Source organism: Zootoca vivipara, chromosome 13 (genome assembly GCF_963506605.1).
Source record: "Zootoca vivipara chromosome 13, rZooViv1.1, whole genome shotgun sequence".
NCBI classification, from domain to species: domain Eukaryota; kingdom Metazoa; phylum Chordata; class Lepidosauria; order Squamata; family Lacertidae; genus Zootoca; species Zootoca vivipara.
Genome location: NC_083288.1, coordinates 19,303,917 through 19,375,623, shown reverse-complemented (window position 1 = coordinate 19,375,623; position 71,707 = coordinate 19,303,917). Strand labels below are relative to the sequence as shown.

The following is a 71,707-nucleotide window of genomic DNA, read 5'->3' as shown; positions in this document are numbered from 1 at the left end:
CACCCTCTATGAAGTAGGACACCTGCCCACTTTAGGAAAAATGAGCAGACGCATGAAACTCCTGACTCCACACCAGAAGACAACCAAGTTCAGCGCCACCTAGTGGCATAACAATATAATAGCACGGTCCGCCCAACATCTCCCACCCCACATCACACTGCCAGTTCCCCAAGTAACTCAAAGCCTTGAAGTCTGGCGCAGGGATGTTAATGTACAGTTATCATACCTGAATGCTTTCTCCCATGGGGTAAATAGAAGGTTTTTGTAAAAGGTAAAGGTAAAGGGACCCCTGACCATTAGGTCCAGTCGTGACCGACTCTGGGGTTGCGCGCTCATCTCGCATTATTGGCCGAGGGAGCCGGCGTATAGCTTCCAGGTCATGTGGCCAGCATGACAAAGCCGCTTCTGGCGAACCAGAGCAGTGCATGGAAACGCCGTTTACCTTCCCGCTGTAGCGGTTCCTATTTATCTACTTCTACTTGCATTTTGACGTGCATTTTGACTTGCATTTTGACGTGCTTTCGAACTGCTAGGTTGGCAGGAGCTGGGACCAAGCAACAGGAGCTCACCCCGTCACAGGGATTCGAACTGCCAACCTTCTGATCGGCAAGCCCTAGGCTCAGTGGTTTAACCCACAGCGCCACCTGGGTCCCAGGTTTTGGGGGAGGCCTTAATGAAGAAACTAGCATCATACCATAGGTTTGGGAGGCCAGCTGCCTGGAGGACTGTCTTGTGATGACCTGCAAGAACCCAAGCAAGGAAGCTTAGTGGCTGAGCATGGGTTCGAGCCAAATTTTAAGCCTGACACTCTAACCACTCCACCACACTGCCTAGCATTGGTCTGCACTGCTGCTGCTGCTGCTACCAATCCTGTTTCTACATGTGAAGCATTTCGTGACGACCGCAGACCTTTCATCCAGCATGCTTTCCTTCCCTCGTTTTTACAAAACAACAACAACAAGCAACGTGGGAACAGTTTTAAATTATCAAGCTCCGAAGGGACTTCATTCCGTACTAAGCTATACATAAACATGTAGTTTAAACCTCGTGACTGGAGCGGGGTATGTGTCCTGTGTTTGAATGTTTGTGTGTGTTTGTGTTTGTGTGTGACAGAGAGTGAGAGAAAGAGAGAGATGGAGAGAAAGGATGAAGGTGATTCGCAGTCTCTTTGCTCTCAATCGACCCTGCAAGCTGCTTTTTGAAAAATAATAACGGCTCTTGGGCTCTAATATGTGCTTTTGTGCATTTAGGCCCTAAATCTCCCAGGGGTCGAACCAGACATCCACAGAGGTTTGCTGCACATTCCAGGAAATACAGACGCAGCGGGAAAGGGAGGGGGCAGGGGAAGAGGTCTGAGATCAGTTTAGCTTCACCCTGTTCCCTGTATTCAGGCACTTCCTTGGCCCAGCTGGGTCCCCCGAGCACCTGAGTTTGGGCTGCCGCAGAGGAACCCCACGTCCTTTAAGCTACAGAACTCCAGAATCTAAGGCATGTCTCTGCTAACTGGATGCCGGTCTCTGAGCTCCCCCTACCCGCCTCTTTCACACCTAAGGAGGCGCTTGATCTAAGCCAGCCACCTCCAACTCAATTTCCAAAGAGGCATGACCATGTGGGAAGCACATGTATGCGTAGCTTAGGAGCGGCTACAAGACTTGCGTTTTAGGTGAGTTTTTCATTCTTTCCAGGACTATAACTAGGATCCTGGTGTTGATGTGCAGGTGGGAGGATGAAGTGATACCTGGTTTCAGAAATCGCAGGACTTGGAGATGCCCCAAGGTCTTCTGCTGATCCCAGTCTGTGCCATGTGTTAAAGGCGAACTGAATTTGCTCAGTTGGAAATCCAATCTCCCAGTCCCAGATTTGTGGGAGCCACTAGTGATTATTCTACATCAGGCATCCCCAAGCTTTGGCCCTCCAGATGTTTTGGACTACAATTCCCATCATCCCTGACCACTGATCCTATTAGCTAGGGATCATGGGAGTTGTAGCCCAAAATATCTGGAGGGCCGCAGTTTGGGGATGCCTGTTCTACATGTAGTGAGGGCCGGCGTGCCAACGCTAGGGGGTCTTTGGCCCCCTCAATATTTGTTGGAAGGGGGCAGACGTAGCCCTAGGCATAAACAGAGTTTAGATCAGCAAGTTATAGAACAAACTCATTCATTTAAATATTGGGGTGTTTTTTTTCAGTGAACTCCTTTCGTGGAAATGGCATACCGAGGCAGTGAAATCTAAAGCACAGAAAACTATTGGCGCATTGATGACGTTTTATCCTAATAAGGGAAGGCAGCTGATCAAACCCACTGTATTTTCTTTTGAAAATAGAGAATTTCAGAGCTAGTCATCTGACTAAAGGCATGCTTGTTTCCTCCCAAAAGTGCTTTTATTGAGTTGTAATTTCAAGTGATGCCAACTGCAATCCAGGATAGCTGCTATAACAGATTCTGTGTTTGTGGCCAATATCAGGGGGAAGACATTATTCCCTATCTATTAATCCGCCCTTTATATAGCAATCCAAGAGAGATTTCTGGAACCTTTGTCGACATATGGAAGCAGGAATACCTTGTTAGAAACAGTACAATTTCTTTTGAGTGACACTAATGGCTTTGTGACACATAAAATGGCTCTCTTTGCCTGCAAAATAAAAAGATTAAAAAGAAGGAGTTTGATAATATTGCGGTGAATTGTTTTGGAGACTCTGAGACTTCCATCTGATGTTGAGTTACCTAACTCATGGTACCTCTAGTTTTTCTTCTGTTATGTTATCACTATGGTTACAGACCCCCCTAATCCCCAGGAGCAGCGCAAGATACCAGGGGCTGCAGGACCTCTTACCACAGTCTGTGTTCCCTTTTGGACAATGAAGCACAGTGGAGCCCTTATGATACAGTGGAACCTCAGTTGTCGAACGCTTCAGAAGTGAATGCATCCGTTTTCAAAAGTGCCTCAGAAGTCGAATGGCTGGTAATAGCCAGAAATTCCATCAAAGCTGGGAGAAATTCGGGGATTACATGAAGAGACATTGTCCCACATTAAAAACCTGGATCTATTTCTAATATTCTGTACTGTTTGGAAAAATTATATTTATATGATGAAGCACTTGAGAAGCATTTTATGATAATGGAAGCAGTAAAAATTTAAAATTTAGTTAACCCGAAATGAAGATAAGTGGAATAATAATAATAATAATAATAATAATAATAATAATAATAATAATAATTACTATTTATACCCCACCCATCTGGCTGGGCTTCCCCTGCCACTCTGGGCAGCTTCCAACAAACATTAAAATACATCAAATATCACAGATTAAAAACTTCTCTAAACAAGGCTGCCTTTAGGTATTTTCTAAATGTCAGATAGTTGTTTATGTCTCTGACCTCTGACCTCTTATGGAGGGAGAAGGTGAGTGTTTGTTTGTTTGGTATGTTATGTTATGTTCTATTTTTGTACTTTTTATGAATGGTTTAATATGATTTAATATAATCTACAACGAGTAAATGCATAGATAGGAATATATAATGGATTTGTGTATTAGATGGTATTTACAATTTTATTTGTAAATTTGTAGGTTTTATAATTTGTGAGATTATGTGTATTGATTTGAAATTTAATAAAGTTAATTAAAAAAAGAAAGAAGTCGAACAGCTTCTGAGGCGCTTTTCTCCATTTTCCCAATGGATTTTGCCGACCGGCAATCGCGCCTTCGTTGTCAAATGTTTCAGAAGTTGAACAGTCTTCGAGAACGGATTACGTTCGGCAAACCGAGGTTCCGCTGTATATGGTTTGTTTGTGGGATATTTACAATGCAATTGAACCAACAATTCATGCCTTGCTAGATGGGCAGATGCTAGGAGCTGAAGCTCACAGTTTTCCTGTTAAGTCTGCTAGAGAGAACTTCGTGAGAGACACTCCCACTGTGTCCTGACAGGGGAAGGCGATAGCCTAATAATAATAATAATAATAATAATAATAATAATAATAATAATATACCTCGCCCATATGGCTTCTGGACGGCTCCGAACAGAATTTTAAAAACACAATAAAACATCATACTTTAAAAACTTCCCCAAACAGGGCTGCCTTCAGATGTCCTCTAAAAGTCAGATAGTTGTTTATTTCTTTGTTGGACGTTACATGCAACTAATTTTGCCAGCCTGAGATCAACCCAGGTATACAGGTGTACAGGGATTGTACACTTGTTGAATCAGGTGTCTTCTAAAAGTCAGATAGTTGTTTATTTCCTTGACATCTGATGGGAGGGCATTCCACAGGGAGGGTGCCACTACCGAGAAGGCCCTCTGCCTGGTTCCCTGTGACCTCACTTCTCACAGTGAGGGAATGGCCAGAAGGCCCTCAGAGCTGGACCTCATTGTCTGGGCTGAACGATGGGGTTGGAGACGCTCCTTCAGGGAGCTGTCTGGGCACTTTCTCTCTTGCTTCTCTTGCTTCTCTTACTCTTCCACCATCATCAAGCCAGAAATGTGAGAACAACTGCTAAGTCTGAGCTACAGCTAAACAGGGCTGCCTTCAGATGTCTTCTAAAAGTCTGGTAGATGTTTTTCTCTTTGACATCTGGTGGGAGGGCGTTGCACAGGGCGGGTGCCACTACCGAGAAGGCCCTCTGCCTGGTTCCCTGTTACTTGGCTTCTCTCAGCGAGGGAACCGCCAGAAGGCCCTCGGCGCTGGACCTCAGTGTCCATGAATGAATGAATGAATGAATAAGTCTCATAAGCACTCTCAACAAACTACACTTCCCAGGATTCTTTGGGGGAAGCCATGGCTGGTTAAAATGGTATGACACCCCTTTGAATGTATAGTGCTGAAAGGGTCCGTATCGGGTAGTTGTGACCCAAATATGGTTTTTATATTGTGATTTTTGCAATGTTTTGCTTTTAACTTTCCTAATACGGTACCCTGCTTCGAGGGCAGATCCAGCCAGGCTATTTTGCTATCTCAGCCAGAGCAGCAGATCAATCCCAGCCCAGGCAAGTCGAAGTGTGCGTTACCCACAGCCAGCCAGGCTATTTTAGCACCTCGGGTAGGAAATCCCAGAAGTACCTTTCTCCTTCCCTGGCAGTAAGAATACAATAACAATGCAATTAATGGATTAACCAAGAATGCCTGCCTTTTCATGACATCCAGAACTCGCTGCCTGAGGTTACTCTTCCTGATGTCAGGGCTGCCCAATGCTGGGGGAAATCGTTTGGGAATGACATTTCAGGATATTAAATATTGCAAATAAATGCATTTCGTCTGTGGGTGGAAGGACTGCACTTTCCTGGTCATGAGGGGAATGAACTCTGCGTATGCTCAAGAGCCATATCATTTAACACAGGCATAGGCAAACTCGGCCCTCCAGATGTTTGGGGACTACAGCTCCCATCATCCCTGACCACTGGTCCTGTTAGCTAGGGATGATGGGAGTTGTAGTCCCAAAGCATCTGGAGGGCCGAGTTTGCCTGTGCCTGGTTTAACATGTTCCAAAACCAAGTCCAGACACTGGAAGCAGGCTTGGGTGCTCAGGTACTCTCTCTCTAGCCTTTGACCTCTTTGTAATTAATTTTATGCAGCCCGAATAATCGGCATCATGTTGTAGTCTCTAATGTTTTGAAATTTCTTAATATTATAACCAGTTTATTGAGTAAAGCGCTGTAGCCAGAATTGGAAGCCCTCCTAACACTGTGAAAGGGGGAAATTGTGGAATACGCCACAAAGCTCTGCGGAATGAGACGTTGGCAACACCCTTGGTCTCTCGCACCACCACTAAAGCCCTTTTGTCGTTGCTAATCAGAGCGGACAGATCTATAAAAAATATATAATAATGACAGCAGAACAACTGCCCGGTCAGACCGATAACCCCACAAGCCTCAGCGGGTCGATCGTTCCTGCTTTTCAGAGGAAACGCCGTATGAAGCAATCGATAGGACAGAAGCCCTTATTCCAGAGAAGGATGTCAACTCTGGCGAGAAGGCAGGCAAAAGCTGCCACTTTCCAGCAGTGAGAAAAAGAGATACATATTGCACACGGACCGTCACCCCGTCTGTGCCCTCTCTGGTTTTTCTCCTGCTCCTTTCCTTTTCTTCTCCGCAAACGCTGAGAGGCTATACTATATACTGTTTGCTGGCAGCAAGGCCCGGACGGTAAGGAGGGTTATAAAAAAGTGTTTTTTTTACGACCGGCATCTGAATAAAAACACACCCACCCTTCATGCCGCTGCAGTTGGTTTGGGCCACCTCATTACTCGGAAGATATTGGCTAGCTGGAGAGAGTTGAGAGGAAAGAGAATCAAAGAAAGGTTGAGGAGGGCACAGGGAGGAGGGTCTGATTTTGTGAAGGGGGTTGGGGGGGAGAAATAAAAAGGACAAAGAACAGAACTTCTGGGAAGGAGAAGACGAGTTCAGCCACATATTGTGAAACGCTCAAGCGGGGATTGGAGGGTTGTTTTATCTACACCATTGTCTGGTTTTCGAGTCAACTCTTGGCTCTCCTATTGCCACCTGACTTTCCACTAACTGATCCCTAGTATTGCTGTCAGGTAATGGAATCACATGCCCCGCATTACAGAGGAGAGTCTTCTATTTGAAGGTCTGTGTGGTCTGAGTCTGGTTTAAAGACAGAGGAAGGGCCGGCCCTAACATTTGGCAGAGGGAGACGGCTGCCTCGGGTGGCAGGTGCTTGGGTGGGGTAGTGAAGTGTTGGAAGACAGAGCTGTGTAGGCCATGGAGTCTGCTCTGCATCTCCTAAGCTAGCGTGCTGCCGTCAAGTGTGATGGAGGATAGTGTCCCATTGCCGGTGTTGATGAATGTGGACTTGGGTTAAGTATTGCAGTTCAATCACTTCTAGATCTGGATCTGAATATTCTGACAGCCATTGCCAAATCCACTCTGCTTCTTCTTACATTGCAGGCTTACAGAGCCAGCACAACATTTTATTGCCTTTATGCAATTGAATTATATTTTAACCAGGTGCCTTATAGTGCCTTTTAAATCATTTGCATCACTGTTATATCCTGTTGCTGCTTTTATTTGGTTTGATGCTGTTTTGGTCTTTTTTTAGACTCCATATTTCTAATTTTACTTCTTCCTTGTCATTTTTTTTTACAGTATTCATAACATTAAAGTTATGTTATGACAAACCTAGACAACATCTTAAAAAGAAGAGACATCACCTTGCCTACAAAGGTCCGTATAGTTAAAGCTATGGTTTTCCCAGTAGTGATGTATGGAAGTGAGAGCTGGACCATAAAGAAGGCTGATCGCCGAAGAATTGATGCTTTTGAATTATGGTGCTGGAGGAGACTCTTGAGAGTCCCATGGACTGCAAGAAGATCAAACCTATCCATTCTGAAGGAAATCAACCCTGAGTGCTCACTGGAAGGACAGATTGTGAAGCTGAGGCTCCAATACTTTGGCCACCTCATGAGAAGAGAAGACTCCCTGGAAAAGACCCTGATGTTGAGAAATATTGAGGGCACTAGGAGAAGGGGACGACAGAGGACGAGATGGTTGGACAGTGTTCTCGAAGCTACGAACATGAGTTTGACCAGTGGAAGACAGGAGTGCCTGGCGTGCAATGGTCCATGGGGTCACGAAGAGTCGGACACGACTAAACGACTAAACAACAACAACAACAACATTAAAGTATGCATACTCAAGAAGGCTAGTTGTATATATAAACTGTGGGAAGATTTCAGTGATCCATTTAGCAGTTTTTATTATGATATTAAATGGCACAATGTTTCGAAATAAATAAATAAATGGTAGTATATAATGGAAATGTAAGGATGCCATCAAGCTGCAGTTCACATGGCTGTCAACAGGTGGCCACACAAACTGCAGGGCGGTGACAGAACAGCAGGCAAACAAGCAGGTAGTGAATGAGCAGGCAGAATGAGCAGTGTGATTTACGAATAAAAGAATGTGATTTCGACCGGAGGAAAGCTTGATTTAGTTTGCATTTAAAGACACACCTCTCTAATCTGCACTTTCCTAAACGACATGTGAACCGAAACACAACCACACTTTAATGAATTTCTCAGCACAGTTCTCCAGCCAATGCAGATTGCAGCAGTTGAGGGGGGCATATAATAATTATTATTATTATTATTATTATTATTATTATTATTATTCTTTAATAAATTTTATTCATATCCCGCCCTTCCCGGCCAAGACTGGGCTCAGGGCAGCTAACATCAAATATATAATATGGTACATTAAAACATAAGATCAAACAATCGGTTGAAATGCAGCTTAAAATCAGAATAAAATCCAATGGCAACCCACAAATTATAAATATAACTATGGGGTTGGGAACATTAAGTGCTCACCAGGCCCGGCTATTTGTGCTGGTCTCATATGAGCTATGCTGGCGTGCTATGGTCCATAGGGTTCACGAAGAGTCGGACATGACTAAACGACTAAACAACAACAACATATGAGCCAGTGAGAAGGGTTAGAGGGGCCCCTTACATGCAAGGTCTTGTAAAAAAAAGAGGGAGGGTCAGACTGGACCCAGACCATAGGCCTGGCAGAACAGCTCCGTCTTGCAGGCCCTGTGTAAAGATGTCAAATCCCGCAGGCCCCTGGTCTATTGCAACAGAGCGTTCCACGAGGCTGAGCATTCCACAAATTGCTCAATAGTTTACACAATATTATTTTCTCCTGTACACCACTTCCAAACTAGATACTGAAGTGTTTCATAAAAAGGTTAAGTATCAGACCTGTGGAATATCTTTACAGTAAATGATTTTAAATATTTTTGTATTTACGTTTTGTAGGGGAGAACGTTTTTCTCCATTGTTTCCATTGGTTGCAATTCTTTTAAAAAAACCAAAACAAAATAGCGTGTATCTGGGGTAAGGCGACCCCACGAGTAAATGCAGAGCTGAAATTCCCGACGATACAGCTTAGGTTGGAAGCCAGCCTTGTATCTCTCTCGACAACATCATTCAAATGTGAGAGGTGCATCCCCGAAGAAGCCATTTTAGGTGATGTTGTGTAGCTAGCCTATCAATTTTTAAAAACGGCTCTCTCATTTCCTCTCTGCTAAAGCCCAGTTTTTTAGGGAGTGTTTTCCAAGAAAGCAGAGCGCCTTCTGAGTTGGCGTTCAAACGGGCATTCATTATTAAAGCCACAAGAAAAGCCACAAAATGCCTGATGAGCAACCGGAGAGGTTGTTCGAGCCGACTGTTCATGCTCCAATGTGCTGCTGCTGCTACTACACCCAGGATCCCTCCTCCCCAGAAATGCTTTGTTGAGAGAGATGGAAGGGTGACGGCGGTCTGAAATGTCTGTCTTTAAACAAGTGGGTAATTTAGCCATTCAAGGCTGAGTGATTGGATCTGAGAAGGCCGGGCCTTTCATGAATGAAAGAGACAAGGCAGAGCAGACAAGATCCAGTTTGAGCCTGCGCACGGAAGAGGGACGATTTTTGTCGAGTCAGACAATTGGATCCTTGTTTCTGTTATTATTGATCATACAATGGATTCAGAAAGGAGTTGTCTGAGATTGAGAAAGGGAAAACGTATTTCAAGATGGTGTGTTGTTTTTTAAACCAACAACCAGGGCTGGTCTTTTTTTTTTTTAATAAACTTTATTTCATTAAAAAAACATAAAAACAAAACAGAACAAAACACACAAATAACATATCATCAAAATCAAATAATATCAAACTAATAATATCAAATCATAATACATCATAACAAATCATCCTCAAATCAAATATAAATTAAATCAAATTTAAATCATATATCAAACTAAATTTAACTCATTCAAACAAAATTAGCAATACTAAACAAAAATAACACTGGACAAAAATAAAGACCCGCGACCTTTAAATTGAAATATATAAACAAAAATATCTAAATCAAAACATAAATGGCTTACAAATAATAGGTGAATAAATCATATATAAATCATAACTTAATGCAAATTAACCTAATAGACATACTCATTCTATAGAAAATTAAAACAAGAGAGAGAAAAAAGACCAGGGCTCTTAAACCCTCTACTTCCCCCAACCAGGGCTGGTCTTACCATGAACCATCATGAAGCAGTGGCTTCGGGCAATATATTACAGAAGGAGACCCCTTAGCCTGCATTCATGCTCAGGGTACATCGCTTAAATAAAGGAGCACCACTTCTGAGCATGGTGAGGTTGCATTTCAACGTTTTCTGATCAAATGCAACAACAACAACAACAACAACAACATAAACACCCCTCTGTTTTCCTGCACGTTTCTTAGATATATTTCACCAGCGTTTATAGCATCTTTCCTGCATGTTGTGGAACATGCTGGAGGCAGAAATCCTAAATGACATTCCCCTTCCACTAATTGACTGGGGTGGGGCACAGAGCGTCTCGTTGAAGCGGGTATGAAAGTGCCATTGGAGATGAAAGGGAACTGCGCAGAGCTTGCGCAGGAGAAATGGATGTCTTGTGGCCTAGATTTCAGGGTTTCCCAAGCGGGTCACCAGATGTCTTTTTTTTTTTTTTACTACAAATCACAGAATGGCAGTGCTCCCAATTAAGGCTCAACCCCCCCTCCGTCCCTGTTAATCTATGTCACTCCTACGTCTTGTAATATGAGCTTGTACCCTCTATGCTTTCTGTTCTGAGACTTTCTGAGCTCTTCTCGACTTGGGGAAGGTGCTGGAGGAATGCTGTCCAAGGACTGTGAATCTGTTAACCCTCTCTCTCCCAGTGTTTCTTCTCCTAGCTGTTCCCCATCCAGTATTTCCCAGCTTCTGCTTTCTGAACTATGTCCCTCTGCAAACCACTGTTCCAAATCTATACTGTCCTCCTGCTCCTGGGAAGATTCGGGATCAGGGTCAGGGGAGGGTGTGGCTCCCACTATTCCTCCTCAACATGGTCCCTGATGGGAGAGGAGAGTGCTCTTGTGCTCAGGTCCCGCTTGCAGGTTCCCGCAGGTATCCTGTGAGAGCAGGAAGCTCAACTAGGTACACCACTGACCTGATCCAGCAGGCTCTTCTTGTACACAATAAGCCCGTTTCATGCACACTCACACACCCCACACTCTATCCTCCATCCCGCAAAGCAGGGGACATTGGGGGCAGAGTTCAAAGACACATACCCAAAACACTCAAGGAGGCTACGTAGCAGAATTAGCGAGGGGTGTGACCTGGGGAGAGGGGAAGTTGCTAAGGAGTGATTGCAGATTGAAAAGAATCTAACGCAGGGGTCAGCAACCTTTTTCAGCCATCCCTCAGACTATGTGGTGGGCCGGACTATATTTTGGGGAAAAATATGAATGAATTCCTATGCCCCACAAATAACCCAGAGATGCATTTTAAATAAAAGGACACATTCTACTCATGTAAAAATACGCCGATTCCCGGACCGTCCGCAGGCCGCATTGAGAAGGCAATTGGGCCGCATCCGGCCCACGGGCCTTAGGTTGCCTACCCCTGATCTGAGGGCCAGATAATAACAATATTTTAAATAATTTTATCATTTATACTCTACCAATCTGGCAGCCACTCGGGGGGTTGGGGGGGGGGGTTGCAACACATATAAAAACACAACAAAACATCAAACATTAAAAACTTCCTGAAACAGGGTCGCCTTCAGATGTCTTTGGAAAGTCAGATAGTTGTTTATTTCCTTGACATCAGATGGGAGGGAGTTCCACAGGGCAGGCACCACTGCCGAGAAGGCCCTCTGCCTGGTTCCCTCGGAGCGGGATCTCAGGTTCTGGGCTGAACGATGAGGGTGGAGACGCTCCTTCAGGTATACTGGGCAGGATATTTGAATAAATATACACAACAGAGCTTGAAAGGTCAGCACCAACACTTTGAGCTGTGCTCAGAAACGTACTGGGAACCAATGTAGAGACTGATACAGGAGAGACATGTTTTGTTGCAGCTGGGGCAGATGAAGGTGTCTGGCTTGGCTATTACAGACGCACTGTGGTGTTTCTCCTCTCTGCTCTCTTCTCAGCGATCACTTCTCCTCTGGTCATTGCTGTGGATACATTGTCTGCCTGTCTGTCTGTCTCCAGGCACTGCGGTCGTCTGCAAGGGATTCTGACACGGCAGGGTTAATGTTGCTATCTTTCAGGACTGGTGTTATATGGTCTCGGGGCTGCTCCGTCACCACTCCGGCAGCTGGATTAGTTGTAGTTTCCGAGTCACCTTCAAAGGTAGCCCCATGTAGAGCTTATTGCAGTAGCGGGGTGGGGTGGGGGACATTTCCCCACCCCAAATCCCCCTTCCCCACTGTACCAGGTGGCTGCCAAGGCAACCCACTCTGTCTTCCACTCTTCCAAAGCAACTTTGGGAAAGCTGCCGGGGCGTGCCCGATGTGAATCTCTCCCCACCTTCGGAAGAAATCAAAGCCAGCTCTATAAAATGAAGAGATGGAATAAGGAACGCAATGAAACCAATTCATGTTCTCCCCTGTCAGTTCTTCAGCTCTTGCTGGGAGCCTGAAAGCGGGCGGCACCCTGATGCCACTGTTGTGTGCGCGCGCCTCCCCCCCCCCAAAAGCCACCCAGCCAGTGGGCTGAGCGCGCCGCTCGTTTTAATAGTAATGAGGGGGAAGGGGGGCGGAGCTTCCCAGTTACAGAAAGCAGGTGCTGCCCCGGCTGCAGCTCAGTCGCCCGCTTCCTACAGGGGACGCCGCCGCCGCGGCATCTGCATCGCGCTCCCTCTCTCGACCTGAGACGCGCGCGCGATCCGCCCGAGGAGTACCGGGAAGGGGATGTGGAATAAGCTTCCCGCCTGTCCCCCGCTTGCCTCTGCTTTCCTGCAGCTCTGACGGTCATGGAGAAGAAGGCGAAGAGGCTGGCGCTCCTGCTGGGATCGCTGCTGCTTCTTTCCGGGGTGAGTGGGTTCGCCCTGTAGATCAACTTAGAGACGGGGTGGGGTGGGTGCGGTGGGGTGGGGTGGGGAAGAGGCTCGGCGACTCACTCCCATCTTAGAGGGCAGGGATGGGGAGAAGATCGCCATTGACAGTGCGCACGGATTGAGACGGGGCGTCGATCGGATCTGCCACCCATGGGTGCTGTGTGTGTGTCCAGTCTGGGGTGCAGAGATGGGATGGGGCGGGTGGTAGCGGTTCTCCTTCGGGTCCGCTGGACACCAGGATGCTCTGTCTCAGGCATAGGAGCCAACTCCTTAGGACCAAGGTCCCTTCGCCCCACCTAAAATATTTGAGGGGGCCAGGCCCTCCGACAGTTGATGGATACTGCCATTCAAATAGTGTGTGTGTGCACTATGTCATGTGATCAATTATCACCTCCCCCCATATTTAATTCAAGTTGGCACCCCTAGCCACTGGGGTTTAAGTTTTTCCTTTTGGGGGGGGGGGAGGTGGACCTGCTGGGAGGCGCCCACCCCTCAGTTCGGTCCTTAGGGGTAGGGGTGGGGGGTGGGTTGCTAATCAGCCGGGAAGGAACTTTTGCGCGCGCCCAAACCGATAGCGGGCTGCTGTCCTCTGCGCGCTTCCTCGCTAGTAATGCTGCGATCCCGGGTGTCTGGCGCCCACGGAGTTCCAGAGGAGGCGCGGCGAGGATTGCGCTGTGAAGTCAGGGAGAGTTGCTTTCTCTGCGTAGACACGTGCAGAGGATCGGGCCGGATGGAAACGCAGGGCAGGGCAGCGCCGGGCTCCCTGGCCCCACCCTAACCACACCCCACGTCGGTTTGGTGGACCCCCCCCCCCAAGCAGAGATTTGTCTGCTGGAGGAGAACATTTGGGGCGACTATGAGAGTCGCGGGAGTAGGGGTGGGGCAGAAGAAGAGGATGAAAAGTCCTAATTTGACGTTTCAAAGGGGGGTGGGGCGGCGGCGAGGATGCGATCTATCACTTACAGTGTCCGGAATGATAGATCTTGTTTTATATTGTCCTCTCCGGGACGTATTAAATGGTTTTGTGCGCGCAGGGGGCGCAGCAGGGAAACGAAAAAGAGCGGCGCCGAGAGAGAGAGAGGGGGGGGGGAGAGAGATTGAGGCACGGTTCCGCCTTTTATGAGACGTCTAAGGAGCTCTGACTAGATTCCAGTTGGGGGGTGATAAAAAGAGGAAGCGCGTTTGCGTGCTCGAAAGTGCTTCCAAGAAATCATAGCGACAATGTAGGCATCTCGCTGCGCTTTTCCTGCTTCTGGAGACCCCTCTGTAACCTCAAACCTCGGTGATCATGATGGGGGGTGTGCGATCAAAGATGGGCATCCTTTGTCCGGAAGCACAAAGGTGCCCTGGACCATAACTGCAAGGGGGGTAACAAATCCTTACCCACCCACCCTCCAAGGAGCTGCCAGGGTCATTTCAGTCTCGCAACAACCTTGTCAGGTAGGGAAAGTTGTGAGATGAAGCCTTGCTCAAGGATATCCACCTCTTGCAACACATTAATAATAGCCGTAGTAGCCCTGAGGTTGATTTTACATTGGGACCACCGTCATCTTGTTTCCCTGAATCGCTCTCCTTCACTTTTGGGTGTAGTTCTGCACAGGCTGGGTGTCTGTCTGCCAAGCACAATGTCGATCCCTACATTGGGTTGGGCTCGATGACCTCTGAGGCCCTCACCCATCTCTAAAATACTGTGATTCTCTCACCCTCCAGCTGCTGTTTGCCCCACGAGGCTAAACACGGCGGGAATTGCAGGATACCTGCTATTCTTTACTCCACAGGGGAAATGACAACTTCCACTCCCAAGCCCATCCACCAACCTTCCCTGTTATTACTTTAAAAAACAACAACTATGGGAACAGGGATCCTATTCCGGGATCTCCCCTGTCACGCCAGTGTTAGCCTGCAGGCAAGGAAGCTAAGTTACCCAGGTCCCCTCAAAGCCAAATCACATACATTGATTAGAAAACGCATCAGCTTTTAAGCTTTGAGTGGTCATTTCTGCCTGCAGCCCTTCAGTTAGTGTGGATGCGCCAAATGACAGGGAGCTGGCATGAGAGAGAGTAGGGGGAAAGATCACAGAAGGAAGAGGGACGATTTTTAAAATTAATATTATTTTGCAGAGGGGAGATTTAGGATGAGTAGCCAGATGGAGGGAGAGGCTCGCTGGTTTAGAGAGTTTGGTTGCAATAGGGACTTAGGAAGCTGCCTGCCTTATCCCCAGTCAGACCCATTGGTCCATCTAGCTTGGTACCGTCAACACTGGTTGGCAGCAGCTCTCCAGGGTTTCTAAGAAGTGACATTCCTACCCTTATCTGGAGATGCCAGGGATCCAATCTTCTGCATGCAGAGCTGAAGTTCTACCCCTGAGCTCCAACCCTCTCGAATCGTATAGTGTTTAGCTAGGAAAATGGGGTGGAGGGAGGCTGAACAGGCGTGGCTTTTGGATCTCAAGGTCCTTGTTTCCCACAAATCTCAAATCTGTGCCCATAACTCTTTGAGTATGCAAGGTGGAGATAAGGTTCTTCAGTGAAGAAGGAGCCCTGCATATGCTCAGAGGCAAATCTTTCCTTTGCTTTATTGCCTTGCTCATTTCTGGACAGGAAACAGTTAATAATAATGATGTCTAGGGTTGAATCGCACTAGCTCTTAGGAGGAAAGGAGACAGTGGACGGCTGGTGCAGTAAAAAACTAATATCTTAGGGGGCGTGGGGTTGGCAGGTTGAGCTTTGGGGGTGATTGACATTTAAGGTTAGGTGGTTGACTGGGAGAGGCAGATGGCAGAACTGTAAGACATAAATTCAGCAGAGGCTGAAACAGGGGCCATGGGGGCATCATAGTACTGTATAGCATTTTTCTTGACACTGGCTTAACTTGAAACAGGATCCAGCTCTGCTACCCATTTCTAATCAATGCTTGGGCTCCCCCACTTCTTTTGCCCTGGAATAGAAATCAATGTACACCTGCCCCCTGACCTTTGCAGTTTGAGTATAAAACACAAACATATACAGATGATTAGAATCCCCAAACTAAATTGAAACGCTGGCAAGGAATATCACCAAGTCCAAAGCAAATCAAAACACCAGCAGTTGCCATTATTGCACAAAACACAAATGCAAGAAATTATGCCAAACAGGTAAAATGAGCAAAATGAATGAGACTTTAAGAATGATGCAATTGAGGAGATAACACACCCCAGAGTGCCCCTGAGCATGTGAAAAGAAACGGGAGCTTTATACATGCCACCACTTAATCCAGGCATAGGCAAACTTGGCCCTCCATATGTTTTGGGACTACAACTCCCATCACCCCTTAGCTAACAGGACCAGTGGTCATGGATGGTGGGAGTTGTAGTCTCTAAACATCTGGAGGGGCGAGTTTGCCTATGCCTGACTTAATCTCATCCTAGCCTGAACAGGAAGAACTTCCGAGGAACATGATTAGAAGGTAGCAAGGGCACTGCACAGCCTCAGCGAAAAAGGAAAAATAAGTAGATTTCTTCCCCAGAGAGCTTACAGACCAGTGGAAGGAGATCAGAGGGCAGGGAGGCAAGGAAGAGGCAGGAGTAGAATCATAGACTTGGAAGGGACCAATATGCAGCTACCCCATACGGGGGTTGAACCTGCAACCTTGGCACTATCAGCACCACGCTCTAACCAACTGAGCTATCCAGGCTTGGCTAGGAAGGACCATAGATGCAGAAATGCAGTTGACACACACTTTTGAGCCTTGGGGTACAGATTTGGTGCTTGGGCAGTGTGGGAAAGGAGTTTGGGTTTATTATCCTTGGAGGAGGGAACTGAAGAGGGCGAGGGAGGTGGCATTCTGTAGGTATTATGAGTGATGTCCCAGGCATGACAGTTACAAAGGCAGAGAGTGTGCGGGTTTCCTGTTTTGCTTAAACCCTGGAATCTCGGGATGTTTTAAAAAACGAGTTAAGCATCAATCTACACACCTTCTCCTCGTCTTTCTCCCAGGCAGTCTCTGGCTGTGGACAGCTGAGTACAATCCATTTCTTTCAGTGCCGAGTCTACGAGATGCCATCCTGTTCCCCTATAAGTAGGGGGAAGTTCACTGTGTGCGTTGAGAGACACACCTTCTGCAACTTAAAAGGCTGCAAAAGCCAGGGAGAAAGATCCCAGGACTTAAAATAAATGCAATTAAAAAGAAAGTTGCACAACATGTTTGTTCGCAAGTAAGCTTTGCTTAATTTAGGGGGAGGGGGAGGGGGTGTCAGTGAAGCCTAACGTGCCTAGTTTCCGGATTCGCCCTCATGCCCGAGGGGGCTAGGGATGATATGAGAAGAAGAAGAAGAAGAAGAAGAAGAAGAAGAAGAAGAAGAAGAAGAAGAAGAAGAAGAAGAAGAAGAAGAAGAAGAAGAAGAGAAAAACAGAGGAAAAATGAAAGGATGGCTGTTATTGGATCATGTGTTTAGTTTAGTTTTTCCCCAAAATGATGGGCAATCTTTTGAGCTACACAGAATGCTTCCCCCCCAAGGCTGTTCATGAAAAAGAAAATAAGAGGCCTGCAGAGGATGATGTCTTATGAGGTCCTCAAGACTACCCTGTTTCACTGAGAATCCATACTGGGCTGTTTGCACAAGGCTTTTTGCAGAGATTAGGGATGACAAGACTCCACCATTTCTTTTCTCTCGGTTTCTTACTTTCCCAATCTTAAATTCGCTCCTCTGCATTTTGCAGCAATTTGTGACTATTTATTATTATTATTATTATCATTATTATTATTAAAGAAATCCTGATGAAAACACACCAGCGTTTTATTGTGAAAGTCTCCTAATAAACAAACACATTTTTAAAAAGCAGGTTTGACCAATATACACATTTTTGCGTGCAGTTTCTCCTAATAAATGCAAAAAAAAAACTTTGTATGCCGTTTTCACTATGTCTCCATCCTTATTGCACACTTTTACATCATATATGCATTTTGGGAAATGTTGTTTGGTTGCAGAACTGCATTGCAAAATTCAGATACGTGTGGATTTTGAAGGCTGCCCCTGCCCCCGTTCTCGTATTGGTTCAGAAACTGGAAGTTTGATGGGTCAACTTTAAACGTGGGCTGCATGCAGCTTCTCCTCCCTCCCTTAAGTCTATGTCTGGTCTTACTGAGCATCCATCCCAATCTGATCCCAGAGTAAACCTTCCTCTGCATCTTTTGTCCCCCCCCCCTTCCCAAAGCACTTCCTTCTGGCTTCCTAAACACAAAAAGCCCATTTTTCTTTTTTTTTAAAAAAATGGGTTCGTTGTGCTAGGGCGGCAGATGGCTTTTGTCCACTCCGTGCAAACCTAAATATCCCTGCAAGCATGGTGGGTTTGCAGTCTGGAGGTGCCTTATGACAGCTTAGCAGGGATCATGGGAGGAGGGGGAGGGAGAAAGGACTTGCACGTTAATGACAACCTCTCCCACGCACTAATTTGGCAGCTAGGGATGCCCCTGAATCTATGGGAGATGGCCACAGTCCATCTAGCAGTTCATGGGAAAGACCCTGGAGTAAGACCCTGGAGAGCAGATGATTTTGGGCTGGAGGAGAAATAGAAATCATGGAATCACAAAATTGTAGAGTTGGGAAGGGACCCTGAGGGTCACCAACCGCCTGCAAGGCAGGAATATGCAGCTGTCCCATCTGGGGATCGAACCTGCAACCTTGGCGTTATCAGCACCACGTTCTACCCAGGCATAGGCAAACTTGGCCCTCCAGATGTTTTGGGACTACAATTCCCATCATCCCTGACAACTGGTCCTGTTAGCTAGGGATGATGGGAGTTGTAGTCCCAAAACATCCGGAGGGCCGAGTTTGGCTATGCCTGCTCAAACTGACTGAAATAGTCTGAGCCTGCTTCAAGGCACAGGTTTGGTTTGCAACATCCGCCAAATTAAAGGTGAGACACCTCAAGCGAGCCTACCTTTTCTTTGAAAGGAATAAGGATTTTGGGGGTGGGGAAGTACTTCAAAGCAGGTGCCATGGAGCATGCATGCAGAGAAGAAGAAGGGGGGGGAGCATGGATGCCATTATTATTATTATTATTATTATTATTATTATTATTATTATTATTTATTATCTTGCTGAACACAGGCACAAGCTGCCTCTGCCCATGGACAAGTGTTTGTGTGAAAGAGGGTACACTTGTTTATTTGTACAGCTTAGCTATTGTGTACACAGGTATGCAGGGTACCCCTTTGTGGGACGTTACATGCAACTAATTTTGCCAGCGTGAGATCAACCCAGGTATACAGGTGTACAGGGATTGTACACTTGTTGAATCAGGTGTCTTCTAAAAGTCAGATAGTTGTTTATTTCCTTGACATCTGATGGGAGGGCATTCCACAGGGTGGGCGCCACTACCGAGAAGGCCCTCTGCCTGGTTCCCTGTAACCTCACTTCTCGCAACGAGGGAACCGCCAGAAGGCCCTCGGAGCTGGATCTCAGTGTCCAGGCTGAACAATAGGAGTGGAGATGCTCCTTCAGGTATACTGGGCCGAGGCTCTTTAGGGCTTTAAAGGTCAGCACCAACGCTTTGAATTGTGCTTGGAAACGTACTGGGAGCCAGTGTAGGTCTTTCAGGACTGGTGTTATACGGTATCGGCAATTTATGCACTGCCTTTTTAAAAAGGAAAACATCAAAGCAGTTTAAAAACTTTATCTACTATATGACAGTGTCCCCGATATGCAAGGTGAGTCTTCTTACCTGTTCGCTAGGCCGTGCTCCATCTTCTCTCAGTTTTGGACCACGGAGGACGAGCTTTGTTTGACAACACCGAGGCCGCAACAGACACAGCTCCTGGTGCCCCCTGACACCTCTGGTTTAATTTATGGCACCTCCGAGGCTAATTGATGTATTGTGGCCAGAGCTGTCACAGGCAAACACTTCCCTTCATCTGAAGCATGGGGCTGAGAGGGTGCTGGATGTATAATTCACAGGGCCTGCGGTGCAAGGGAGACAAAGTGATTAGTGGGATGAGACCCAGCGGAGGCAGAGAAAGAGAAGTGTGACACATTAGCCAGAGTGCTAAAAGCCACAGAGGTATAACTTAAGTATAGTGGAACCTCGGTTTACGAATTTTCGGTTTACGAACGCTGCGGACCCATCTGGAACGGTTTAATTCACTTACCATTACTTTCAATGGGAAAGTTCGCTTCAGTTTATGAACGCTTCAGTTTATGAACAGACTTCCGGAACCAATTACACCCATGCTTCGGGTTAAGTATGCTTCAGGTTGAGTACTCTGCGGACCCGTCTGGAACGGATTAATCCACTTTCCATTACTTTCAATGGGAAAGTTCGCTTCAATTTATGAATGCTTCAGTTTATGAACAGACTTCCAGAACCAATTACACCCATGCTTCGGGTTAAGTACGCTTCAGGCTGAGTACTCCGCAGACCTGTCTGGAACGGATTAATCCACTTTTTATTACTTTCAATGGAAAAGTTCACTTCAGTTTATGAACGCTTCGGTTTAAGTACTCTGCGGACCGTCTGGAACAGATTAATCCACTTTCCATTACTTTCATGAACGCTTCAGTTTATGAACAGACTTCCGGAACCAATTGTGTTCATAAACAGAGGTACCACTGTATTCTCCTGAGCACACAAGGACACAGATTTGAATGAAATTCACATTTTCATTTTATTTCATTTATATCCCCATCTTTCCTCAAGTGAGCTCAAGGCAGCATGCCTGGCTATCCCCCTTCCTTGTTTTTTTTTTGTGTTTTAATATTTTGTTGGAAGCTGCCCAGTCAGATGGGCAACATATCCTCATCACCATCACCATCACCATCGTTACCTCCCTACTAATTTGATCCTCAGAACAACCCTGTGTGGTAGGTCAGGCTGAGAGACAGTAACTGGCCCAAGGTCACTCAGTGAGCTTTGTGGTCAAGTGGGGATTTGAACCCTGGTCCACCAGGTCCAGGTCCAACTCTTTAACCGCTACGCTACACCAGCTATGCACAGATGGATATTTGGAGCATGGTGCTGATAACGCCAAGGTTGCAGGTTCGATCCCCACATGGGACAGCTGCATATTCCTGCATTGAAGGGGGTTGGACTAGATGACCCTCGGGGTCCCTTCCAACCCTATGATTCTATGATACAGTGTCTCTAGGATTACCTTCATTTAAATAAATGCATCTCAACATAGTGAAGAAAGCCTGAGACCCAGTGACCTGTCTGCTTGCCTGCTCAGTCTGCTTTAAGACCCCTGTTGTTCTTGACTTTTGTTTTCTTTTTATAAATTTTCAAAATAACCTTCATTATACATCAATTAACATTAATTGACACAAAACTTAGGCAGTACATACAATACAAACAATACCCATTTCATCCATTACAACATAAACACACCTTTGACCAGGCATCCCCAAACTGCGGCCCTCCAGATGTGTTGGCCTATAACTCCCATGATCCCTAGCTAACAGGACCAGTGGACAGGGATGATGGGAATTGTAGTCCAAAACATCTGGAGGGCCGAAGTTTGGGGGTGCCTGCCTTAGACACTAACTTCAAATTCTTCTCATTGTACTGTTTTGCATTTTGTTATCCTATGCACAGTTCATTATTGTTTTTTAGTTTCCCCATTTCTTATCAAGGATATTCTATTCTACACTGTCTTTACGTTTCAACATTCATTCTAGATCTGCCAGGAGTTACCGTTATCACAATACCGTGTTTCTCATATTATAAGTCATGTCTTATAATCTTTTTTTCTCAAGAAAATAAGCCTATGGCTTATTTTCGGGGGGTGTCTTATTATTTTTTTAAAAAATTACAGTATGGTACCTCCCCTGTCCGGCGCCCGGAACTGGCTGCTGCTGCGCTGCTGGGCGCGTTGTCGGCGCTTCAGCAGGGCACGCTGCTGGGTCCTGCCGGGTCGGGGCTTCACGCGGCGCGCGCTGAGGCTCTTGCCGGATCCCGGCTCAGAGCAGCGCGCGCTGCGGCTCTTGCTGCGTCCCGCCGCCGGGTTGGGGCTTGGAGCAGCACCAGCGCCAAGCGCCAACCCAGCAGCGGGACCGGCGGGACCTGCAGCGCGCGCGCGACAGGAAGAGGAGGGACCAGCGAGTGGCAGCCGCGGCGGCCAATGAAGGCTCGGCCGGGTGTTTTTTGTCGTTGTTGCTGCGTCCCGCTGCGTCCCTCCTCTTCCTGTCGCGGCTCGGCGCCCGGAACTGGCTGCTGCTGCGCGCATTGTCGGCGCTTCAGCAGGGCATGCTGCTGGGTCCTGCCGGGTCGGGGCTCCACGCGGCGCGCGCTGAGGCTCTTGCCGGGTCTCGCCGCCGGGTTGGGGCTCGGAGCAGCGCGCGCTGCGGCTCTTGCTGCGTCCTGCCGCCGGGTCGGGCTTGGAGCAGCACGCACTGCGGCTCTTGCCAGTCCCGCCGCCGGGTCAGCGCTTGGCGCGGTGCATGCTGCTGGACATTTTGGAGGGGCAGCAGCAGCCGGTTCCGGGCGCTGACAGGCATCTTCCTCTTCCATGGCGCCATCCAGACCTGCTCCCACCACTACGGCTTATTTTTGGGGTATGTCTTATATTTCTTCAACTCAGGAAAATCCTGCCATGGCTTATTTTGTAGGGATGACTTAAAATATGAGAAACACGGTAGTTTTAAAGATATTCTTTAAACATTATCCACTCTTTATTAAATTTCTGTATCGACTTTCCTCTTAATCTCCCCGTCATCTTTGCGAGTTGTAAATATTCTATCATTTTTGCTTGCCAGTCAGTTTTTGTGGGGATGTTATCGCTTTTCCAATTCTTTGCTATCAAAATCCTAGCTGCTGTGGTCGCGTACATGAATAGAGGTCTATGATTTTTCTTAATTTCCATGGACATTATTGCTAATGGGAAGGCCTCGGGTTTTTTGATGAATGAGAATTTGAATATCTTTTAAAGTTCATTATATATGGTGTCTCCAAATTCTCTTATTTTCTTACAACCTCCGCCACATGTGCATAAATGTGCCTTACCCCATTTTTACACCTCCAACAAACCTCTGAACTGTTTTTATACATTTTTGCCAGTTTGGCTGGGCTTAGGTACCACCTTGAATAGCATCTTCATTACATTTTCTCTGAGATTGTAACATGCAGTGAATCTAATACAGTATCCTCCTTCCACAGCCTTTCCCACTCGTTCATGTATATATTGTGTCCGATATCTTGGGCCCACTGTTGTTCTTGACCTTTCAACTGGACTCTTGCAAAGAGAGGAGTGCCCTTTGTAAAGCAGGGGCACATGGCCACAACACAGAAATGCAGTAGCAGCGTATCCCAAATAGGACAAACACCCTAAGTCTTCATCCCGAGCCTGAGAAATGTAATCAAACTGGGGGATGTGCTCCAGCTCTGCAGGTCCTCTTTTCCAACCTTGAGAATTTTTGTTGCTCAAGTAGAACGACCCTAAGGTCAGAAATCGCACATCCAGGGAAAACCAAAACCTAAGTTATGTTAAGCTGTGGTCTCTAAACCACAGAGCCTAGGGCTTGCTGATCAGAAGGTTGGCGGTTCGGATCCCCGCGACGGGGTGAGCTCCCGCTGCTCTGTCCCAGCTCCTGCCCACCTAGCAGTTCGAAAGCACGTCAAAGTGCAAGTAGATAAATAGGTACTGCTCTGGCAGGAAGGTAAACGGTGTTTCCGTGCACTGCTCTGGTTCGCCAGAAGCGGCTTAGTCATGCTGGCCACATGACCTGGAAGCTGTCTGCGGACAAATGCCAGCTCCCTAAGCCTATAGAGCGAGATGAGCGCCGCAACCCCAGAGCCATCCGCGACTGGACCTAACGGTGACTGAAGTGGCAAGGGAAAGAAAATAAAGAGATGAATCAATTGACAAGGAGTTAGTTATGGCCTCAGAAACACCCTCAGCTTCCTATGTAGGGGGATAAAAGCAAAGCCTTTCTCCCCGACAACCACCCCACATTGCAGCTGTTACTGGTACTTATTGTTTGGAGAAAAACATTAAATAATTTGGCGAAACAGCACTTGCCTGGATATTACAATTGCTGGGTGGTATTTACTGTATATTCCTGCGTATAAGACTACTTTTAAACCCAGGAAAATCTTCTCAAAAGTCAGGGGTCGTTTTATATGCCAGGTCGTATTTCTTATACAGCGAGTATATCCCAAAGTCTATATTTTAACTGGAAAAGTTGGGGGTCGTCTTATACGCCCAGTCGTCTTATACGCCGTCCCTCAGACCATGTGGTGGGCTGGACTATATTTTGAAGAAAAAAATGAATGAATTCCTATGCCCCACAAATAACCCAGAGATGCATTTTAAATAAAAGGACACATTCTACTTATGTAAAAACACGCTGATTCCTGGACCCTCCATGGGCCGGATTGAGAAGGCGATTGGGCCGCATCCAGCCCCCAGGTCTTAGGTTGCCTACCCCTGGTCTGAGGGGGTCAGAGAGGGAGACATTTGCCGCCCACTAGCCTAACCCTGGTTATCCATTCCTCCCCTGGGTGTAGCTCCCATTGAACATGGCCAGGCTTACTTCTGAGCAGCCATGACTGCAGGCTCCCCGACCAAAGGTGGTCTGCTACTTGATTCTCACCCAGTGGCCTTCACCAATTCCCTCTTGGTTTCAGCTCCCCATCTGCAATATGGGTATGTGTGTGTGAGATCAGGCAGGCCCACACTACAGGGTTGTCGTACCACCACGGAAAATTATGTAAGCAAGCGTTGAAAGCACATTACATCAGGTAATGTCTGGGAAGGGCTTTTAGCACTCTGTTAAGTATATATACATGCCAAGTATTATTGCCGTGCGCCGTAAAACTCTGGGGGAGGAATGCACTCTGCTGCGTATTACTACCGTAAAGTGCTTATACAGATCATGTAGACCTTTTTGGTTTAAACTGTAGCCAAGCATTTCCCATCACATCCCAGTTCCTTCTATAAATGTTCCTTCTTCTCTCCCTTTCATCTGTCTACCTCTCTGTCCACACAGATAATCTCAGAAAGGCTGAAAGGCAACTGCGCCTGCTTCGATTGTTGGGGTGGGAAGTTAAATGTTTAGAAGTTAACCAGCAACATTCATAGGGGAAATTTCCCCACGTTCTCCCAGAGATAGCTGGCAGTGCAACCCCAGGAGTGGATTTGGGTTTTGACATTTAAATTTAAATTCCGAACAGGGAGGCTGTGGGTTGTAGATAAATCTTAGCCCTTCTCAGAGTAGACCCATTGCAGATAATGGAGGTGAATAACTTAGGTCCACTAATTTCATTGGGTCTCCTCTGAGTATAACTTCGCTAGATACAAACCCATGCATGCATGAGACAGCGAGTTAAGTATACAGTTTACTTTATTTTTATTTATATGTTAGATTCTTATACCGCCCTTCATCACAAGATTTCAGGGTGGTTCGCAAGATTTTAAAAAAAATATACTAAGTAAAAGCACAAATAATTAATTAAAACAAAACCAACAAAATAACAATACCCCCACCTCCCATAGAGTTACCACATGCTTACTCAGGAGCAAGTCCCACTGAGTTTGTGAGATTTACTCCCACCCAGCAAAGGTTGTTTATCACTGCAACCTTCATTTCTAAAACAAGAAGGACCAAGCTTGAAGTCTAACACCCAGTGACTGCTCCCTCTTCCCCCATTTATGTGTTGGCCCAGGCTGTGGGTGCTTAAATGATGACCTGAGAAGCCCGTTGACATTTACCAGCATTTCACAGCTTTCAAGACGGAGCTCTGGCACTGAAAACAACCAGACCAAGTTCAAGGTGTGGCCATTAGCATCTAAAGCCCTAACCAGCTTGGGACCTGCAAGATTTAACCTGCAAGATCGCCTTTCCTCAAATATGCCCACTTGACCGCTTTAATCTACGGAGCTGGCACTGTTACAGCTGCCACCTAATACTCATCCTGTGTGAGTAAGAAATCAATATTTTAGTGTGGCGGCATCTGTACTTGGGAACTCGCTGCCACTTGACATCAGGCAGGTCCCTTCGCTATACCCTTTTTGGTGCCTGCTGAAAACATTTTGTTTAGGTCAACCAGACATGTAGGGTGTTGACATGTGTTTTAATTGGGTTTTAGTTTATAGTTATTAATATTTCTAACTTGTTGTTTTAAAGCGGATTTGTTTTATTTATTTATTTATTTAAAAAACCATTATTTGATTTTCAAAAATAAAAAAGAAAGAAGAAAATAAACATACATCAAAATATCATACAAAATCCACATATCGAGATTGCTCTGAATCTCCTGACTCTCCCCCCCATCCATTGGTCCTCTTCATTCTGTTTTCAACTGCATATCAATACTTCTCCAGTTTTTCATCTTCCAAAGTTATCTGTACTTTCTGTTACATTACGAGTGTGTTTAGAATCCTGCTAATGTTTTAACCTATTTGAAATAATTTTTTATATACTGTACAGTACTTTAGAAACATTTCCCATTCTTTTAAAAATTCTTGTCTTTTTTTTATTTAAAACCCTCAATCATTTAATTGTTTCATTCATTTTGTAAAGTGTGTTGAGGGTCGTTGTAGTTTTACAATTGAGCAGTATAGAAAATTGTTAGGGAGTGAAAAGATCCTACTCTTAAACATGATTACTTTATTGGAAGCCAATAGCACTTTAAATCAACCAGGTTTCTCTTTGAGGAAACAGATTCAGGTTGGGGCTGTGTAAACCCTCTGTGTGAGCTCGCACTTAGATTATTGCGTTTTTACTGCTGGGGTGGGGAAAGCTCATTTTTGTGGGTTTTCTGCCTCAGGTGCCACAATAGCTTGGCTGGCCTTGGATACAGTTTATACCTTGATATAGAGGCTTTTCTGCCTCAGGCGGCAAAATATTTTGGGCCAGCCCTGTTGGCCTAACCCCCCCCTCCATATAACCACCTTGAAGTGTAGAAAGAACGCTTTCTCTTCTCACTTCATTGTATTTCTTTGCAAAGGAGGAAACCCTCCTGATCCCAAACATGAGCCCGACTTAGAAAGCAATTAAAAGCTCGGCGAAGGTGTCTCTGTCTCCCCCCTCCCCTCCTTGTTTTGTTCCACCTGTCAGAATGCTTTATGGGGTTAATACCTACGGCTTTGTCAACAGGAGTCGTGTTAATAGCAAGCACATTTGGATAGGCCTAATGCAGAACATGTGTCCTCCCCCCGAGAGTGATAATCTGTGGGGAAGGGAGGTCCTGGACTCTTAGGGGAAACCCAAAGCTGAAGTGTGGGGCAGGATGCAATCCTGCTCCAAAAAAAGCTGGTGGGGAAATAGATGTTACATTTTTTACATGCTGTTGGATTTGTGTGTGTGTGTGTGTGTGTGTGTGTGTGTGTGTGAGTGAGTGAGAGAGAGATTGAGGAGGCAACACTTACTCACTTTTTACCTTCCTTGCTTGAGAAGACCTTCCTTTATTTACACAGCCTGTTGCACTTCCAGGACTTAATTTCTGCCAGCGGGGAGCACTGGAACCTATTTTCAATGTGAGAGTCCAGCCCTGGAAAGCATTGAGCCAATCCTTTATTTTTTTAAAAATTATTTGACAGGTGGAGATCTCTCTCTTTCCCCTGGTGTGTGTGTGTGTGTGTGTGTGTGTGTGTGAGAGAGAGAGAGAGAGAGAGAGAGAGAGAGAAACAGCTGCCATCCAATTGTTGTTGTACTCCAGATCGCATTAGCCCCAGCCATTGTGGCCAGTGGTCAAGGATGATGGGAGTTGTACTTAGGGCTGGGTGAATCCGCCAGTTCTGGTTTCTTGCAGTTTCTCATGTTTTCCAGTCATAAATCCAGCTCCCCACATTTCTACGTCAGTTTCTGATTCCTGCCCCCTTAAGTCCTTGTGAAAGTTCTTCAGCATTTTAAGGCAAATTTCTGCTAAAATACAAGCTTGTGTGCAATTTTGCCTGGTAGACACATGTTTGCACAGCTGTCTTTCCTTAAAACAACAACAACGCATGTCCGTAGATTATTTTCACTTATATGCCTTTTGATGCACACTTCCCCTCAATATCTGCATTTCTGTGGCTATTACTGGGTTGGATTGCAAAATTCGGAAAACTGTGTGTTTTGAAAGGTGGGTGTGTCTTGGTTCGCCCATTGTTTTGGAGAGTGCAAACCAGGTAGGTTTGCCTTTTAATGTGAACTGAACTGAATTCCTCTCCAGCCCCTAGCTGTAGTCCAACAGGATCTGGAGGACAGTAGCCTCCCAACCCTTGATCTCACTGGCCTTTTCTCATAAAGAGATCCAAGACGGCAAACAGAATCATTTCATAGAAGTCAAGATAGAATTAACAAAAAAGTATCAAAACAAATAAAGGACAAAGAACAGAGCTGGTGCCGAGCATGTGCAGAGTGTTCACTCCCTCATTGCTGAGCAACAGCAGCCTGGTCTGGTCTCCCCACCCCACACACCTTGGTGGAGAAGTGATATCTGCCTGATATTCCTGGTTAAGGACCAACCTGGACACAAAATGACGCCTTACCCTAGTTCAGGCATCCCCAAACTTCGGCCCTCCAGATGTTCTAGACTACAATTCCCTTCATCCCTGACCACTGGTCCTGTTAGCTAGGGATCATGGGAGTTGTAGGCCAAAACATCTGGAGGGCCGCAGTTTGGGGATGCCTGCCCTAGTTGGTTCTTAGTTGATCGAGCATGGTGAAGTTGACCACCCACCTGTGTTTTGTAGGCCGTATGTTTTGAAGAGAAGTCATGGGTCAGTGGTAGAGCACACACTTTGCATGCCAGAAGTTCTTTGGTTCAATCCCTAGTACTTCCAGTTAGAAGGGTTCTTCCTTAAGGAACAGTGCTGGAAGAAACCCCTGCCTGGAACCTTGAGAAAGCTTTTGACAGAGTAGACTAGCCTACCCCTGATGTTGCTGGACTACAACTCTCAGCTCCCCTGACCATTAGCTATGCTGTCTGGAGCTGATGGGTGTTGTAGTCCAAATAACTAGAGGGCACTGGCTTGGGGATGGCTGCGTTAGACTATACTCTCAGACTCAGGATAAAACACCTTTCTATATCAACACACCTGAGCTTAGGAGCAGAACACCAGGGTCAAAGGATATGACTTCCAAGCAGGCATAAACTTAAAAAGGAAGCACTGGAGAGTTCCAAATGGAAGAACTGAGTCTGGGCAGGGACTGTAGCCTAGTGCCTGCTTTTATTGACCAAAGAGAGAACAGGTCTGCCATTACTGCTACTCCATGTTTATCTAGCCTCAACAGCATGCTGGCTGCTCATTTTTCAGGACTACTACTGAATCAGCTCAATGTGTATAATGGGGCATATAGTTAGCAAGGAATACAGTGGTGCCTCGCTTAACGAATGCCCTGCTTAACGAAATTTCCGCTTAACGAAAGGTTTTTTTCTAGCGGAGGTTGCCTCGCTAGACGAATTCGTTTTACGAAAAATTCATCTAGCGAATCGCGGTTTCCCATAGGAATGCATTGAAATTCAATTAATGCGTTCCTATGGGCAAAAAAAAAATTCAAGAAAAATTCAATGCATTCCTATGGGATTCGCTAGACGAATTTTTCGTTATAAGAAAAGACCCGTGGAACGAATTAAATTCATCTAGCGAGGCACCACTGTACTGTAGTTTGAGAAATCAGTTGCCTGTCAGGGCTCGTCCAGACTTCCTTTCGTGCACATTTCCAGGTTTTAAAGCTCTGTACCTCAGTGGTTTTGTAAAAAAATAAAATAAAAAAATCCTGGCACTTTCCCCAGGAAAACCCGCACTTTGCCACTGAATTGGAGCAAATGGCAGTCAGATTTCTCACAGATTGCCGTTCGCACTGGTTTAGTGGTAGAGCGCAGCTTTTCCTGGGTAAAGAGCTGGAATAAACAACAACAACAACAACAACACAAACCTCTCAGACACAGAGGATCTGTGCCTGGAAATCACAGTGTAAAAGGAAGCCTGGATGAATACTCAGTTTCAACACAAGGCGAATTATTAGCTACAGTGGTGCTTCGCTAGACGAATTTAATTCGTTCCACGGGTCTTTTCTTATAACGAAAAATTCGTCTAGCGAATCCCATAGGAATGCATTGATTTTTTTTTATTTTTTTTTTGCCCATAGGAACGCATTAATTGAATTTCAATGCATTCCTATGGGAAACCGTGATTCGCTAGACGAATTTTTCGTAAAACGAATTCATCTAGCGAGGCAACCTCCACTAGAAAAAACCTTTCGTTAAGCGGAAATTTCGCTAAGCAGGGCATTTGTTAAGCGAGGCACCACTGTAATTCCGTCCCACCTGAAATTTCTGTTTCCCACCTGCCTACCTGGATACAGTACTTACTGTAGCCATTCCCCAAATCGTTAGCGTGCAGAGGGACTTTGGTGCGCCGTGAGATTCCTCTTAGCAAGCTGCCAGAAAAAGAAATACTTAAGTAACTCTTAGTCCTGTCCTCCCCGAGCCCAAAACAACTATCCTGACTTCTGATTGGATCCTGGGATGTCCTGCTTTTTTGGTCCAGCTCTCCGGCACGAGTCAGCTGGTTTGCACCTGAGTACCAAACCCAAAGATGCTAGAGGTTTTTTGTTTTTTTATCTCAAACTTTTACGCCAATCAGCTGGCCCCCACTAGAGTTTGGGAGCGGAAAAACGAGCATCCTGATTTTGATCAATGGCATGTTGGAGGTTATGGAGTTCTAAGAGCGAGACCCTGACCTGACAAGCCGCTGCACTCCGAAAAAGGCAGCAAGCCAATATATAACTAAGCTTTAAAGCACCTGCTCTTCTCCCGAAAGAATTAACTCAGCTCTGCTGCAGACTTTACCTCTGCTCCACCCTAGAGGTTGCCTGCCTAACCACACAGCTCCTTGGACGTATTACTGCCTTGCTTGGAAAAGGGTAATATTTATTCGTAAGCTAACTGCTACTCCCGAGAGGCAGAAGATGCATCTAAACCCTCCCAGCACCAGATTATAAAGCACTTTAAAGTATACATTTTCAATTATTAGGCCTCTGGATTCCTGGGAAGATAATGTCCCTTCTGACGATATGCGCTGTTCCGGAAGAATTGTGGGGAAGCAGGGCTACAGTCAGTAAATCTATTAGTAGCATCGTCTGGCTTTATGACGAGACAAATTGCTTGGGAGATGGTGCATAAATCTTTCTCTTAGGCTGCAGTCCCCCCTCCACTTACCAATTGAATTCAATAGCACTTACTTCAGAGTAGGCAGGACTGTGTTGTCTGTAGACTTGCAAGGCTTACCTCGGCCCATTCAGTTTCAATCCTTTTGACTTCGTGGACCAGCCCTTGCACGTCCAGCTAAAATAATTTTGTTAGGCATCAAGTAGGGAGTTGGACTAGTTGGACTACAATTCTATGAAGCATTTAAGGCTTGAAAATATTCACATGCTTTTTTTTTAAAAAAAAATGTCTAGATACTTACAAAGCTAAACCTTAAGTCTCACGGACAAATCCGAAGGCAATGAAAGCTTGCTGAATTCTATACTTGTTGGTAAAAGGTAAAGGGACCCCTGACCATTAGGTCCAGTCGTGACCGACTCTGGGGTTGCGCGCTCATCTCACATTATTGGCCGAGGGAGCCGGTGTACAGCTTCCAGGTCATGTGGCCAGCATGACAAAGCCACTTCTGGCGAACCAGAGCAGCACATGGGAACGCCGTTTACCTTCCCACTGTAGCGGTTCCTATTTATCTACTTGCATTTTGACGTGCTTTCGAACTGCTAGGTTGGCAGGAGCTGGGACCGAGCAACGGGAGCTCACCCCGTCATAGGGATTCGAACTGCTGACCTTCTGATCAGCAAGCCCTAGGCTCTGTGGTTTAACCCACAGCACCACCTGGGTCCCGCATACTTGTTGGTAAACATGGCCAAATCTGTCAAGTTCAGTTTTTCTGAAAGTGGTTTTCCTGGAGTGGTTTAGCTGTCAATCGCTCTTGCAAGGGAACTCTGAGAACTGTAGCTCTATGAGGGGAATGGGTGGGGAGTTTCCTGCCATAGAACATACAACACCGGTCCTGAAAGACCTACATTGGCTCCCAGTATGTTTCCGAGCACAATTCAAAGTGTTGGTGCTGACCTTTAAAGCTCTAAATGGCCTTGGCCCAGTATACCTGAAGGAGCATCTCCACTCCCATCGTTCAGCCTGGACACTGAGATCCAGCGCTGAGGGCCTTCTGGCGGTTCCCTCACTGCGAGAAGTGATGCTACAGGGAACCAGGCGGAGGGCCTTCTCGGTTGTGGCACCTGCCCTGTGGAACGCCCTCCCATCAGATGTCAAGGAAATAAACAACTATCTGACTTTTAGAAGACATCTGAAGGCAGCCCTGTTTAGGGAAGCTTTTAATGTATGATGTTTTATCGTGTTTTTAATATTCTGTATGGAGCTGCCCTGAGTGGTTGGGGAAACCCAGCCAGATGGGCGGGGTAATAATAATAATAATAATAATAATAATAATAATAATAATAATAATGCTCAAAACAAGCCACAGTTCCCAGCATTCTCTGGGGAGGGGGAAGCCATGACTGTTTAAAGTGGCATCATCATGCTTTGAATATATGGTGTGGATGTAGCCAATATCTGCCAATAACTGTGCAGGGTGCATGTGACTGGCGTCTAACCTCCCCATAAACAAATCGGGACGAAACTTAATTAACAGGTGGAAGTGACCCATCTCACTGGGCCCTGATCCAGCTTGTCACTATTTGGCCTGCTCTGGTGCCTCATAGGGCTCAGCAAGCATCGCTAGCCATTTCCCCGCCTACAGGAACAAGCATGCCTGTGTTTGTTCATTCATTACATTTATATCCGACCTTTCTTCCCAAAGAGCTCACGGTGGCATAGATAGTTCTCCCTGCTCCATTTTATCACCACAACAACCCTGTGAGGTAGGTGAGGCTGAAACATTGCGAGCGCTCCAAGGTCACCCAGTGAGCTCCGTGGCCAACCACAATCCTGGCTTCCCAGGTTCTAGCCCAGGCACCCCCAAACTGCGGCCCTCCAGATGTTTAGGCCTACAACTCCCATGATCCTTAGCTAACAGGACCAGTGGTCAGGGATGATGGGAATTGTAGTCCAAAACATCTGGAGGGCTGAAGTTTGGGGGTGCCTGTTCTAGCCTGACACTCAAACCACTTCACCACACTGTCTCTGTGCACTGGTGGAGGAAGATGAGTGGGCAGCGTGATCCCAGCAGGGTGCCATTGCGGCTGCCCCCCCCCCCGTGCTAGGTGCCCCACCCCCAGGACGTGCCCCACACCCCTGTGGGCGCGTGCCAGGACATGCGCCGGCCCCACCCCCACCTGCTCTCCGCCCCCCCTCCCGGTACCAGAGCATGAAGCTCCACCACTGTCTCTGCGTTCATGCATCCCATTTCAGGAAGCGAGTAACACACACCTTCTGCTTGCCTCTCGCCACAGGGCTCTGCGTGGGCCAAGGAGACCTGCCCCTCCGAGAAGTACACCACCAGTGGAGAATGCTGCAAAGCCTGTAACGTCGGGGAAGGCGTTGCCCAGCCCTGCGGGGTGAACCAAACCGTCTGTGAACCATGCCTGGACAGTAAGTAACACATGAGCATCCTTTGCCCATCCCTGAAAAGTGTGCATGACCTCATTGCTTGAAATCGTCGCCCTAAAAGGGTGATCAAGAGGCAGACACAGGAAATTCCATTAATAATTATTTTCTTTATTCAATTTATATACCACTCTTTATCAAAAGATCACAGGGCTGTGTACAACATTAAAAACACATGACAGAACACCAGTAATAAAATAATAAGAAAAAGCATACTGACCAACAAATAATAATATGGTTAATAACATACCCTCCAACTCCCGGATTGAAAAATCCGGGATCAGCACAACCAGAAGTCTCTTCTACGCGGCGACGCGGCACCGGAAGTCGCTTCTACGCATGACATGCGTAGAAGCGACTTCCGGTGCCGCCCGATTTCCGGTGCCCAGACATGGGCAGAGCGGCACTGGAAGTCGCTTCTACGCATGATGTGCAGACATGCGTAGAAGCGACTTCTGGTGCCAGGCTGCCCGTGTCTGCATGTCTGGGCACCAGAAGTCACTTCTACGCATGTCCGGACATGCGCAGACAGCCGGGAGCCGGAACATGGCCGCCGGCAGGAGCTTTACGGGATATTTACAGGATATAATCAGTTTGGGATAACAGCGGGAAACGGTAACAAAATACTGTTCCCGTGAAAAACGGGAGACTTGGCAGCTATGGTTAATAACAGTCCTTTGCTTTAAACAGTAAACGATGAAATTCATGGGAGTGCTACCTGTTCCAGGCAAATTTTGCTTATTAAAAAAATAAATTGAGATGATTCAGGTGCACTGGTGAATGCTGATATTCACTCCCCCCCCCAAAAAAAAATTCATCTAGAGTGGATCTGTGTTCACATATTTGAAGAACATTCAAAATCTCAAAGCACCCCAAGTTAAGTATTCCACAGAATTTATCACCTGAGATCAAGTCAGACACGTGCTGTTCTGCACTTATCCTGCTCACGGGTTTCCCACAGGCATCTGGTTGGCCACTGTGAGAACAGGATGTTGGACTAGAAGGGCCACGGGCCGGATCCAGCAGGCTCTCCTTAGGCTCTTCCTTGTTGTCCACCCAGCCGAGTATGGACCACACTGACCAACAGTAACTTCCCAGGCTTTCCCAGATTTACCCGGAAGAGCAAATGAGTAACTTGGCTCCCATGCACCCTTGGCAAGGAGCTGTATTAGCATGTCCAGCATGCGGGGAAGAGGAGGGCTGTAACCCCGGGCACAGAAAGTACCCTTACAACCCAGTGCCCTCACAACAGGTTCCCTCAGCGAGGCCACGTGGCTGTCACCTTCCCAAGCTGCGGGGAAGCAAGCCGCACCCAGGCTGGGCCTTCAGAGCTACAGCAGTGCGTCCTTCTCCTAGTGGCCAGTGAATGGGTGCCTGGCCCTGGGTGGAACTCCTGCCTGGAAGAGCCTGGAATTCTCTCAGCCTGCGCCAGTCCTTCCCGGGGGCCGATCTCCTGGTGTGTGGCCATGGGCGAGGTATGCCTTGTTTGGCAGGAGCACAGAGAAGAGAAGCACCCGCTCGGGCAGGACCAGCTGGTGCCCACCCTTGCCATTGCGCAGCCAAGGAGAGGTGGCCAGGGATGGGCTGCGGTTGCAGTCTCGGCCTGCTCTCTGCCGCCCTCCTCCTAGGCCTGCTGCCAAGCCCACCAAGGAGCACCAGTCGCCGCTCCCACAGGGAGCTCGCCGAGCTGAGAGGGCAAACATGGCAACCTGGAGGCGATCTCTGTGAGGAGCGGCTGCCACGGGGCACAGTGAAGTCTGTCTGTTACCTCTTGTGCGATGCCCACAAGGAGGTTGGGGACACAATCATTGTCCCGGGCACTGCCAACGCACGCTATGCCACTAACAGGAAGCTTATCCTGTGCTTGACCTCACTGTGACACATTTCCACACACATATATATGTCATACACTCCATAGTCTGATAGGGTTTTTTGGGGGGCGTCCCCTTGCTCTAGGCCCGTGCCCCACTGGGGGCTGGTTTCATCAACCCCTACATACGCCTCAGTGGCGGAGATGTTGGGAATTGGACATGGGCTCGTTTGCATGCAAATCAAATGCTCCGCCATTGAGCAACAGCTGTTTGCCACTCGACAGGCTTTTGTGGAAGGAACAATATCTTTGATTAGAGCCCTGAACTGCTGCACCACTTGCTCAGATTTCTTTTTTTAAGGTCGAGAGTAAAGGGGACTCGGCAGCAAGCGGCAGCTTTAAGATGCAAATATTTTTACATTAACAGCTCAGATGGCATTTCACAGAATGAGATTTTGCTGCTGGTAGTAGCTTCTCTTTAAACACTGCGTGCAGATTGCATACCCTCCAACGTTTCTCCAATGAAAATAGGGGTGTGCTATAATAATAATAATAATAATAATAATAATAATAATACCCCGCCCATCTGACTGGGCTGCCCCAGCCACTCTGGGTGGCTTCCAATATACAGAAAAATGTAATAAAACATTAAACATTTAAAAAAAAACACCTTTCCTTGTATAAGGCTGCCTTCAGATGTCTTCTAAAGGTTGTTTCTCGTTGCCTCAGGGATCACATAACTCCATAACCTCCAACATTTCTCTGATGGCAATAGGGACGGTCCCAAGGAGAAGTGGGACATTCCGGGATCAAATCAGAAACTGGGATGGCTTCTGTAAATCCAGGACTGTCCCTGGAAAATAGGGAAACTTGGAGGGTCTGTGATTCCAGGGTGTCTCTGGACAAGAGAGAGAGGAGCTCCTAAGCCCTCGAAAGCACCAAGCACCCCGGGCAGGGGAGGGACACAAAGGTCTGGTTCTGCTCCACACAGCACTGGTTAAAAATAAACTAAAAATAACATCCCCATGCAAAATCAATGGCTGCTACTTAACCTCAGCAGAGAATGGCAGCAGAGAGGCTGGGTATCAAATACCAGGCTGATTATCTGACCTTGGAAGAGTTGCTGCATTGGCATTTGGCAGGGCAAGAAGGAAGGAAGGAAGGAAGGAAGGAAGGAAGGAAGGAAGGAAGGAAGGAAGGAAGGAAGGAAGGAAGGAAGGAAGGAAGGAAGGAAAGCTACTGTGCTGCTTTTCAAAAAAAGGAAGCAAGCTGGCAGACTTTCATTACTGCCCAAGGTGCTCTCAAGGCTCTGGGCCTTGTGAGGAGTCTTGGCCCAGGGCAGGGGGGTCTCCTGCATCTTGCATGCTATCAGATTCATTATCTATAACTATTATCTATCTATCTATCATCTATCTATCTATCTATCTATCTATCTATCTATCTATATCTATCTATCTATCTATCTATCCGTACATGATTTGCAGGCATGTGCTGGCAGAATTGGATGCAAAGCCAAGAGGGCGGCAGGTCCCCTGTGGGATTTCGGCTGAAAGCGGACACTCTGGATAGGAGAAATCAATAAAGAAGAATAAGCACACAGCTGTGAGAGACCAGAAAAGCCTTCTTCCAGATGAGTCAGTCCTCTGAGCACCAAACCAGGCCCTCAGTGGCATCTGAGACGTATTTGGGGGTGCTTAGGCATACCTCCGGCCTGTTTTCCTGTGTTGCAAGTGCCGCTAGGAAAGGGGGAGAAGTTTGTTCATTCGCACCTCCCGATTCAGTACGACAGGGATGGCAGACCCCCCAAGTACCTCTATTTTCCAGGGACAGTCCCGGATTTGCAGAAGCCATCCTGGTTTCTGATTTGACCCTGGAATGTCCCGCTTTTCCTTAGAACGTCCCTATTTTCCTCAGAGAAATTTTGGAGGGTATGGAACGACACCCCTGTTTTCCAATCTTTAGTAAATGTTGGCAATTATTTTTCTCTGATTAAACATGTCAACTTCGCCATCACAGCTAAGGGGGCGGGACAGGTAGTAGATCTATTATGCTTCAAGTTACAAGAGGATGGGTTTAGGCAGAACATAAGGAGAAATACCTTAATGGAAATAACAGTTCAAACTTGGAATCAATTATTTGTGGGGTGGCAGGAACCCCTTTGCTGCAGACCCTCCAGCTGAGGCCAGACATTCTTGCGCATTCTTTAGCTTTAGCTTTCCTGCCGGGAGTTAGACTTGGTCTCCCACAAGACCTCCTTCAAGTCAATAGTTTTATACGTCACCGTACAGGGTGTCAGCAAAACCAGTATAGAACAAACAAGAAGAAAGTCTGAAGCGTAAAAAATGTGCAACTGCAGGATTCTGGTACAGATAGGGATATAAAAAGACATTATTTTCCACTCTGCCACACACAGAACCATTTCTGTTCTGCTGCACTTCAGCTTCCCCCAAAACAATGCTATTTGGCTCCCTTTTCTCTCTGAACCAGATTTAATAATGTAATTACTTAGGTTTTTGCTACTTGGTTCTACACCCTCCATTACAAGGGGCATGGGGGTAGGAAATATCGTTAATAACATATTGTTTGCCGTTGTACCTTGGATCCCGAACACCTTGCAAATCGAACGTTTTGGCTCCTGAGCGCTGCAAACCCGGAAGTGAGTGTTCCGGTTTGCAAATGTTCTTTGGAACCCTAACGTCTGACGTGACTTTTGCGACTTTTGATTGGCTGCAGGAGCTTCCTGCAGCCAATCAGAAGCCGTGCCTTGGTTTCCAAATGTTTTGGAAGTCAAACGGACTTCCGAGGTACTCCTGTTCTGACAAAGAAATTGTGGACTGGGGTGAACAACAAAAGCAGCAGTAGATACCAAACATATTTGCTTCCCTGATTTCCGTTCCTGTTTGCAGACTGACAAGCCAGAAGTGAAGTTACAGGGAACCAGGCCAAGGGCTTTTTCGGCAGCAGCACCCCCCCTGTGGTACGCCGTCCCGTCAGATGTCAAGGAGATAAAGAACTGCACAACTTTTAGAAGACACCTGAAGGCAGCCCTGTATAGGGATGTTTTTAATGTCTGATGTTTCGCTCTGTTCTGTTAGATTCTGTTGGAAGCTGCCCAGAGAGGCTGGAGCAACTCAGTCAAATAGGCGGGGTAATAAATTATTATTATAAACGAACTTCCACTTCATATCAAAACACAAGAAAATGTCAAACATTACAAACTTCCCCATACAGGGCTGCCTTCAGAGGTCTTCTAAAAGTTGTGTAGTTCTTTATCTCCTTGACATCTGATGGGAGGGTGTTCCACAGGGAGGGTGCCACTACCGAGAAGGCCCTCTGCCTGGTTCTCTGGAACCTCATTTCTCGTAGTGAGGGAACCGCCAGAAGGCCCTCAGCGCTGGATCTCAGTTCCTGGGCTGAGCAATGAGGGTGGAGATGATCCTTCAGGTAGCTACAGTTGCCTCCTTATGCCCTAATCCAGCAAATGAAATGCACACTTAGAAACAAACTCCAGCAGGAGGGGGTTCCCTGGAGTGGGTTTGCAGAAGCCTCTTGCCTTGGGGTGGCAGGTGGCAGCAATGGTGGTGAAATGACTGCAACCCGTCATGGAGTCCCCCACATGCCCAACTTCAGAGGCATTGCTAGGCCTGTCTGGTTTGCATTCTGGGGGGGGGCACATTCCTTCCTATCCACCCCCAACCTCAAATTCCAGGATGTTGCAGAGTGGAGATGTTTCCTCTCTCATCTGGGATCTCCATTTGGAGAGACGGGAGGGAAGAAGGCTTACAGCAGGCAGATTTACGGTTTGTCTACCTCGTTGAAAACTACCACACTGCGCATATGTGTTTAGCTCCGCTAAGCTGCCTGTGGGTGGTTTGTGGGCATAAACACATGCGCTCCTGTTTTATGTTACCGTGCAGAAGCCTGACCTTGCGACACCCTTGCGCATCTGCGCTGCTCCGCTGAGCCGTTTCCGTTGTCGGGTTGCAAGATCAGAGCCTTTGGCTCGGGTCCCAGTGCTGCAGAGTCCCCTTCCCTTAAAAGAAGAAAACAGATAAAAAGGCAGTGGTAAACTTAAGTGAAGAAATAATTCTCGGGCTTTCCCTGTGTGAGGTCAACATGGGAAAAGAGGGAGCAAAGGGAACTGCGTTGGAGAAGAAGAAGAAGAAGAAGAAGAAGAAGAAGAAGAAGAAGAAGAAGAAGAAGAAGAAGAAGAAGAAGAAGAAGAAGAAGAAGAAGAAGAAATTCATGGTCAGGCAAAATCTTTGTTAGAACCAACCAATAAAATGAAATAAAAATCACAAAATAGTGTTGAAGTTCACCACTACTCTGCTGGCAGAGGTTGGATTTATTAATATGTAGCTGTCTCCTCTTGGGATCCGTCTGCTTTCTGAATGCTTCCCCTCTCGCTCCAGGCTGCCGCTGAGACGGTGCCTATTTGGCCCAGCCACCTCCCTCCTGCAAACCGGCTTGCTTCTCCCCTCCTCTGCACCAGTCTAATGGTCGCCATCAATAATTCAGCCTGATGGAAGGATCCACCTGGGTTAATGGGAGCTGTTTGCTCCAGCCGCTGAGTTGGCGCTGGATGTAAAACCATGGTTCTTCCAGAGACTGGAGCAGGGAGCAGTTCGGCAGGCGACTTCAAGTTCTCGCGTCAAGTTGGTGAGGGGCGGCAGGCAGCGGCCTAAGTGGAGGTTGGCCCATTGGGGCAAATGGTAGAATTGAAGAATTGCAGAGTTGAAAGGGACCCTGAGGACCATGCAGGAATATGCAGCTGTCCCATAGGGGGATGGAACCTGGAACCTTGGCATTGTCGGCACCACACTCTAACCAACTGAGCTATGGGGCACTGTCAAGGCTCTGTCAAGGCTTCGGGAAAGCTGTTCCTACCTTGGTGGGAGCAAGGGAGTCCTTTTTAGTGAGTTCATTCAATCCTAATTGTTGCTGTTTAGTCGTTTCCGGCTCTTCATGACCCCATGGACCATAGCACGCCAGGCACTCCTGTCTTGCACTGCTTCCCGCAGTTTGGTCAAACTCATGTTTGTAGCTTCAAGAACACTGTCCAACCATATGGTCCTCTGTTGTTGCCTTCTCCTTGTGCCCTCAATCTTTCCCAACATTTCAACATCAGGGTCTTTCCCAGGGAGTCTTGTCATGAGGTGTCCAAAGAATTGGAGCCTCAGCTTCAGGATCTGTCCTTCCAGTGAGCACTCAGGGCTGATTTCCTTCAGAATGGAGAGGTTTGATCTTCTTGCAGTCCATGGGACTCTCAAGAGTCTCCTCCAGCACCATAATTCAAAAGCATCAATAGCGAGAGACAAAAGAACGCAACAAGCCTTAATAATGGCGTTGCTCCAAACTGGGCTCCTCCTCCCTCCTTCCTTCCTAGCAACAGCATCTTCCCTTACGGTGGCCGCTCGTGGCCAAATGCCTCTGATAACTTTGTTTCTGCACTGTTCTGGGAGAAGGGGGGGTCAGAAATACTCTCCAGTGACAACGTGTCAACTGGCTGCCCTGCCGCAATTCCCCCCCCGCCATCTTACACTTCCCAACTCTTCTGTTCGTCTAACTCTGAGCTGTGACTTCCCTCAACCCCCCCCAAAGCCCTGCTGTAAATAAGTGTTGCCTCCCTCTTCTCCTGCAGCATCAAGAGAAGGGGGCAATGATCTCACCATTCCTCCTCCTCCATCTTGCCCTCTTGAGTCCAATCCCTGAAAGGTTCTGTCCTCTCAAGCACAGTCGGCCCTCAGCCAGGTATCGCCTGCCTGCCTCCGTAAATAAAACCAGTCCTACAGGTGGCGCTGGCCATAGGAGCCAACTCCTAGGGGCCGAGGCGTTTTCGGCCTCCCATAAAATATTTGAGCCTCCCCCCAAGTTGATGGACATTGCCATTCAAATGGTGTGCGTGCACTGCGTCATGTGATTGATTATGCAGGGCGGGACTTACCTAGGTCCCCACCAATATTTTATTCAAGTTGGCACCCCTGGCATTGTCTGCCAGCCTCCTTCTTTTCAGCCTCAGTGTTGCCTTTGTAGAATTCAGCAGGGAGGAGGCTGCTGTTGGCTCTGCCTGTTACTGTCTCTGTCTCAGCCTGCCACTGGCTTTTGCTCCTGCTCCTGTTAGCCTCCATGCCATCCACCTTCCCACTCCCAAATGGGCACATCCTCCACCGGTAATTGTTGTTTGCATGCGTCTGACTCGGGAGACAATGGAAGAGTGCGCTTTCGGAGCTGAAATCCAACCGTTGGAGAGTTACAGCACCTCCTGTGCATGTAGAGATGGGCGATGATTTCATAGAAATCATAGAATTGTAGAGCGAAGTGCCTCCTCTAACATGATAGCACCAGCCATTGACAAACTGACAGCCATTGAGAAATCTAACCCTCGGACCTCCGCAACTTGCCTGGGCTACCAACCTGCCCATACTTCCATTCTCCAGTTCCCTCTTTGCCTCCCCTGCACTGTTTGCCTAGGCCAGGCATAGGCAACCTTGGCTCTCCAGATGTTTTAGAAGTACAACTCCCATGATCCCTTACCACTGGCCCTGTTAGCTAGGGATCATGGGAGTTGTAGTTCCAAAACATCTGGAGAGCCAAGGTTGCCTCTGCCTGGCCTAGGCTGTGTGAGAATGTTGTGGATAGTAGGAGAGAGGATATATTGATGAAAAACTATCCTTCCTCACTCGCTCTAGTGAGTCAGTAGCAGGGTACATTCCCCTGTATATTGCAGGAAGCTAGTTGGTAGATTTGTTAGAATCTCTTGAGTTAAGCCACGGGTAGACAAACTAAGGCCCGGGGGCTGGATCCAGCCCAATCGCCTTCTAAATCTGGCCTGCGGACGGTCCGGGAATCAGCGTGTTTTTACATGAGTAGAATGTGTCCTTTTATTTAAAATGCATCTCTGGGTTATTTGTGGGGCATAGGAATTTGTTCATTCCCCACTTCAAAATATAGTCTCTCCCCCCCCCCAAGGTCTGAGGGACAGTGGACCGGCTCCCTGCTGAAAAAGTTTGCTGACCCCAGAGTTAAGCAATCCAGTCTGGCTTGTCCAGATTTAGATTCCTGGTAAACCCCCTTTGTTCCTTCTAAAAAAGAATAAAGACACAACAGTCTCCTCTTAAAAGTCATTAGAAGTTTACTTGCATTCAGTTCGCAGTATGATCCTGAAGGTAGGCTTTAGCCTGTAGTTACAGAAGGGAGTGTGGGTTCATCCTAAATGGGGATTGAGCCAGCACAGAGCAAAAGCACCAAGATGATATAAAGCGAAGAAGGGTCAAGAGAGAAGGGAAGGTGACTGCATGACCAGCCCTTTTATAGGGTCCTCCCAGGGTCATGCCCATCTACCTGGTCACACGCAGGGGGAGGATGCTCCAGACCAGGTGTGACAGGAAGTCCTCCTGGCTGGAGTAACGTCCCCCTGTGTGTCCACTCTGGGCAAACAGGAAATGTTGTACTTGACTGCTACAGTGATGTTACATCTCACAGGCTGCTCACCTACCCACATCCCACATCCCATCCCTTAGGGTGGTCCCAGGGCAGGTTACAGCAACTAAAATACAAAAGAGCCTCATATAGAGGGTCAGGTGCTTGGCACCACTAGGCCAGTGTTGCCTCTTCTAGTAGGTAGTGGACTCCCAAGATTACCCGGCAGATGCCTTTCCCAGATTGTGCTATTTGATCCTTGGAGATATCAGGATTTGAACCTGGGGCCTTCAGTTCCACCACCAAGGAATCAGTCCTTCCACAAGAAGTCTCCAATAACATTTCTTTTTTCAGTTACAGGTAGGTAGCCGTGTTGGTCTGAGTCGAAACAAAATATAAAAAATTCCTTCAGTAGCACCTTAAAGACCAACTAAGCTTTTATTTTGGTATGAGCTTTCGTGTGCATGCATGTATCTGACGAAGTGTGCATGCACACGAAAGCTCATACCAAAATAAAAACTTAGTTGGTCTTTAAGGTGCTTCTGAAGGAATTTTTTATATTTTATTTCTTTTTTCAGCGCTCAAGTCTCTTAACGTTTCAAAACATCCCTCCTGCTACAGTATTTAACCTTAATACCCCTTCCTGCAATTTAGATCTATTACTTTTGCTTCCTTCCTGCCCCGCCCCCTGAGTTAACAAGGGGGATTTGGGGAGGCGGGAGTTTGCCCGAGAGGCCGGTGACAAAGGCTACTGCTTCATTGATAGTGACAGCAAAGGGCAAGTTTAAATGAGAGCGTGGTGTGTTTTGATGGAGGCATTCATTCTGAAGAGTGGCTTTTTGCCTCCTGCCATTCAGAAGGAAAATGGCTATTTCCCAAGAATGTCCTCAAGAGATCACACAGCTGATGAAAGATTAATAGGGTGCAATGGGAGGGAGAGGGGCGTGTGTGGAGGAGCTGGACTGCTGCAAAATCACGGCGGGAGGAATCAATGAAAAAAACCCTTTCGTTTGCATTTATCAGCAAACCCACCAATTTTGCACTTTCTGAAACAGTAGGCCTACGCCAGCCGAAATGAGTTTCTGTGAATTTTGCAGTGCAGACCTCCAGCCGCGTAATGGGTAGGAAAAATGCATGTAGCGGGGTAAAGTGGGCATAAAAATGCACATATTCGTGAAAAAAGCATTCGAAAATGGGAATATTGGGCAAAATAGCACACAGGGGTGTGCATATTAGGGGTCTAGACGCTAGGAGAGGATATATTTATTAGTTATTATACTCCCTCCCTCATGTTTGTGAGTTCAGCAGAGTGCATCTCTTTGCAGCTTAAAAGGGAAGCTTAGATAGGCTAGTTTTAGCCTTTTAGTTTAAGTAATCCAGGATGCTTTCAGGCAGACTAGATTCTCCTGGTGTTGCCCCCCCCTCCTTTCATCCCGTTGAAACACAAATCACACAAACAGTCCTGTAAAAGGTAAGAATAACATTTGCTCCCTCAGAGTTCCTGTTGCAGAATAACAGAGATGGCAGCTTTGTTCAGGCAGGCTTAAAATGGCAATTCTGTTGCAAAGGCATGCTTAAGTCTAGCTTAAGATGGAGTCTGAGCTGTAGCTCAGACTTAGCAGCTGTTCTCACATTTCTGGCTTGGTGATGAGATTAAAAGGTAAGAGTGAAGAGAGGCAAATGAGGATGTGCCCTTGCAGGGAAGGAGAATATCTACTACTAGTGTCATTCAGCCCGTTAAGTAAACGGGCGCTAGCCGGGCGGGAACGGAGGGGAAGCCCTGGGATCGCGCAGGCGTCGCCTCCGTCGCCGCCTCCACCGGCAGGGATGTGCATCGAGGGCCCCAGGCTCCCCCTGGGTGGTTTGCTGTGGCGGCGGGCGGGCGGTTTGTGTGTGTGCGAGAGAGAAGCAATCGGGGCTTCTCCGGGACGCGCTGCCTGTGCGAGGTAAGGGGAAAAGAAGCAGCCGTGAGAGGGGAAAGTTGTGGCTGAGCTTCCCTCCAGTCAAGCGGGGAGTGGCAGCCAGAGCTTGAAGGGCAGGAGGGCGAGGGAGGGAAGGAGGCAGGCATGGGGCAACTTCCCCTCAGAGTCGGACTCTCCCCCCTCCCCAAACCGTCGCCAATTTCCCTCACAATTTTGTCTCCTTTCCTCTTCAGACACTACCCCCCCTTCTCATAACTCCACCTTTCTTTACTTTTTCTTGAGGGGGGAATCCCCAATGGTACCTTCCATTATGTCCTCTCAACACTGTTCAGGGGTGTGGGTGTGGGGAGAGTGTGTGTGTGTGTGCGTCCAGTCTCTGCGTCCAATCCCTGTGTCCGTGGGGCACATGTGCAGTAGCGCAAACCCAGGGACACAGGGACTGGACGCAGAGACACTTGGACTTTATTATATAGGATGGCACGGTGGGAGTGTCTCTCATGGAGTCTCTCTAGCAAACTTACAGGAAAATTCTGTGAGCTTCTGCTCTTATCACTTGCCTATCTAGCAACCAATGAATCGTTGGTTTGACTGCCCTTTGAATACCCCACAAGGAATGTGCAACTAAAATGCTGCTGAATTTTCACGAGGACTAGTTTTGTTTTTCATTTGCAAACTGATGTGGGAATGTGGAGGGCTGGACTCGAGAGTGGGCAAATGAGAAACTGAGAGGAACTGAAATGTGCAGATTTGACTAGTTGCTCAACCTCACAACTGAAGGTAAATCAAGAAATGAATTAAGAGCATTTGGGGGAGGGGGGTGATTTAGGCCTGGCTAGAGTCACTGTGCAGAGGACGTGGGTGGCGCTGTGGTCTAAACCAGAGAGCCTAGGGCTTACCGATCAGAAAGTCAGCGGTTCGAATCAACGAGGTGAGCTCCCTTTGCTCGGTCCCAGCTCCTGCCAACCTAGCAGTTCGAAATCACGTCAAAGTGCAAGTAGATAAATAGATACCACTCCAGCGGGAAGGTAAACAGCGTTTCCATGCGCTGCTCTGGTTCGCCAGAAGCAGCTTAGTCATGCTGGCCACATGACCCAGAAGCTGTCTGCGGACAAACGCTGGCTCCCTCAGGCAATAAAGCGAGATGAGCGCTGCAACCTCAGAGTCGTCCACGACTGGACCTAACGGTCAGGGCTCCCTTTACCTTTAGAGTCACTGTGCAATCTGGTTACACGAAGGGTCATTTCTTTAGACAGCCAGCACTTGTGTGTTCCTGCAACAATCTGAAACAAGTTCTCCTTCTCTAGACACCAATGATGGCGAGGGTGATCCCGCAGAGAAAAAAGCAGGCCAGGAAATTTGGGATGTGAAGTGGGGCACAGAAAGATTGATTTCCACACACTATTTCATTCCCTGCAGAGTTCAGCTGAAACCAGAGAATCAGGAACGAAGATCAGGGTCAGTGGAAAGTCAGCAATTTTGGCATCGTGGTTGAATGTTTACATTGGACACCAGAATCTTAATCCTTTCCCATAGCTAATTGACGGGGAAACAGATGCTTGATCAAACATTGCTCCCTGCATCCCCACTGTGGAACGGAGATGGCAGCGACGTATGGCTGCCAAATCAACATTTATTTACTCGCTTGCAGTATTTATAGGCTGCCCCGTAGCAAAGTTTCCAGGGTGGCTCACAACAGGAAATAAAGTCATGTAAAACTTAATAATAATTGAGTCAGCGATAAACATACGTTTATGCATGTATTGGCTATATATTTTGGAAAGTGGTTGGCCTGTTTGCTATGCATTTGGACATCCTTTAAGACATCATAACCAAATCGTGCATGGTGATTTCGGAGATCAAGGAGTAGGTTGTCTTTGTTGGGGTACAATTAGACACCATTTGGAATCAAGATGGCAGGCTGCACTGATTTTAACCACTGGTTTCAAAACTGCACACACATTTTGGGTTTTGTAGAATTCCCAAGCAATGCTAGGTACACACACACACACACACACACACACACACACACACACACACTGTCACGGTCCGGTCGGCGGGCGGTTGAAGCCCTGGCTGAGGACGTCAGGACCAGAGGCAAGATGGTGGTGTAGAAGCAGGAACAGGTGCAGGGCTGAGGGTCCAGCAGCAGGCAGTCGCAGGGTCAAGGAGCAAGGCAGAGGCGAAGGTCTGGGAGTCAAGGAGCAAGGCGTCGGCAAGGCAAGGGTCCAAGGAGCACGGAGCAAGAGGCCAGATGCAACCAGGCAGGGATAGCGTTGCTATGGCAAAGAGCTGAAGGGAAAATGCTGAGCTTTTTATCCCTCCCAGCTCCTGCCACCAGGTGCAGTGAGGTATCAAGTGGCCTCACCTGAGTGGCCACTTCTTGCTTCTCCAGCATAAGCTGAGGCCTCACCTGAGTGGCCACTCCTTGCTTCTCCAGCACAAGCTGAGGCAGGCCCCAGTCCTGCAAAGCACTACAGGCCCCAGAGCCTGACTCCTGCCCATACTCCTGACACACACATTTTTATGCACATACTTCATAGCTGCCAAGTTATCCCTTTTTTTAAGGGATTTTCCCTTATGCTGAATAGGCTTCCTCACGAGAAAAGGGAAAACTTGGCAGCTATGACATACTTGCATATTAACAGGGCTGGATTAAGCATTAAGCAAAATAAGCACACGCTTAGGACATCAAGGGAAGGGGAGCACCACAAAAATTTTCCATTGCCAGATTTACCACGGACCATATGATGCAGCTGAACCAGGTTCCACAAAAAAGGCTCCCCTAATATGTGTGTATAATAATAATTTTATTATTTATACACCACCCATCTGACTAAGTTGCCCCAGCAACTCTGAGTGACTCCAAACAAAATATTAAAAACACAATAAAACCTCAAACATTAAAAACACCCCTGTACAAGGCTGCCTTCATATGCCTTCTAAAAGTCTGATAATTGTTTCACACCTGACAGGAGGCTGTTCCACAGGGCAGGGGCAACTACCGAGAAGGCCCTCTGCCTGGTTCCCTGTAACTTCACTTCTCAAAGTGAGGGAGCTGCCAGAAGGCCCTCGGAGCTGGATCTCCATGTCCAGGCTGAATGATTGGAGTGGAGACGCTCCGTCATGTATACAGGGCCAAGGCTGTTTAGGAATAATAATTTTATTATTTCATAAGTTCAGTGCAACAACAACAAAAAGAGTAAAAACAAGATTCAGTCATGCTGAACTTTATAAAATAATTGCAGAAGACAATATTTTACGGTTTATTATTGTTTACATTTTGAATTAGATACATACGGGGGCACCAAAATCTTTTAATTGCCGAGGGCTTCTAAAAGTCTTAATCCAGCCCTGCCTATAAATACCTGAAAACACAAATCATAGAGAGTAAAAAGAGCTTAAAACCAAAATGCATTCAAAGGTCTGGGGAAATAAAAGGAAAGGAAATTAAATTAGATGTTAGGTGGTTTTCTTTTTGAGGGTGGGGGCATTCCGCAGCTGGGGTGACCCCCCCCATAGGATAGACCCTCTCCTCCAAGGCTTCCCTTCTGTTCAACACATCTCAATAAGTAGTGGCACTTGGAGAAAGGAAATCTCAGAGTCCAAGCAGGTATACGGGGAAAGAGGTATAGAGCAGTTCCCACAGTTCCAGCCTCACTGACCAGCTCTTCCCTGTTGGCTGAGACTGAGCCAATCCCTTCATTTCTTCCTCCATCCTGTGGAAGAGGAAGTTGTCAACAAGGTGTGCCTGAAATTGGTTGGAGATTCCATGCTTAGTGGAGTTTGTTTCCAAGCAAACATCATGGTTCTGACAGTTGCTCATTACCAAGGATTCCTGCTTCCCTGAAAACATCTGTAATTTGTTTCAGCAAAGCATCATCCACATGTGAATTAATTTTGTTTCAGTTTGCATCTTAATGGGGAATTACCCAATACCAGAAACAATACACAAAAGCAACGGGTAGCTAGCCTTCGAAAGTTATCCTTCTCTGAATTTTGTAATGCGGTTCTCCAACCAAATAAGGTGTACCAAAAATGTGTACATTAGAGGAAAGTGTGTATAGAAACGACCATTGGCTATGGTGGTTGAGGCTGACGGGAGTTGTAGTTGGGTCCTGGTGAGTCTAGACTGAGGGAAGCCTTCTCTCGTTTAGTGATACAGTCCCCAGATACAGGATGCATTGGGAAGTTTTTAACATTTGACGCTTTATTATGTTTTTATATTCCGCTGGAAGCTGCCCAGAGTGGCTGGGGAAACCCTACCAGATGGGTGGGGTATAAAGTTGATGGTGGCGATGATTATGATGAACTTAAATCTCTAGTTAAAGCAAGAGACAAGGCAGCCCATGCTTCATTCCCAGTCCAGGTCCTAAAATCATCTATCAACTGCTGTGCAAAGAACCTGGGCCTTGTATGGCATAGCAGTTGTGCTGGGGGAGGCCAATAGCACTAGAAAAGAAGTGTGTGTGTCTGTGTGTCTGTGTGTGTTAGTTTTGGGAGCCAGTGTGGTGTAGTGGTTAACAGCGGTAGACTCGTATTCTGGGGAACTGGGTTCGCGTCTCCGCTCCTCCACATGCAGCTGCTGGGTGATCTTGGGCTAGTCACACTTCTCTGAAGTCTCCCAGCCCCACTCACCTCACAGAGTGTTTGTTGTGGGGGAGGAAGGGAAAGGAGAATGTTAGCCGCTTTGAAAAGCGGGATATCAAATCCAAACTCCTCCTCCTCCTCCTCTTCCTCCTCCTCCCCCTCCTCTTCTTCTTCTTCGTTTTAAGGAAGGGCAAATCTGTCCATTTCAGTTTCTCTGCTTTTCTCGTTTCCACAGTTCTCATAAACATCAATCCGCATTTTTGTGCGGCTTCATATGCACATTTTCGTATGCAATTTTTGCCTAACGCACACTTTATTGCCAAGGAATTCCCCTTAATACAGTGCACTCCCCCCCCCCACGCTTTACTGTAGCACACACCTTTTCGTATACATTATGCGGCTGGAGAAGCGCATTGCAAAATTCAGAGAATTTTCGAGGACGGCTGTGTTTCAGTTTGTGAATTCAAAAGAATGAATCAAATCACTCCCTGGAAATTCCATACCTTCTGTGCCATGCTGAAAGGTACAGGGGCTATTTGAGGGGATGAACCTGGCAATGTTGCCCTCTGGGTACTGATCCTTTGCCGGTTGCCGGCACCCCTTCCACGGCTCGCACGAAACTCGATATCTTCAGTGCTGGCTCCTCAGCTAGGAAGGCCCACTGGAGCCAGGGCTAAATCGAAATAAACTATTTTAACTCGAAGTCAGTGTGTTTGTATAGCTCCTACTGCTGGTTTAACTCCCCCATTAAATCATAATATATTGCCTCTTTAGGCATCACGGCGCACTTTATAATACTCACTGGTGTGTGATTCATCCTATGTGATCTTTGTAACAGAGTTGGGTCAATTTTATTGTTACGAGCCAATTATAACTACGCAGCAATGAACGGCGGGCGAATGTTGCCTTCAGGCACAGTTATGCGAACTCTAAACAGGCTCCCCCCACCCCACGATCCTTCAGGAGCCATATTGGCATCGCTTAATATGGAGAGGAAATGAGGGTGGGGAGCAAGGACCGTAATTAGGAGGGTTGGTATATTGCTACGCTTGCTTCACCAAAAGGCCCCGCAGCCAGAGCTGGCAGGTGGCTTGAATCTGGGGTTGCGATTGAGCTTGTTTTATCAACCTGCACACCCACCTACACTGTTAGTCCCTATATTCGAGGTCAGGGGTTGGGAACTTGTGGCCCTCTGGATGTGGTGGGGCTCCAACTCCCATCAGCGCTGGTCAATAGTCAGGGATGGTGGGAGTCAGGGCCGGCCCACCTATGAGACAAGCTGAGGCAGTTCCCTCAGGTGGCAGATCTGGCTTCCAAGGAATGTGACGCTTGCCACCGCTGCTGCTCCCTCCTCTACCACCTGCCACTGCCTGCTCCTCTTTGGCCTCCTTTTACTCCCCTGCTGCCCTATTCCTTAATGTATAAGGATTTATGCATGCAGAGAAAAAGGACAGGCCTAGGGACCTGCATTTGGCCTCTAGGCCTCTCTCTATGAGCCCTGGGACTCTTCCCAGGTCACATTGGCCCTCATGGAATGCAGGTGGTGCTGTGGTCTAAACCACTGAGCCTCTTGGGCTTGCCGATTGGAAGGTCGACGGTTTGAATCCCTGTGATGGGGTGAGCTCCCATTGCTCTGTTCCAGCTCCTGCCAACCTAGCAGTCCGAAAGCACACCAGTGCAAGCAGATAAATAGGTACCGCTGCAGCGGGGAGGTAAACAGCATTTCCGTGTGCTCTGGTTTCCGTCACGGTGCTCTGTTGTGCCAGAAGCAGTTTAGTTATGCTGGCCACACGACCTGGAAATGTACATGAAGAAACCTCTGGCTTCTATGTGGCTGGGCTGTAGCCTTCTGATAAAGGCAAGAGTAACAACTGTGGCCCTGCTCACCTCTGGCACGTGGTCATCAGAAGGCTGCATACTAGGCTATTGCGGCACTCGGGCTGCAAAGGTTTGCCTGCCCTGGTTGGAGATCAACTAAAAGGCCAGGGAGAATAGAATGTTTTTGCCTGGTGCCTTAAGGGTAGCAGAGAAGGTGTCCGGCGAGCCTCTCTGGGAAGGGAGATGCACACACTTGAAATGAACAAAATCACAGTCAATACAATTTTTAAAAAGTAAAACAGTCACGAGGCAAGCAAAACCCAAAGAATGAAGATCGAGCTATTTCCGAAAGTAACTATATCAAATTTCTGCAAAGCATCTGGACTTATTCAAATCTGTATTGCAGCCCTGTTTACGAAAATTAATAAAAGGCAACCGGCCTAATCCAAAATTCTGCTTTGTATTTCTTCCTTTTATCGCACATGTTCGGTAAATTAATTTTGACATCTCACATTTTTTCTGCACTCGACACGCCCATTCTTCAGTTGAAAGGACTGAAGGCATCCAGCATTTAAGTGTTCCAAAAACAAGGCATGTTCCTCAACCCCAGTTCTCAGTTGTCAACATGGAAGTGACCTGGAAGGAACCTTGTTTCCAGCCACCAGGGAGGTCAAGAGACTTTAAAAGACTGGCAATTCAGAGGTATACTACCTCTGAACATTGAGGTTCTATTAATTTTCATGGGTAATAGCCACTGATCGGCCTGTTCTCTAGGGATGAGTCTAAAACCAGGCATCCCTAAATTTCAGCCCCCCCCAGATGTTTTGGACTACAATTCCCATCTTCCCCGACCACTGGTCCTGTAAGCTAGGGATCATGGGAGTTGTAGGCCAAAACATCTGGAGGGGATGCCTGGTCTAAAACCCTCTTGAAACCATTTGAGCAAGTAGGCAGTGTTCCATAGGTAAATTTTAGTGAATGGAACTAGAGAAATGGGAACTATGGAACTCACTCCCACAGGAGGCAGTGATGGCCATCAACTTGGAAGGTTTTCAAAGAAGATGGGGCAAGTTCATGGAGGCTGAGGCTATCAGTGGCTACTAGCCAAGCCAGATGTGTCCTCCAAATACCAGCTGTTGGGAAACGCAGATGTGCAGAGTGTGGTTATTCTCAGGTTCTGCTTGCAAGTGTTCCATCAGCATCTCGTTGGCCAGGATGCTAGGCTAGATGGGCCATCTTAAGTCGCTCCCCAGTCCCTTTTGACACCCAAGTCAATGGGCTCTTTATTCATTGAGAGACTGTTGGGTTTTTAAAAATCTTGGTTATTAATTTTTCACAAGGAAAAAAAAACTTTGCAAATTTTAACATAAACCATAAAGTACATTATCAATCGACTTCCTGTCCTCCACTTCTATGGTTTCCATATCTACCCTTAAATGCTGCATATTTCACCTATACTATTCAATACATTCAATTTCACCTATTTATTTTAATAATTCACATTGTTGCTCATATTTCAAGTCCTGCTCATATTTTCATCTCCCTATAATAGTTCTTTAAATACTCAGTAAATAAGTTTCCAGTCCTCAATGAATTTACCGTCGTTTTGGTGTCTAATCTTTGGTGTTAATCTTGCCCGTTCTGCATACTCCATCATTTTCAAAAACCAATCTTCCTTTGTTGGGACCTCTCCTTTCTATCTTTGGTCGTACAATATTCGTGCCGCCGACATCATGTACATAAATAAGCTAGCCAGCTGTTTTGGAACATCATTATCTATAATTCCTAAAAGAAAAGCTTCGGGTTTCTTGGGAAACATCAACTACAACATATTTTTAATCAATCTCATTATATGTCATTTCCCAATAGCCCTTAGCATTTTTTGCAACTCCACCACATATGGAAGAATGTTCCTTCTGTCATTTTGCAATTCCAACACATACTTGACTTAGCTTTATACATTTTGCTTGCTTACTTGGTGTTAAATACAATCCATAAATCGTCTTCATATAATTTTATTTTAAAGTATAGCAGGCAGTAAATCTTAGATTACTCTGCCACAACTTCTCCCATGAAGACGGTTCTATATGATGTCTCACATCTCTCGCCCAATGGATGACTGTTGCTTCCTCTCGTTCTTTCCAGGCGTCACCTATTCTGATGCAGTGAGCGCCACGGAACCTTGCAAGCCTTGCAAGGAATGTGTGGGCCTGGAAGGCATGTTAGCACCCTGCGTGGAGTCGGACAACACTGTCTGCAAATGCATCTATGGCTACTATCGGGATGAGAGGAGCGACACTTGCAGGAAGTGCCGGATCTGCGAAGTGGGCTATGGCCTCGTGTACCCCTGCGGGGAAAATCAAAACACATGGTGTGAGAAGTGCCCCCTAGGGACGTACTCTGACGAAGCGAACCACGTGGACCCCTGTTTTCCTTGCACCGTGTGCGAAGAGGACGAGATCACCGTCAAGGAGTGCACCGCCACATCAGATGCAAGATGTAGAGGTAAGGGCCACTGAGAAAGGCTAAAAATGTGGATTGAACAGGAAGGGTAGAGCACGCTTACAATGCGTAAACATTCCTTTCCAGACCTTCACTGCTGTTTGTGGAGGTAATGAAGTGGGGTGAGTGGGATGCAATGGCATTGGGATCAGGGTCAGTGGGGTGGTGTCAGGCTTCGGGGAATCAGATCCCTTCCCCAGTGGCAGAAATTAGCAGATCAAACAAAAGGAGCATTTGTACCAGACAAGTTCTTTAATGATCACAGCGAGAGACAAGGAATGCATATCTCTAAAAGAAATGGCGTTGCTCACCCCTCCGTGCCCATTAATCTACGTCACTCCTACATCGGGTAATCTGAGCTTGTTGCCGTTGCGCTTCCTGTTCTAACACTTTCCAAGCCCTTCTAGTCTTGGGCGAAGGGGGAGGTCCAGGAATGCTGTCCAAGGACACTGCATCTGCCAGCTGTCCCTCTCTTGGCCTTTCCTCTTCTAGCTGTTCCTCACCCAGTACTTCCCAGCTTTCCCCCTCTGGAATATGCCCTTCTGCAAACCACCGTTCTAAATCAATACTGTCCTCCTGCCCTTGGGAAGGTGCAGAAAAAGGGGGTAGCAGCTCCCACCATTCCTCCTCAGCCCAGCCCCTGACATCTGATCCTGCTTCTCTCCGGGCATTCGCTCTACATGTGGTCTGAAAACTAGGCCTCGTGCATTGCCGCAGAGCTCTATTCAGAAGCTAGTTGTGAAGCTGTATAACTGTTCTCTGAGGTGTGTGGCCCATGCCATGCCCAGCCCAACGCCCTACAGCTGGTGGGTGGCAGGAGGGGCTATGATTACAGACTTTCCATCTACAGATGTTCCTTCTTCAACTTGCATGTGGAGACAGAGCAGTAGAGAACCGCCCACACGGCAATGCACTCCATCCCCCAGTGGTCTCATCTTCCCCTTCTTTCAACCACCAAAGATGAGAAAACAGAAACTCTGACTGTGTGCCCTATTTCTCTTCCTGGCACCTTCCATTCTCTTGTCCATCCCTAACCTGAACCAGGCCAGGCCAATGTACACGATACCCTCCGTTTAGCTCAGAAAAAGGTAAATAATAATAATAATAATAATAATAATAATAATAATAATTTATTATTTATACCCCGCCCATCTGGCCGGGTCTCCCCAGCCACTCTGGGCTGCTTCCAACAGAAGAATAAAACACAATAATCTATTAAACATTAAAAGCCTCCCTGAACAGGGCTGCCTTCAGATGTCTTCTAAAACTCTGGTAGTTGTTTTTCTTTTTGACATCTGTTGAGAGGGCGTTCCACAGGGTAGGCGCCACCACCGAGAAGGCCCTCTGCCTAGTTCCTTGCAACTTGGCTTCTTGCAACGAGGGAACCGCCAGAAGGCCCTCGGTGCTGGACCTCAGTGTCCGGGCAGAATGATGGAGGTGGAGACTACATAAAAACAACTATTATTAATTAACTTAAACAAATAAACTGATAAAAGGTGTATGAGGAAGAGTGGGAACTGTAGATCTGAGAAAGGCAGGGTTCTTGTTCTATTCTGTGTCCAAGATCTAGGGAGCAGAGAAACATCTGGATCAAAGAGAGTCAGAAGGTGTACTTTTGTAACCCAATGAAATCTTAATTAAAAACAATAAATTATAAAAGAAGCTTCCCAGCAAAGGCGGCACCAAATTTAGCACTCAGGGTCACTGGAACCAGGACACAAATCAAGTCACGGCAAACAGCTCTTCATTTTCACCGTGTATATTTGAACGAAGATGGAAAATGGTTGGGATGTGTGGACACTCCATGAACCTTTGCCAGGAATTCCCTTGACAATGGGGTGGAGTTAATGCGATCAGCAAATTGGCATTCCCCTGACGATGAGTAAGCAACTGTTGTGATGTAACAGGGCTTCAGGTGTGTGTGTGGGGGGAGGGGAGTCAAGGCTGCAGAGAGCAGAAGGAACAGCTGTTCCCTTAGGCACTGCCAAATTCCGTAAAGCTAAGCAGGGATGAGTCAAGTCCAAGGCTGGATGGGAAGCCCTAAATGAGTATTGCCTTCTTATATGGGGTAGCTTGACTCAGTGTCTTGAAATAAAGCAAATCCAAAGGGCTAGAGTACCAAGCTTGTCAATAATGCTATGTGGGACAAATGTGTCAGAACTCAGATGGCAGTAAATATTTATTATTATTATTATTATTATTATTATTATTATTATTATTTGGGGGGACCACAAGTTGTTGTTGTTGTTGTTGTTGCAGACCTGTAAATGACCTGCACCATGCACTGATATTTGATATCGGTGACATAATTTGATAGATAACCTGAAACGGTACCTGTGAGTTTGACGGATCAACAGGTTTCTTTCTCCAGGCCTGCCAAAAAAAATCGAAGTAGCCGAGAGATGTCAACAAGCTGAAATAATTTAAATGTTGAAGATGGAAACCCGTTCGAAATGCAAATCCAGGCTTAACATTTGAAATGTCCCAAATTGACTTCATTTCAGCTTTAAAAAATGAAACGCCAGCAGCTCAGATCCCTGATCTCCCGGCGTGAGTGTCAGTTTGGTCCTGGGACTTGTTGAAGGCTGTAAAGTAATCTTTGTGGCAGGGCAGTGGTTTAAATCAGGTCTCCCGCACCCAGACCAAACCCTTCAGTGGTCCAGTCCACTACTTCTGCATCTCCTGTGAAATGGCTCCACAGGCCTGGCTACCCCCCACCTCCCCACAAGCCTTCTCTTGTTGGAATAAGTGAGCTTAAGCAAATGGGGGGGGAGAGAGAGACTTTTGATGATGGTCACACCTTCTTGAAGATTTCTTTACTCCTCTGATAAGCTCTTCTCTGTTTTATTGGCAGCGCTTAACCCACGGTTTACCACAGCTGCACCAACACAGGAGTCCAACACTACGAGTGCAGTCACACCTCCTCAACACGGTACCTTTGATGTTTGTTTGTTACATTTTATTTATTTGTTTTGTTGTTGTTGTTGTTTAGTCGTGTCCGACTCTTCGTGACCCCATGGACCATAGCACGCCAGGCACTCCTGTCTTCCACTGCCTCCCGCAGTTTGGTCAAACTCATGTTTGTAGCTTCGAGAACACTGTCCAACCACCTCATCCTCTGTCGTCCCCTTCTCCTTGTGCCCTCCATCTTTCCCAACATCAGGGTCTTTTCCAGGGAGTCTTCTCTTCTCATGAGGTGGCCAAAGTATTGGAGCCTCAGCTTCAGGATTTGTCCTTCCAGTGAGCATTCAGTCCTTCCAATGTCCTCCATGGACAAAGACAACATTTATTTGTTTAGATTAGAGTTATATACCGCCCTATATCATAAGATCTCGGGGCAGTTCACAAAATAAAACACAGGGTAAAAACAAGTAAATAAACAAAACAGCAAAACAATACCCCCTCCTTCCCACAGACACATTTAAAAGGCTGTAGAATATTAATCAGCCCAAAGCCTGGAATGTTTTTGCCTGGAGCTTAAAATATATATAATGAAAGCGCCAGGTGAACTTCCCTCGGGAGAGCATTCGACAAATGGGGAGCCACTACAGAGAAGGCCCCGTTCTTGTGTTGCCACCCTCCGGACCTCACATGCAGGAGGCACACGAGGAAGGACCTCAGATGATGAATGCAGAGACCAGGATGGTTTATATGGGCAGGGGTGGTCCTTGAGGTATTTATATACCACCTTTCTTCCAAGGAGCCTTCCATGGTTCCCCATCTCATTTCACCATTGCAACAATCCTGCAAGGTAGGCTAGGCTGAGAGAGAGTGACTGGCCCAACATCATCCACGGAACTTCACAGCCAAATGGGGATTTGAACCTTGCTCTCCCAGGGTTGTAGTCCAAGTTTCTGACCATCACACCACAATGGCTCTTTGCACCTTTCTTCTAACGTGGTTGAACCAGTTCCTCATTTACTTGGTGGGCATAACTCCAAACATGGAAGGACTCCATTGGAAATATGAACTGTGTGAAATAGTTCAGGTCACTAAAGCAGAATTTTTGACACACACTGGAAGCTACAATTCCTGAGGTTTTCTGAAGGGAGGTAGAACACCATAGAGGTCAAAGCAGCTAAAAGTCATGACTATGAGTTCTGGTTTGTATACATTCAGTAGAATGTGGTCGCAGGTACCAACAGAACCACTTATGCCAGTAGAAGCCTGCAAGACAACCATTTCCTTGATCCCACTCTCAATCTCCCCTCTCTGTTAGCAAAGTCACTTAAATAACACAGATGGAGTCCAGAGAGAAAAGAAATCCTGGCAACACTTTACTGAGGAATCTGAACAAAACCGTGTATGATTTGAGGAGAAATCTGCTTATGACAGATACATTTTAGAGAGCGTTCCAGGTGTGATTTGACTTCCAAAGCCTTCTTCAGTGGCCTATAGTTAAAAGGGGGCATCGCCTCGTGCAAGGGCTCAGAGAGCAAATTTATATAGTATATTTTGCTATGGAAAAAGGAGTCCCTTCCAGCGACGCACATTTTGAAAGCTATGGTTCTGAAATGCAGCCTCCCATTTCCCACACTAGTGACTCATTTGCTATTTTGCTCCCTTGTCTTTGCAGATTTTCCGCCTGGGAGTCCTGAAGGCCCCTTTCAGGTCACAGATGACCCAGATACCATGGATGTTTCTGGTAGCACTGTGGCTGGTACAGCAACCACAGTCATGGGTAGCTCCCAGCCTGTGGTCCCAAGTGGCACAGCAGACAACCTCATTCCTGTGTACTGCTCCATTTTGGCAGCCGTGGTGGTGGGGCTGGTGGCATACATTGCTTTCAAGAGGTAAGCATGCTCCCAAGGTTCAGAAATGAGAGGGTTATCTGTGCAGAAGAAGGACATCATCAACGTTCATTAGGGTCACTCACAAAGGCCGATCCTACTTACACCCTAAGCCTAAGCCCACCCCATTCTTACAAGCTGCTCCCATCATTGTTTAAGCATTAAACAACTTCCCTATACAGGGCTGCCTTCAGGGTGTTCTAGAGGTTATATAGTAACTTATCTCCTTGGCTTGGGGGCTCACATAACTCCATACCCTCCAACATTTCTCTGATAAAATGAGGACATCCTACCACACCCTCCAACCTTTTTCTGATGAAAATAAAGATGTCCTAAGGAAAAGTGGGACATTTTGGGATCAAATCAGAAACTGGGATGGCTTCTGTAAATCTGGGACCGTCCCCGGATAATGGGTACACTTGGAGGGTGTGCAATGAGATTAGAAAAGGCAAGGGTTAAAGTGATAGAGTTGATTGGTAGACAGGAGAGGCAGACCATAGAGAAGGAAATGTCTTGAGTAATCTATACAGGCCATAGCCAGCCAATCTATGTACTGAACAGCTGCACAACATATCACCTACACCTGGGGATACTGCACAGCTGTTCCATTGTGTGTGTGTTTAAAAAAAGCTTGGCTTTTCTATGCTCCAAGGGCTGGGGAGGGGAAGAAATGCTGAACAGGGAAACATTGGAGGAGGATGTTTTGCTGGAAATGCCATTGAAATGCCTTGTTAAAAAGTGAGTGAACAAGGCTTGGCTATTCCGTAGTAAGTGCATAGTTAAGTTACGGAATTTGCTACCACAAGATGTAGGGAACGCAACCAAGTCGGACAGCTTCAGAAGGGAGTTAGCTACACGCTTGGGGGATAACGCCAGCCATGACGGCTTTATTATGTCCGGTATCAGAGGAGGTATGCCTCTTAATGCCGGTTGTTTGGGATTATGTGTGAAAAAGAACTGTGGCACTCAGCTCCTGCTTTCCTGGTTTCCCACAGGCAACTGTTTGGCTGCTGTGAGAACGGGATGTTCTCACAGCAACCAACTAGATTGGCTTATGCACGCTGCTCTGAGACGCACGCGGGGGTCAGGAACGTAACCCCTGCACAAATCAGCCGTTGCCTATATATATAATATCCACCAGCGTATTTATGGGCTTCATTTCCATTTGCTTGCTGTTTCAGGAAAGGCACATTAGGTAGAGTCAGGTTTAAACAGACACTTTCTCCCCCCATCCTTTAGGCCCACCAAAATCCAGAGCTGGCTAGTGATGAGCTACAGATTTGTAGATTTGTAGGCAGCCCTGGAATAATGATGATAATAATTTATTATTTATACCCTGCCCATCTGGCTGGGTTTCCCCAGCTACTCTGGGCGGCTCCCAACAGAATATTAAAAACACGATAAAACATCAAACATTAAAAACTTCCCTAAACAGGGCTGTCTTCAGATGTCTTATAAAACTCAGATAGTTGTTTATTTCCTTGACATTGGATGGGAGGGTGCCACTACCGAGAAGGCCCTCTGCCTGGTTCCCTGTAATCTCACTTCTCACTAGGAGGGAACCACCAGAAGGCCCTCGGAGCTGGACCTCAGCGTCCGGGCAGAACGATGGGGGTGGAGACGCTCCTTCAGATATACTGGGCCGAGGCCATTTAGGGCATTAAAGGTCAGCATCAACACTTTGAATTGTGCTTGGAAACATACTGGGAGCCAATGTAGGTCTTTCAGGACCGGTGTTGTATGGTCTTGGTGGCCATTCTCAGTCACCAGTCTAGCTGCCGAATGGCTGGGGTGGGGTTGCAACCAGCCTGCTGGGCTACTTGATGGCTGAACCCCCATCCTTAGAAGGTTCATCCCGAGCAGGTGTGAGAGACCTTTGGCCATCTGCTGATGTTGCAGAACTCTAACTCCCAGCATGCATGGCCAATGACCAGCAATGGTGGGAGTTGTGGTTCAGTGACAACTGGAGGGCCAAAGGTGCCCCCGCTCACCTGATCCAGAGGACGGCTTCATGGTCTTCTGGTTTGGCACGGGAAGCGTCCTAGGGAGAAAGATGCAGGCTCCGTTCCTTCCATAGGAGCCTTTGTGGACTCCCACAACAACTTTGGTTGCTGAGGATCAAGGAGCTGGTGCAGACAAATGCAGCCTCATGCCTGGACTGGAGAAACAGTCCCTGCCGCGAGGTTTGCCTGAGCAAGCCCTGAGAAGATTGGGCTCGCCACACCCAAAGCATTGTGATCCGCAGGGAGCAATCTACCGTGTTGGCAACCGCGCCAAGTTTGTGGTGTACCTTGATCTGGGGAAGGAGGCGTGAGCATCTGAGGCTCAGCTGCTCCCTGATTTTTCACCTCTAGGTGGAACAGCTGCAAGCAGAACAAGCAAGGTGCCAACAACCGCCCCGTCAACCAGACACCTTCGCCGGAAGGGGAGAAGCTCCACAGCGATAGCGGCATCTCGGTCGACAGCCAAAGCCTCCACGACCAGCAGCCGCAAACGCAGACGGCATCCATGCAAGGCAAGGGGGGGAGTGGGCTGCTGGGTGAATGGGGAGGAAGGCCTAGGGGGTGCCAGCCAGCTTCAGGGACAAGGGGGCAGCAGCTGCCAAGCGTGTTCAGCCTGTCACCTGCAAATCATAGAACTGTAGAATTGGAAGGGACCGCGAAGATCATCCAGGCCAACCCCTTGCAATGCGGGAACCTTTTGCCCAACGTGGGGCTCAAACTCATGACCCTGAGATTAAGAGCTTCATGCTCTACTGCAGAGGTAGGCAACCTAAGGCCCGTGGGCCGGATGGTCTGGGAATTAGTGTGTTTTTACATGAGTAGAATGTGTCCTTTTATTTAAAATACATCTCTGGGTTATTTGTGGGGCATAGGAATTCGTTCATTCCCTCCCAAAAAAATATCGTCCGGCCCACCACATGATTTGAGGGACGGTGGACCGGCCCACGGCTGGAAAAGGTTGCCGATCCCTGCTCTACTGACTGAATTGTAGGAGCCAACTCCTAGGGCCAAGTTTCCTTTGGCCCCCCAATAAAATATTTAAGGGGGCATTGCCATTCAAATGGTATTGTGATCAATTAGCTGCCCCCCCCCAATATTTTATTCAAGTTGGCACCCTTGGACTGAGCTACTCTAGTTGCAACTGGCAGAAGCTGGTGAACCAAGCCAACCACAATGGGAGAAAATGCAAGGGGAGATGGTCAGTCCTCTTTTTCCATCGCCTCACAGAGTCCCTAGTGCCCCATTCAAATGATGGGGAATTCCATCTTGATTTCCAAACTGAAGGGGAGCATTGTAGGACAGGGCCGTTTGAGCAATCAGACTTCCGTAGTGGAAAGCAAAATACATAATAAGTACAGTGGTACCTTGGAACTCGAACGGCTTGGCTCCCGGACAAATTGACTCCCGAACGCTGCAAATCCGGAAGTAAGTGTTCCAATTTGCAGATGGTTTTTTTGGGAAGCTGAACATCCGACGCGGCTTCCGCGGCTTCGGGTTGAGTGCAGGAAGCTCCTGCAGCCAATCAGAAGCTGTGCCTTGGTTTTCGAACGGTTTGGGGAGTTGAACGGACTCCCGGAACAGATCAGTTCAAGAACCAAGGTACCACTGTATTCAGTGAGCAAATATGGATCTATCCATCCATCCATCTCTCTGTGTGTGTATTGCATAGAGTCCCAAAATATTCATTTTGTAGGGTTGTTTTTTTAAAACCAAGGTATTTTGGGTTACAGAACTGAAATGATAGGCCCCCTAAATCTATTTCCCCCCCCCAATGTTCTTTATTTAGATCTGGTGAGTTTAAACGCCTATTTTGTTTGCAAAGCTTTAAATTGCAGGGGTTGGACCAGAAGACCCTCAGGGCTCCTTCCGACTCTACAATTCTATGAAAACAAGTAGGCAAAAGGGTGTATATTTCTCACTTCTTCCTTTGGAAATTGAGATTACCTTTCACTCAAGATCGATGGATATAGTCAGGGATGTACAGCAGGACCGATCTACCATTAAGCAAATATGTATCATCACTGGAATGATGCTGGTGGGAGGCGGAAACTTTTATTCAAATATCAAGACGAGTTGAAACAAAACTGTACAATGATTTCTTTACCAAATTTGTCACGTCCCCTAAAACAAAACAAAAAAAATTTGGTTAAAAAATATATAGTACGGAACAGAACTAATCCTGTATACTCGCCTCTCACATGGCCACTTCATTATAAATAGATTGTGTTGCATACAAATTAATACAATAATTCAATACTATCCATGTATGGTGCTGGACACATTTCAGCTTAGCGTTCTTCAGTAAATTAGTAAATCTGATTATGATTATTATTGAAAATTAGTGGGCGTAGCAGATTTATTTAAAAATAAATGCTTGTCTCTATCTATCTATCCATCCATCCATCTTTCTATCTATATTTGGAAGAGAAGTACCCCCCCCCCTTTCCAGGTTAAGACTCATTTTCACTTTGGCTGGGGCACTTGTATTCGATATACGTTGCCTTCCATTGTAATTCTCCCACCATCAAGTATGCCCCCCCCTCTCCATTCTACCCCCTACTGCCACATTCCATATCCCAACAGACCCTTTTCTGGCGCCAGCATCGCTCTGTTGGCATTTGCTCAAATGGGAGCAGTTTGCTAAACTGGTCTCTGAAACAGCCCCCTCTCAAATTTTACAGATGGGGGGGGGCGGGGAAATCCCACTTCAGAGAGCAGCTCGGCTTAGGGCCTTCCTACACCATAACTGCTGCTGTGGCCAGAGAGAGAGAGAGAGAGAGAGAGAGAGAGAGAGAGAGAGAGAGAGAGAGAGAGAGAAAGCCTGTGCTTCAAAATGCAGAAACTCCCTCCATATTTCTCCTTTAAAACTCCAAGGCAGTTTAAAGAGGAATGGCGGGGTGGGGGTGGGGGGCTAGACATCTCATGCCATTGGCTGTTGGGCACTAGGAGCAGCCCCTGCTCAAGGTTTTCAAATGCTTCCCTTCTGCGTTTTGGAGGGTGGGGGGGTGTTGAAAAGCCATTTGTAAACATCCCCATGTGAAGATGCTTACAAAGGGCTGTTTGAAAAACCCTGCAGTGTGCTTTGAAGTCCTGACAATCAGAGCAGCACCAGATTTAGGGTGGCGCAGACTGTCCCCCTGCACTGGGTGCCGAGATGAGAGGATGAATAATAATAATAATAATAATAATAATAATAATAATAATAATATCTGATTGGGTTGTGCCAGCCACTCTGGGCAGCTTCCGACATATTTAAAACCTTAATAAAATATTAGACATTAAAAAGGCTTCCCTATACAGGGCTGCCTTCAGGTATATTCTAAAGGTAGTAATAATGATGATGGTAGTAATCATAGCTGCCAAGTCTCCCGTATTCTCCGGGAAATCCCCGTTTTTCCAGCTGTTCCTAGCTGAAAAAATGGATTTTTTTTGTTTCCCCCTGGTTTATTCTGGCGCGGCGGCCAATTTGGAACCGGGCGGAGCATGCTCAGAAGCGACTTTTGATGCTGCTCTGCCCAGTTCCAAAATAGCTGCAGTGTGACTTCTGGCACGGCGGCCATTTTGGAACTGGGCAAAGCAGCATCAAAAGTCACTTCTGAGCATGCTCCGCCCAGTTCCAAAATGGCGGCAGCGCTACTTCAGGTCTGCTACTTCCGCCCGGTCCCTTATTTCTCCGACAGCAACTTGGCAGGGATGGTAGTAGTAGTAGTAGTAGTAGTAGTAGTAATAATAATAATAATAATACAGTCATACCTCAGTTTAAGTATGCCTCGGTTTGAGTACTTTAAGTTTAAGTACTCCGCAGACCCGTCTGGAACGGATTAATCCACTTTCCATTACTTTCAATGGGAAAGTTCGCTTCAGGTTAAGTACGCTTCAGGTTAAGTACAGACTTCCAGAACCAATTGTGTACTTAAACCGAGGTACCACTGTACCTACTCAAAGTTAGGGGGCACCCATTCTTGTCCTTGCTCAGGGTGCCATATTACCAAAATCCACCCCTGATTGGAGAAGCAAAACCTGATATCAACGTGATTGATAAGTGACTGACTCCAACCACCAGGCAGCTTTGGCCTGCAATGGGTTGGGGAGGTAAAGATCTGGTCTTTTGGCTCGAAAAGGTTCCCCGCCCTTGGTGTAGAGAACTCTGAGCTGGGCGGGACAATGGCCTGACTCAGGTTAAGGCAGCTTCCTCAGTTCCTAGGGGGACACTGATGGTCAGATGCAGGCCTGCTTTCCCATGGACAGATCCAGGCTTTCTTGGCTTCTGAGGTGGGCCGGATGTTGACTTCATACCTATGTAACCCCTTTTTGTGCTCCCCATCCCTATTTCCCCCACTCCAGGCCTTAAAGGAGACGGGAACCTTTACACCAACCTGCCCGTCAACAAGAGGGAGGAGGTCGAGAAGCTGCTGAACGGTTCCACCGAGGAGACTTGGCGCCACTTGGCTGGGGAGCTGGGCTACAAGGAGGACCACATAGACTCCTTCACTCAGGAGGAGTACCCCGTCCGCGCCCTCCTCTCCGACTGGTCCAGCAAAGACAGCGCCACGATGGACGCCCTTTATACCGCCTTGCGTAAAATCCAACGGGGGGACATTGTGGAAAGCCTCTACAGCGAGTCCACTGCCAGTTCGCCAGTCTGAAGCGGGGGAGGCGGGGCAGAGGTCCGACGGGCCAGCCCCTCTGTGATTCCCCACCCTGCTTTTTCCCTCACCGATGCCTCTCGGGGTGAAGACACATGAAGGAAAAACAAAGGATGGAGCTTAGTCTCCCCGCGGCCACCACCGTTTCTGGGGAGCACCGGACGGAGCAACCCCGTAATGCACTGCAAAGGTTGTGGGTTGTTTTAATCCTCCTCCTCCTCCTCCCCAGTATTTTCACCCAATACCTCTTACCGGTAGCAGACAATAAGATGCTAAAAAAAAGGAGGAAGAAACAGAGGAAGGCAACTGGAACGATTGTTATTGCTTGTGTGTGTGTTTAAAGGAAAATTGGATTGACAGCATTTCGCTGGTTCTGCAGAACTCGCACCCAGTCGATGCTGCTAGTTTGGTCTCACTCTTCCCGGTGCCTCTGAATGCCCATCTTACGTGCCTCTCCACCCTTGTCTCTGTGGATCCTCTATCCTCACTCGCACCTGTCGATCTTCAGCCACTGACTCTTCCTTTCTAAGCACTGTGTCCCCCTAAGCCAAGAAATACAAACAGCAGCCTGGCTTGAATGTGTTGCATGGCCGACAGACTTGAAGGAGGCTGACAGAGGATAAATATATGGATTTGGAGCATGAGGATGTTAAGAGGACACGATGGAGACTTTCATCTTCAGGGAGCATCTCTGGGAGGGGAGGAAGGATGTGATTTCTGGCTTGTCAAAACTGACACTGTGAAGATCAAACCTCGAAGTATATGGACGGAGGCTTAGGAGGAGACCCCCCCACCCATGTGTTGGTGGCAACATCAAGAATGTCTTTGCTCCCTGATCTCTTTTTTTCCTTGCTCAAGATGCATTCCTCGTAGTTCAGTGAAGCTGTCTTGAACCTCGTCCCATAGCTCCCTTGCTGGGTTTGATCAAAGCGAGCCAGTCTCCCCAAATGGGACAGCGCTAGTTTAAAAAAGGGGTTATAAGCCATACTTGAGAGAGCTGAGCTGGCCAAGGCAAACAAACTAACAGTGCAAACATTGTCGTTAATGAGTGGGAATTATATTAATCACTGTGATCCTATAAACCTGGCCTCCGACGCTATCCCAGATGTTGTGTTGGTGGGACATAATTAAAAGCGATGCTCTGCATTCTTCCTCGGACTAGTGAACCAATCACTGTGGGTTACTGAAGCCATTACCTCTGTTGCATTAAAAGGGGGGGTGAGCAAAAGTCCCCCTGGGTGGCCTTAAGACATAAGGTGGAGAGAGGAGGGCTGTTGGTTCTATGCTAAAGACTCAGAGCTAGGTTTGGGTCAGATGTTAAACCTCTATGGTTTGCCGGTGTTCCCCTAGAGGGTCCCGAAAAGTAACATAAAGGGGGTTTTGGGGGGGGAGAGAAAACAGTCTCCACCTGAAGTTATTGGGCCAACTAAAGTGGACTGGGATTATCGCTCCCCCCTTGATATATATTACAAGATGTGTGTGGGCCTGGTGGAAAACTTGTGATGTTTGAAAGTTTGCAGCATTTTGAACCACCGCGGAGCCTGCCAAAGGAGATTGTCGCACTGCTCCTGTTGTCTCTCTGAACTGGAATTATGCAGAAAGGGGATCTTCTTCACCCACCCACCTAAGTACATATAAGGGCTTTAGGAAGCGTTGGGAACCAATACATAAGAAAGCTGGGGTGGAATGCAAGAGAATTTTCCAGCCCTACACTTGGGTGCGATGAGGAGTGTATGGCAGCCCTCCGAGAAAGGTTGCTTTTCTGGTTAAAACACATTTTGCTTCCATCAATAGTTTCTCCAGTGTTTTGCCTGAACTGGAACATCTCAATTTGCCTTGACAATTTGCTCTAGGCAAAACTGAGTGGCATTTCTAGATAGGATGGGATTATTATTATTTTTAAAAAAACCTCTCTCTTGTCATACAACTGGGGCTACCACTTCCTTTACAAGCTGTTGGCATCAGATGGCCAGAATCTCTAAGTAAGAGGTGGACAAAAATCCAGAAGATGTGGCGAACAAGTATGCAAGTCCTGAGTGGTAGAATGTATCGGGAAATCAACACCACGGCTGGTGTGTTACTCCCTTCGAAGTGCCACTCGAGTGATTAATCTCCCTCCTGAGCCACCAGTGTGATAGGTAAACACTTGAATCAGCAGGTATCAGCAGACAGCGAAAGTGAGGCTTGAGGCATGGATACGAAGCACTACGTTTATTATTTACAGGACAGACAGAGGAAAACATGGCTCCTCTTACCTTCTTCGTCAGCAAGAGAAGAGAAGAGCAAAAGCAATATCCCGGAAACAGCATATCTGAACTTCCGTTCCCATGACATCCAACACTGTGGAATGCAAACACAGGAGCGTGACAACAGAAATCACATACCTGCAGCACGGAGGAATGGAATTCCCAACAGAATGGACTACACAAGAAAAGCATGAAACGGCCATTGGCCTATCCATCTCAATATTGTCCACTCTGGCAGGTTACAGCCCCCCAATGGTTCAGATAGAGGCCTACCAGATTTTTTTTATGGGTAGAGGCATCAGGAATTGGGGTGTTCTACGTGCAAGGCTTTACCACTGAGCTATAGCTCACCCGAATCTTAACCTTGGTCAGAAGGTCTCTTGGGTGGTGCTTCAACCGTCAACCACCATGCTCCCCCCCCCTCACACCGTTTCTTCTTCTGTGGAGAAATGTGCCCTATATTTCAGTGGCTACCCAAGAGAAGCAAGAAGATAATGCAAAACAATCTGACTCTTCTTGACCGGCCACGACTGTTGAGCCATTCTGTCCCCTTGAGGCACACTGCAGCCAAGCATGCCCCGTATTTTATTTTTTTGTGGGGGCACCATCCTATCTTCATGCAGGATAAAAGCACCAGTGAAATTTGCACCATTGTGGACAATCCTGTGTAGAATTAACCCCCCCCCCATTTCGGTGGGTCTATTTCTGCATGCAAATAAAATAAAAATAAAAATCATTTCAACCTCATTTTTTTTGGCCAACTTTGATCGTAGTTCTAACACTGGTGGGACAAAACTGGTGGCAGTAACTCCTAGCCAGAGTGTGTGCACAGCTCTGTAGTAGCTACTATCTATGAACAGAACAACAGAGAATGTTTGACGACTCTTGTGGAGAGCATAGTGCCATATATTCAAGCTAAACTAACAGCTTTGATGTCAAACTCTTCAAAATAGAGATGGCGGATCCATTGACCGCCAATTCCAGAAAGCTTCGTTAGAAACATTTTGTCCCTTGAAAGGCGGTGGACTCTCCTTGGAGGGTTTTAAGCAGAGGTTGGATGGCCATCTGTCACGGGTGCTTTAAGCTGAGATTCCTGCATTGCAGGGGGTTGGACTAGAAGACCCTTGGGCGTATTTTCCAACTCCACTGTCCCATGAGTCTGTGGTTCTGTTCCTTCTGGTCCACATTCTAGAATGCAATCGTGGAATTCCAGACTGGCTGAATGACCTCCATGTACATGTGGAAAACGCCACATGCTTGATGAAATCAGTGATTGTATAGCACACCAAAGACCTCTGCAGATGAGCATAGAGGCTTGGAGGATGTCTCTGAGCCACATTAGGCCTCCCTGCACTTCCGCAGAATCCCTGACATTGCCTTATTGCCAGAGATAGTGGACTGTGCACAGGAGCCTGGGAAGGTTTCAAAGACTTGCCAGAACTTAACAGAAGCTGCTGCATTAGCTGAGAGATTCTAGGAAGTCCTGCTTTCCTTCTGGGACCCATTCCACCCTGGCCGGAAGAACAGTACGCTCCACTGTAGGCTGTGCTTGTAGCAAAATCGGGTAGTGTTCTTATCTGATAGGACAGAGGCCACGGATAGCACCTCTAATTAATAAATGAGCATGGTAATAAATGACCATGGGAAAGGTCCAGCTGTAACACCCCAGTTTACTACCTCTGGAAGATCACAGAGTTGTAGAATGGAAAGAGGAATCTCACGTTTTATCAAGGCTGCCTCCAGACCGTCTCTATTTTGAGCAAGGGATCCCATCTCATACTGGAAATTTAGCTTTGCCCAGCTAAGCTAGATGAACAGATAAATGCTATGGTAACGTGGCACAGCAAATCCACCTTTAAAAACACGCACCTTGGGCTGTTAGGAAAGCGATGGGAATAAATGGAATGAAACGCGTGGGGTAATGGACCGATGGATGGAGAGCAGCCTAACCTCTCAGCAAATAAATCAGAACGATTGCCTCATAAAGAGCAGGCATCGTTCATAAGTTCTGTGAAACCTTTGTGCGAGCAGCTCGGGATGGCTACTCGGCTGAACGTGGCAGAAAGATACTGAGCATCTTTTTTTGCTGTTGTTGATAGAAATCACAAGATGGCCACCAAGTTGGATGGCTTTAAAAGAGGATTAGACAAATGCCTGCCGGTTAAGGCTCTTGATGGCTACTTGCCCAGCCATGTTCTGTCTCCAGTATCGGAGGCAGATTGCTCCTGTATACCTGTACCAGGAATTCTGTATATTGCTGGAAAGCACAGGAGAGGAGAGTGCTGTTTTCATGCTTGCAGGCTTCCCATGGGCTGTGAGAGCAGGAGGCTGGACTAGGTCCTCCCCAATCTTAAATTCATGAGAACATGTGTGCCTTTGGAGAAGAAAGCCAAATGTGTGTGCCCCCCCCAAATAAGTCAACAGATGGTAAATTCTTAAGCTAAGAACCAACTATGGAGAGAAGAGAGACAGAGGAAGATGGGGAGTGGCGGGTAAATGCAGAACGTGGTTGCAAAACAGACAATGATGCCGAATAAGCTGATTCCACATGGAGAAGAATCTTCTATCTCAGATCCATGCTTAAGTTTCTAAAGGTATTTTGCATGAAAGAAAGAGAGAGAGAAACGTTGGAAAGCTACATTTCCCCACAAAACTTGGCTGGCATCTTTCTAAATCTGATTCAGAATTTCACAGCTAGAAAGAAAGCAAGAGAGAGAGAGAGAGAAGTATTATAAAAGAAAAAGAAAATAGCCAAAGTTAGTACCTTAAAAAATAAATAAATCGCTGCCTATATTTTACATTTCTTTGTTGCGATGCGTGGGGTTTCTGTTTTGTTAATACTCTTGTTCCCCTGTCCCGTGGTTTGCTTGTAATACAAATGCCAGTTTATTAGAACAGTCTTTACCAATTATAAACATTTCTGTAATAGAAGCAATTGGATTGGTCAGTACGTTTCACTGTGGTTGTCCGAATGGGCCATTTTCCCCTGACTTTTCAGTTTGCATGGGTGGATGACTCAAGGGGGACGGCAGGGGAGAGGGCGAAAGGTGACTTTAGATGATGTTGTAGTGGCTGCGTGGACAACTGTAACTGTGTACTGTTCAGATGTGAATAAATATGCGTACCTGTGTCCATTTGTGTCTCACGTGTCTTCCAGCAATCGAGCAGAGGAAGAGGCAGGATTTATATTTTCAGCTCGGACAGGTCTCAGCCTGTTACTCTCCTTTTCCCTGGCTGCATCCGCGGCTCTCCAAACAGCTTACAATTTCACATTCCTCTCCCTCGTTGTACAAAACTGACAACACCCCCCCAAAAAAATGCCTACCAAATTCTGCAGCCCCCTCCGAGTTTACTTTGCAATCAAAATAAACAAACTGAGCAGATTTAGGTAAACATAGTCAATGTGCATAAATCTCTTCTAGATGGTCCAGTTCAGACACAGATGTTTGCTCTTAGGGATAGACGATCTGGACGCCCTTTTGCTTGCATTGACTAATAGACATGTTCAAGCACATTTGCGATAATTGATGAATTTCCCCAGGACTGGCGTATGGCTGGCTGGAGGTCAGTCTCTCCAAGGGCAAGCCCCTTTGCAGTTTCGTACAATAACATAATAGTCATTTTATTCTTTGCATCTGTCTCCTTCTCTTTGTCCAAAGAGCTCAGCGTCATGTGGGCAGAGTTTGCACTGCTTGGGTGGTCCAGTCTCTCATCCCATCGCTGATCGGGTCCAAATCTGCTCAGTTTCGGAGGCTGGATGGCAGCAGGTGCTCTTTGGACTTTTATCCAAGGCCCAGAGCTGGAAATAGTTCCTTCCTGAACAAGGAGCAAGCGACGACGGGGCATGGCATAAACTCCCCTTGTGTGCAGGCATCACCTGTGTGCTTGGCTGTTGTGTCACTGGGGCTGCCATGGGGCTAGCTGGAGGATGAACATTGCAGGTGCCACTTGTAAAAAAGCAATTCACAAAGCCAACCTCTGAGTCACCAAACCTTTAAAGCACATTGCTTACCCCAAGGAATTCTGGGAATTGTAGTTCTGTGAGGGGAAAACTACAGTTCTCAGGGTTCTTTGTGTGCTTTCAAGGTACAGTGTGGTTGTGCTGTAGGCATGGGCAGGGTCTGACTATTTCCAGTCCATAACTATTTCATATATATCTTTTAGGCGCCAGGGGGAAACTTCACTCTACAACAGGCATCCCCAAACTTCGGCCCTCCAGATGTTTTGAACTACAGTTCCCATCATCCCTGACCACTGGTCCTCTTAGCTAGGGATCATGGGAGTTGTAGGCCAAAACATCTGGAGGGCCACACTTTGGGGATGCCTGCTCTACAACTAGACCTTTGTCATTTAGCTCTCTGTGCCCTTTTAGAAGTGGCTGGGATATTATTAATGTATTTCTCTTCCCCTTGGTTTGTGTTTTTTTGTTTTGTTTTGTTTTTTGTTTGGGTGTTTGGTTGTTTAAGTCACTTTGGATTGCTTTGGGCAAGATAAAGCGACTAACAAATTTAATAAAATAGCTAAGTATATAAGTAAATGTTCATTCACCCCAGTTTCACATTTACCTGCGTTTAAAAAAGAA

At 47.0% G+C, this 71,707-nt stretch overlaps 1 protein-coding gene across 2 annotated transcripts; it reads left to right on the top strand.

Annotated features, from left to right (window-relative positions):
• The first annotated feature begins 12,598 nt into the window (after positions 1-12,598).
• Positions 12,599-70,259, top strand: NGFR (nerve growth factor receptor). Of its 2 annotated transcripts, none has more exons than XM_035135948.2 (7): positions 12,599-12,842; positions 33,229-33,367; positions 53,084-53,443; positions 56,295-56,372; positions 58,017-58,233; positions 60,585-60,745; positions 64,578-70,259. In XM_035135948.2, exons 1-7 carry the CDS (start codon positions 12,783-12,785, stop codon positions 64,877-64,879), a joined length of 1,317 nt encoding a protein of 438 aa, XP_034991839.2. In that variant the 5' UTR covers positions 12,599-12,782; the 3' UTR covers positions 64,880-70,259. The 2 variants fall into 2 exon arrangements, with proteins under 2 accessions (XP_034991839.2, XP_060137407.1); XM_060281424.1 differs by lacking the exon at positions 12,599-12,842 and adding an exon at positions 22,191-22,392.
• Positions 70,260-71,707: the final 1,448 nt, after the last annotated feature.

Coding starts and splice junctions, on each gene's coding strand:
- NGFR (XM_060281424.1), top strand. CDS start 22,279: ATGCTGCTGGACATTTTGGAGGGGCAGCAGCAGCCGGTTCCGGGCGCT. Junction 22,393..33,228: donor CACTACGGCTTATTTTTGGG/GTATGTCTTATA, acceptor CTCTCGCCACAG/GGCTCTGCGTGGGCCAAGGA. Junction 60,746..64,577: donor GCAGACGGCATCCATGCAAG/GCAAGGGGGGGA, acceptor CCCCCACTCCAG/GCCTTAAAGGAGACGGGAAC.